This window comes from Squalius cephalus (assembly GCF_949319135.1).
Source record: "Squalius cephalus genome assembly, chromosome: 5".
Classification (NCBI taxonomy): domain Eukaryota; kingdom Metazoa; phylum Chordata; class Actinopteri; order Cypriniformes; family Leuciscidae; genus Squalius; species Squalius cephalus.
In genome coordinates this window covers 49,480,806-49,552,894 of record NC_137126.1, presented here as the reverse complement: position 1 = coordinate 49,552,894, position 72,089 = coordinate 49,480,806, and the positions used below count along the sequence as shown (strand labels likewise).

The window sequence follows — 72,089 nt, the reverse complement described above, 5'->3', positions numbered from 1 at the left end:
AACATGCATTACAAACATACAGAATCAACAGTGTACGAACTGACAGAATAAAGCAACAAACTACATGTTCCATGCAAATCTGAGGTTTTGTATTTGGTTGGAGTCTACTTCTATTTCTGTATACGTGTGTGTTATATATATATATAAATTGCATGAATAGTTCATTGACCAGGGTTATTATAGTTAACTGAGGCCATCCTTAAAAATATTCTTGTTTGCCGTAACCCGACCGACCCAGTCAATTTAGGTCCGACCCAATTATTTATTTTTTTTCCCTTTTAGTCCGACCGACTTGCCGATTGTAAACTTGCGTTAAGACCGACCGATTTTTTTTTACTCTTCAAACAACTAATACAAATGCAATAAAATGATATTAATTATATTTTATTGTGAATAAATAGGCCTACATATAGGCTACAAACGTAGGCTACGCTCTTTCTTTTAAATAAAAACCCGTGGCGTCATCTATGATTATAAGGGCTGTGTAGGCTGTAGGCCTATGCGAAATGAAAGCGAAATCGCGACACTCAGATCCACGAAAAATATGTTTTAGTAGGCTAATTCTATGAATTACACTGCGCAAACCAAAAGTAGGCTATTATACCCACCGGATGAAGAGGGATTGGCTCTCCACAGAACATAATTTATAGCCTATTCATTTTATTTTATTTTTCGTGTTCGCATTTATGAGGAAGAAACAATGTTACGGACGTGACCGCTCTGAAAGCGGCAATTAAAACTTCACAGAGATCTCAAACAGGCATTTAACAGCCAAATATTAAGAATGGGCATATCAAGCAAAATAAAATTCGATGATTGATCGAAAATTGTATCTCTCCCCCCACATGCTCACCGGCAACGCTCCGACAGTAAATTTCTCTGTAGGCTACTGTCTAATAGGCCTGTGTTGTAGCCCACAGTCATTAAAAAACGATTTAGTTTCATATTCATGTTTAAATAAAATATTTATTTTTTTAAATTTCATGTTGATTATATGAAAAGTGAATAGCATGAATAAGATAAGATGATCCCGAAAATATCGGAAGACAAATGGAGTAGGCAGACATGATTTTAACCACTTCATTAAGTTTGTTTTTGTAGAAAGTCTGTCTTTAAACTGAATTTCGTTTTGTATTAATTGTATCTTAATTTTGATCAATGTTTCATCAACCATTTTCATGTATTTAATAAATAAGAGGTAGGCTAAATAAGGCAATATAATCAGGACACGGAGTCGCCGGCGCGTGAACTGGAGCTGGTCTCTTAAATGAACCGAAACTCAACGTATAAGCTACTTGCCTCACAGACCTGAGACATATATATAGGCCTATATATAAAAAAGCATGAAATGTACACTTTTAAACAAAACAATTCAAAACGAAAGAAAACAGACTGCTCTCTGCTTATGTAATGAAATGTGCATTTCTCTCTGGCGCGTTCACTAGGCTACTGCGAAGATCGCGTCAGCATCGTCAACTTCATCTTTGACACAGAAAACACTTGTTTATTAATAAACAATTGAAATGTCTCCTTGATATATTTGACATACTAATAATCATCACTTTTCCCAATTCTGACAGCTTAGGTGCGTTATTGGCAGCGCTCCCGTTACATGAATATAGGGCTGTCGCGATAACCGCAATATCGCAGTACCGCGCTACTGACAAGCCAACCGCAGAGGAATTCAAGTTACCGCAGCAACCGCGATATTCGCGTGTTTTCTTTTTTCATAAGGCTATACCCTTCTTGTTTTGAACTTCGTGCATGTGTATTGAATGTTAAATAAGTTAATAATGATAATAAGACGTGGTGATCATGGTTTTATCATGGTGATTTGTACAGAGGCTTCGTGGATTTGCACGTAAGCCTAAACAGACAGTGAATGAGAGAGATCGACTGAGCGCGTGCGATTAACTGCGTTTGTCTTTGAGGTCAAGTCATATTCGTGAAAAGGTTGCCGTGTACAAGGAAAGTTAAATATTTGTCCTGTCATCCTTTTAACGTTTAAAATAAAGGGTATTTACCATGAATGGCATCAGCGACAGCGCTGGTCAGCATCCACAGCGCGAGGAACTCGCGGTCGCGGGAAACAAAACTCAGTGAGTCACGCATTGAATCAATGCCATTTGTCTCTATTAAGTGAAGCTTCAGCGTTACCTATGCAACGCATTGCTGGTCAGCTGAGCCTTGAAAAGTGGAGCTCAAAGTTAAAAATAATTAACCTTGTTTCATTACTATCTTTTAATGAATCAATCAGCGTTTTTGAACGTGTTGTTGAATGTTTATGACTCACTCAAAGACAGTCCGTTGCTGTAACAACTGCGCGCTGAGTGACAGGCTTTCAATGCGCAGATACACTGTTTAGTTTCGGTTTACTGGTTACTGAAAATGTACTCGTTTTTGTGCATGCTGACCACATCGTAACACTTATTTATATAGCAACAAATAAATCAAAATAAATTAATAAATGCGGTAAAACCGCATATCGCGCTATTGAGCCACTCATAATTACCGCAAGGGAAAATCCTTCTTTGGTGCTCAGTTTATACAGGTTTTCTAATTGTTATTTAATATATATATATATAGCACGAAGTTCTGGAAAACTGTCAGTGAAGTCCCGATATGCAAATTTGACCAAAATTGTAAACATTTTTTTTACATCGACTCTCGAAAAAAAAAAAATAGACCGACCAACCGACCTTTTTTTTTTTTTTTGTTGCTGTTACGGCAAACCAAGATATTTTTAAGGATGGCCTGAAACTAAAGCATACAAAAAAACTACGTAAATACAATAAAAACAGAGAAACGTATTTGATTTCAGATAGTTAAAAATTTCTCATTTTCATTTAGTTTAACTTAAGTAAAACTGAAATAAAAATGAATAAAAACTATTTAGACATTTTTCTTTAAAAAACAAAAACAAAATTAACTATTACAACAAAATATAACAAAAATGTATGTAAACAATGTAATACATGTAATTACACATTATGTAATACAACAAAAATGTATGTAAATATTAAAACAAAATTAATTAAAATTAAAAGAAAAAATATAAAGAAAATACTCTCAATGATAGTAAAATAATACTGGAATCCAGGGTTATTAAAGTTAACTAAAAGTTAAACTATTAAAAAACATTTTTGTTACTACTTATTACTACTGAAATAAATAAAATATTTAAAAAAACACTATTTCAGCCAGCTGTCCAGAAAACATTTATAATTTTAATTTAACGATGTACTAAAATAACAAAAATTTTTAAATTAGTCAAAACTATAGGCATATTTAAAAAAAATAATACTAAAATTAAAAACTAATTCAAATAGTTATTAAAAACTAAAATCACACTGTGTGAATCAAAGCTTGTTCTCCGTGTTGTGATTCGTCTCAGAGCTGGTTGGTTTGATTCAAGGCTTAAAACTATTTACTGAAGATTTTTTTAAATGCATCTTTAGAAAATGAATGTGAAAATATCTCCAGAAACTGAGCGGTCACTGTTGCTCTCTAAAATATCAAACTTTCTGATTGGCTGTGATTGTGTCGTGCTGCGTTTCCGTGGTATAATGCCCATATTGTTCAGAAATAAAGAGCAAATTCACCTTTTCTCTTCCAGAGGATGTTCGTCGCCATTTGCATCAGCTGTGTAATTCTGCTGGAAAAACATACGAATGAAAAACACAAACTTGAGAGGCAAAACAGGATGTGACAACACAAGAAAACACCTGACAAAGCAATACATTAAATTAAATGACATGCATAGATCAGATTAAAAACATGAGCAAACAACATCTGAACGGTTAAAAGACACAAACGGACAATGGTGATCATCTGACAACATCAAACACCCAGTGATGGTTCTGAAACGCAGCTCAGGTGACTGACATTAAGACACACACACACACCTGCAGGGCAGCGTTATCAGCGACACACTCAGTGTTAATAGCCGAAGCGGGGTTAGAGACGGGCGAGTGTCGGTCAGGATCAGCACTGGCCTCCTCCAGCTCCTGTGAGACCCGGTTCACCACATCCACACGATCCTGACGCAACACAGCGACAAAGACACATTAAACTCAGCTGTTGCACACACACACACACACACACACACACACACACACACACACACTCACAAACAGAGTCATACACACAGTCACTCACTCACTCACTCACTCACTCACTCATACTCACATATACTCACTCATACTCACATATACTCACATATACTCACATATACTCACATATACTCACATATACTCACATATACTCACATATACTCACATATACTTTATTTATCAGGTACATTCATATAAAAGTGAATGTTTCCAGGCATTACTCAAATCAATATATATTCACAAACATTCAATCCCTGCAGGCGCTAGGCTAATGCTGCTGATTATGACAGAGCATGAAACATGAATTTTGCATGTCAAAGATGCATTAAAGTAATAAACATAAAAACAGCATGTGATGATCGCGGAGTAAAATATATAAAACATTGATTTCTTTATAATAGCGTGCACTGAGGAATCGTTCACAACAAGAACATGAATCAAGAAAGACTCTGATTTCATGTTGACTATAAAAACCGCTGCAGATGATGCAAAAATCTACTTTTCCAGTGATGATCTCACAGCATGCGAGGGAACACAGATGACCGAACTCAAAGAGGAAGGAGGAAAGACAGCGGGAGGAGAGGAGGGACAGCGTGAGTGTGTGTGTGTGAGTGTGTGTGTGTGTGAAGGCTCACCTGACTGTTGTTGACACATGGAGGCTGAGACACTCCATTAGTCAGACTAAGATCAGACACCATAACTTTGAGAATATTCTCAATCTACAGGGGGAGAGGCAGACGATAAAGGAGAAGGAGTGAGAGAGGAGGAAGTAGTAGTAAGAACGTGATAAAGGAAGCAGGAAACACTAGATGAAGGGTTAGTAGTGCCTGACAGCCATATGCAAAACAGACTTTTTGGTTAGAGTTTTTCCGAATATTTTGAACAATCTTATTAATTTTGTTTTTTATATATTAAAGGAGAACTCGGCAACTCTAGCGAACTCTAGTCACTTCTTCGCTGATTTTCCCTTTTGTTGTCGCATGTTTTCCCCACGAGCTCCCCCTACAGCTGTGGGGGGGGCGTATATTTCACAACGCGGTGGTAAAAAACTCACTTGCGGCGGCCTCCTCCCCCTCTCTACCGCTGCTCATGTGCGTTTGTTATGATCGGAGCAAGCCAACTGTATCGTGTGGAGCTATGTCTACCGAGGTGGGTAATCTGGTAATACATCATATATGCGTGTGTGTTTATGTCGAATTGCCGTAAAGCAATTCGTGTTTGGCGCTCGCGCTCGTTCTCGTTCTCGCTTCTCACGAGACTTCCAATTTCTGTCTTACCGGGACGGCATTCCTCAAGTTGCAAGGTTGGTTTTCCACCTGGGAACGCTGGGGGGAGCAGGGAAAGTCATCAATATCACCAGAATAGGTTGTTTAACCATCCAAATGATTTCTAGACAGTTTTATTAAAGGGGGGGTGAAATGCTATTTCATGCATACTGAGTTTTTTACACTGGTAAAGAGTTGGATTCCCATGCTAAACATGGACAAAGTTTCAAAAACTAAGTTGTATGTTTGAAGGAGTATTTTTGTTCCAAAAATACTCCTTCCGGTTTGTCACAAGTTTCGGAAAGTTTTTTTCGAGTATGGCTCTGTCTTACGTAAGATAGGGCGGAATTTCCTTATATGGGTCCTTCTCCGGTAAGATCGCGGCCGCGCGCGCACTCGTAGACTAGAGCAAGAGAGTGAAAGCAGTTCGCCATCAAAGCGCCCTGCCCGGCTTTTGGGAAGTCAATGTCACCAAAGAAGTGTGTTTTTGGTTGCCAGGGCAAGACAACCCTGCACAGATTCCCAAAGAACCCAGCGTTAAGGAACCCGTGGATGGAGTTTGTTTTCCTGAGCATAAACGGAGTTGTGTAAGACTGTTGTTCCCTGCATTTCGACGATGATTGTTTTATAAACAAAGCCCATATCGACGGATTTGCAGATCGTCTAATGCTTAAGGATCGAGCAGTCACAATGATAAAGGTTCGCGGTCGTGCGTTGGAACCGGACGGTGAGTAAAACTGTTTGTTGAACAAATGTCTCTGTGTGTTGTCACTAGCTTGGCGCGTTAGCACAGCTAAGCTTCGCCCACACGGCCCGCCCCCAGCCGCTCGGTTTTTTCCGGAAAGACTCGGTACAGCCTATCTTTATGTTAAAAATTTAATAAAACAAAATACTTTTTGGAGATATGAAGGATGCAATATTACTCTATAGGTACTAAAGATTAACAGGAGATTGAGTGAAAATGAGCATTTCACCCCCCCTTTAAGTTAAAAAAGTTACCAAGTTCTCCTTTAATTATATGTTGTTAATTGAATATATTAAAGTAATCATTTAAATTCTCTACAATGAGAAAAGTATAAAATCAATATATTTAATTAAATGAACCGCAGAACAGCAAAACATAAAAATATATACAATTTGTTGTACTGATTTTATGGGTTTACTGAGTTAAATTTTATTACATGCAGTTCAATTTCACTGTACTGCTTTTAAATGAAGCAATTATGTTAGTTTTAGCTCAGTTGTAGTTATTTATTTCCAGTTAGACAGTAATTTTAATGCTTTAACTCAAAATATTAATAATAATAACATTTATTTTATTTTTATTTTCAGCTGTATTATTAACAAAATGTTAATTATACAATAACAAAAAAGTTAGTTGCCAAGGAGACATTTCTAATTTTGGTTTAGTTTTTTTTTTTTTTTTTTTATCAAAAATGTATTTATATTTATATATATATATTTTTTTCTTTTTCTTTTTTTCTTATCCGATTTATTTTAATTAAAAAAAAGTTTAATAGCTGTAGTTAACAGTAATAACCCTAGATCAGACTCTCTGTAATTAATCTCTGAATAATGACTGTTTACTATTGTCATTGAATTGAACTCTTACTTTCATGTGTTATTTCTGTAAAGTTGCTTCGAACACAATCTGTCCTGTATAAAGCTCTATATAAATAAAGGTGACTAGCCTTGTAATTACTGGCTGTCCTGTAAAAACAGTAGGACTAAGCTAAAGCAGTCCCTCAAAATGGTGGAAAAGAGGAAATATAAATCATCATATTCAAAAACGACAAAAACTGATTAGATCCTGAAACGAGGATTAATTCCTGCCGTGGGAAAGTGCCAGTAACTGATCCGTCAAAACAACCAGATCCCAGCAAAGCAGACACAGTCGACACTCACTCCCATCCGCACTGGTTTTACGGCGTGATCGATCACTGACTCACATTGTCTGGAGAGCGTCTGCCAGCGGGTCCATCCGTCTGATCGCCTCCTTTCACTTTCCTCTTCTTCTTTGGTCCAGCACTTCCTGTGGATGGGATCGTCTTCTGTTGAAACTCCTTCAGCTGCAGAACCAAAGAGCAGGAGCGTTAAAGGGATAGTTCACCCAAAAATGACAATTAGCCCATGATTTACTTACCCTGAAGCCATCCTAGGTGTATATGGCATATGTATATATTTTTATATATATATGAAGAGTTCAGATGCAAAAGCCTCTAAGTGCCATCTGAAATTTTCTTCTAGAATGATCATTTTTATCAAGCTCGTATATTTAAGTTCAGTAATTTCACTTAAATGACAATGAAAATGACCTATTAATAGTCATTTAAGTGAAATTACTGAACTTAAATATACGAGCTGGATAAAAATGATCATTCTAGAAGAAAATTTCAGATGGCACTTAGAGGCTTTTGCATCTGAACTCTTCATATATATATATATATATATATATATATATATATATATATATATATATATATAAATCAGATTTATTATAATTAACAAAAAGTGTTAATAGCTGTAGTTAACAGTAATAACCCTAGATCAGACTCTCTGTAATTAATCTCTGAATAATGACTCTTACAATAATGTCTCTTACTTTCATGAATAATGTCTCTTACTTTCATGTTTTATTTCTGTAAAGTTGCTTCGAACACAATCTGTCCTGTATAAAGCTCTATATAAATAAAGGTGACTAGCCTTGTAATTACTGGCTGTCCTGTAAAACAGTAGGACTAAGCTAAAGCAGTCCCTGAAAATGGTGAAGAGGAAATATAATTAATCATATGCAAAAACACCCTGAAGCCATCCTAGGTGTATATGACATTCTTCTTTCAGACGGAGTTATATTAAAAAATGTGCTGGCTCTTCCAAGCTTTATAATGCGAGTCAATGGGTATATGATTCTGGAAGTCCATCAGAAGCTATCCATCCGTGATTAAAGTGCTCGAAATGGCTCTGGTGGGGTTAATAAAGGCCTTTTGAAGTGAAGCGATGCATTTGTGTAAGAAAAATATCCATATTTAAAACTTTATCGACTAAAATATGTAGCTACAGTATCAGTCATATATGTGTGCAGATATAGGACAGGATTCACTTTTCACAACAAAAGAGTGTAAAGCTTCCTAAAAGTGGAGGGTTATCGTTAATTAAAATTAAAACAATTCAGATAAATCTGAAATAAAGTAAAATATAAATATTAGCTGAAAAACGTGTTGCCTTGGCAATAAAGTTGAAGCACTAAAATTATTAACTGGAGTGGGAATATATGAACTAAAATAAAAAATAAATTAAACCTAAATTGCAATATTTAAAGAAAAAAAGCACACAATGAAATTTCAAAAAATGTATTTAAAATATAAAAATAAAAGCTAAAATATTAATAAAACACTAATAAAAATGATCCAAACCAAACACTTTCTGCTCCGTTTACACAAGAACCAAAACACCTCTGATTAACAAAAGCAAAAACGAAAAGATAAGTGAAAAGATCATTATTATCGTTAATTAAAACTAAAACGATTCAGATAAATCTGAAATAAAGTCAAATATAAATATTAGCTGAAAAACTTCAACTAAACCAAAATAAAAAAAAATGTTGCCTTGAAGTTGAAGCACTAAAAGTATTAACTGGAGTGGACTAAAATAAAAAATAATATAAAAAATAAATTGAACCTAAATAGCAATATTTAAAGAAAAAAAGCACACAATGAAAAAACAAACAAAAAAAAAACGTAAAATATATAAAAAAAGCTAATTCAAAAATTAATAAAACGCTAATAAAACTGATCAACTGTTTGCTCCATTTGCACAAGCACCAAAACACTGCAGATTAAAGTTAGTGAGCAAAAACGAGAAGATAAGTGCATTTGTTTGATATTGTTTTATATAATGCAATGACAATCAGACATTACACTATAAAAATGATTAAATAATAGTCTTTCTACTTTAATTCGACGTGTTGCATGCCATTTCTTTGTAATTAATAGTGAAATTTACTAGCAATTCTGTAGTGAAAAGTATTTCTACACAAGGAATTGTGTTGATCGTGATTATGACTGATACTCTTTGGCTGCTGTTGAACTAACCCAAGCCTCAATGCACCAGTGCCACTGACTGGCAGAAACTACTCCAGTCAATAATCTGTCCTAGTTCTGCCACAGTTTAAGCACACTGGCCTGAACTCATTCATCAAGACTAAATCAAGATAACTAAATCAAGTTCCACAGCACCAGTGACGCGACAGATACGACAGAAAACAAACCGCACATTCTGTTCATGAAGACGCTCCCGTCCGACCCAGCGATATGGAGATTGAGAACGAACACAGTCTCTCGTCTAGTAGGTCAGATTTGTGATTCAGCTGTCATGGGACACATGGGGCCAAATTATGAAGCTCTCATATGACAGAGCCACAACTTAAATTCCAAAGTTGATTTTTTCAAGACATGTTGTTGGTGTTCCAGGCCAGATAGCAGCTGTTCCCTTTGGCCTGCTTAGTTGAGGTGTATATGACACTTAATATTCAGTAATACTATCAATTTGACTGCACTGACACTATTAGATGAGAACAACATTTGAGCTGAATAATGTCAGTTTAGAGAGAATTGGAATTTGTCTCATATATAATGAAGTTTGCATTATTGATTCTCTATTTAATACTGTGAAGCTGCTTTGAAACAATATGTACTGTATAAAGTGCTATAGAAAAGCTGATTTGACCTAGTGTACACATGAGCTGCCTATCTAGACAGCACTTTTGGGCATCATCAAGTGCACTCAACATGCATCATTGCACAAAAACACTAATAATCATAGATTTGATCTGTCATTTAATCAATTAAACCTCAAACAGCAACCAAAAAGTGCACTATAAGGGGATTAAACCTATTAGTTAAGCACTTTTAATGTTTACAAAGATTATCAACCAGCTGTTTCAATTGGACCTGTCATTTTAACTAGCAGTTAGCAAGTAGGCTAACACTAATAAGCTGGTTAAACGAGCCTAAAGTCATGGACTTCACACAAAAAACATTCAATTATTGTCCACTAATTCACATTGTTGTTGTTGGCGTCAGTTTCAGAATTATAAACAAAAACAAAACACAGAGGCTAACAACATTAGCTTGCCAAGTTACACTGACATTCACATAAGGCACTTTTAGAACATTTCTGACTTGTTAAAATCGTTTTAAACGCGTGTAGAGAGACAAACTCTAATGAGTTAATATTCAGGCTTTATCTCAGCTGAATCCCCGAGCTTTCCTGACAGCCGCGCCCGCCAGAGAGAGCTTGATTCCCGGACGCGGGCCCGAGGAGAGGCCGGTAGACGTGGAATGTCAACATGACAGATGGGACACACACGCTCGGAATCGATTCAATTACAATCGACAGTTGTATTTTGTAACAAAGAAAGTGAAAGACTACGTTAAATCACATAAATGTACCTTTTTCTTGGCTGCAGCGAGTTTAATTTGCCTGTTCTGGTCCGCCATCCTCTCGCGCAGCTCAGCGAACGCCAACGGCACCACGTCATCAGATGATCCGTGCGCGTGTGTGCGTGTGCGCATGCGTGAGAGAGGAGGAATCCGATGGACAGATTACTTACGGATTTTAGTCAGTTGCTGACTCCAAATTTCATGACAAAAATGCTATGTTACAAATTTAAGGTTTATCGCATTGATTTGAATAGGGTAATCTTGTAGGCAAGATTACAAGAGAAAGAAAAAATCAGATCCAAAATCAGATCCAAAAATCAGAAAATCATGTAGGCATTTCCAGAAATAGTATTGGCTAATAGACCTACTACATAGTTAAATGAGTCACTGAATGATAATTCAAATCATAATAATGAATGTGTTCGTCGGGAGATGATTATAGACATGGAATTCTTAAAAGTGAAATGATTTGTGTAAATCCAGTGATCAAATGCTGTGTGGCTCAGTTTTCAGTGATCGTCGTGTGACCAGTGGCTGATCTGCTATGGAAGTAAAATAATGCCAAATGTTTTTGAAACAAAAAAGCCTGTTGAATTGCACTACTTGAAAAAATAGGCATTTCATTAACCATGCTTGCATTTTAATGCATTGTATTTTTAGGGCTTGCAATTTGTGTGTGTGTGTGTGTGTGCGTGTGTGTGTGTGTGTGTTTCTGTGTGTGTGAGGCCACACCAAATACTGAATGTCCAAAATACTAGAAAAAGGTAAAACATAAAGGGTTATGAGTTTGTACACTTGAACTCTGGATTGTCCAATCAGCATCCAGGACCATAACTATCAGTTTCATAATAATGAGCATTTGTGCTGTTTGATGTGTCTGTGTGCGCGTGTTTCTGTGTGCGTGTGTTTCTGTGTGTGTGTGTGTGTGTGATCTGATCGACTCCTCCCCCCTACCCGTAGCCATGAAACTGGAGGACATTAGAGAAGTAGCTCTGGCAACGATACAACACCTCTTTGCAAACATTCACATCCCACAAAATGTCCTACGGGGACATGAATAATAAAACAGTTGAGGCCGTCAGGAAATGGCTGGGACTGAACTCACATTCCACCAGGGACATAATCTTCCTCACACTCAAGGAAGGGGGTCCCAAATGTGGAATGGACTTACTCCACTACAAGACTAACACACCTCATCAGCATGCTTAAAGGATTAGTTCACCCCAAAATGAAAATTTCCGAATAATTTACTCACCCCAATGCCATCCAAGATATCCATGTCTTTCTTTCCTCAGTGGGAGAGAAATTATGTTTTTTGAAGAAAACATTTCAGGATTTTTCTTCTAACAATGGACTTCATTGGTTATCATCGTTTTTAAGTCCAAATCAATGCAGTTTCAAAAGTCTTTGAAGTGGTTAAACGGGCTGTACGCGATCACAGCTGAAGAAGAGGTTGTTATCTAGCAAAACGACAGGTCATTTAAAAAAATATATATAATTTATAGACTTTTTACCTTCAATAGTTCGGATTGAGCTGATCAATAAACGGACAGGGTTCATCACGTCATCACGTTGAAAGGTCGCGCCGGCGCCGGCAGAAGTACCGCCCCACTGTTTACAATGCAACCGTATGAGGATAGTTCAAATAGTATTGTTTGCTATTATATATATAGTAATAGTATTCAATGAATATGAATAGTATATGAATAACATTCTGATGAATATGAATAGTAGTTCAAATAGTATTGCCGGCGCCGGCGTGACCTTTCAACGTGATGACGTAGTTCCCTGTCCGTTTGTTGATCAGCTCAATCCGAACTATTGAAGGTAAAAAGTCTATAAATTATATATATTTTTTGAAAATGACCTGTCGTTTCGCTAGATAACAACCTCTTCTTCAGCTGTGATCGCGTACAGCCCATTTAAACACTTCAAAGACTTTTGAAACTGCATTGATTTGGACTTAAAAACGATGGTAACCAATGAAGTCCATTGTTAGAAGAAAAATCCAGAAATGTTTTCTTCAAAAAACAATTTCTCTCCCACTGACGAAAGAAAGACACTGATATCTTGGATGGCATTGGGGTGAGTAAATTATTAGGAAATTTTCATTTTGGGGTGAACTAATCCTTTAACAATGACGATGCTGCAGTCAGAGAGCTAGCCAGAGTTTCCCTCTTATTGGACCTCAGGAAGAGAAAGGTTCCTTTGGCCACAGGCAACCAAGACAGCTTCCTCGGCTTCAGGAGGAAAAGTAACGGTAAACTGGACACACAAGCCGCAGGTTTCGGAGTTTGTTCAGACCTAAACGACTTGTGCAACAGACTGGCAGTTATATTCAGTGGACACAAAGCAACTCACACACTGGACCAGAGGTATCTGACGCAGTGGTCACAGACCCATCACACAACAGCAAGAAGATCCTTACTGAACATCAAACAGATGGACAAAACACTGGACTGGACTAAGAATGCAGGGAAAGTTGGCATGTCTTGACTTTGCGGACCACTCTACCTCTCATTCTATGTACAGAAATGCTGCAATAGGGGAGGATATTCTTTGCTTCACTGTCAAGGCCAGACTACAGGCGCCGGTTTCACAAAGAAAGATAGACTTTGACTACATCTTAGACATAGTAGATAGTCAGACTTCAGATAGACATCTAAATCAGACCGTTGCACAAAGCACTTAAGACTCTGTCTTAAGTTGGACTACACTGCAATGCATTCTGGGTAAAAAGACTTTTCAAAACAAAAAACATGGTGGATCGAGTAAGCATATTCAGCCGCTCAGTGCAATTTGCCCCAGTGGAAAATATGTGTTTGTTGGAGTATAACAGTTACAAGGACATTTTACTTGGGAAATTGAGCGGAGAATGTAGTAACAATAAGAAATTTTTAAATTATGAGCCATTTTCCATTTTCTTTTGGCTGTAACCGTTTATAATGTACCTGATTGTTACTGCTGGTTGCCAAGGTAACAGAGTCTTAGACCTAAGTTAGCCTGGGTTAGGGGTCTAATTTTTTTGGTCTAAATTAAGTCAGTCTTTATTTTTGTGAAACAGTCTAACTCGCATTAGACTAGTCTATGAGCAAATGTTAGACTTGACTAACACCATCCTTTCTGTAAGAAATTTGATTGTCGGACTTAAATATAGAAATCAAATGTGTGTCTGTGTGAGAGAAAGGCGGCACCAAATACTGAATGTCCAAAACACTAGAAAAATGGTAAAAAAGGGTTATGAGTTTGTACACTTGAACTCTGATTGTCCAATCAGCATCCAGGACCATAACTATCAGTTTCATAATGAGCATTTGTGCTGTTTGATGTCAAATGACCAGGACAAAACCTTATTTAAGTCAACGATTTATTGGAAGAGAAGCAAAGTAATACAATATTTTAATCAACAACCATAGTTGTAATTCAGTCGGTGTTATGGCATTAAAGGGATCAGCTGCATTAAATCAAACATTGAGAACTTTGCCGCCTAGTTTCAGAAAGCTGCACACCTCTGATATTTATCATTCATTATTTGTGCTTTTATTTATGGCCAGGCGAATCTGCTCCAGCAGTTTGTCTTTGTTGTTTGTGATGTTTTTTCCAGCGACCTCCATCAGATCAGTGATCATCTTATCGTCGCCGTAAGAACCTTGAAAGGTCTTATATTTTTTACTCCACTCCTTAATATCATCTGAAGAAACATTAACACACTTATCAGAACACAGTTGATATTTCAGTTTTATTCAGGACATTGTAAGATCATAACTTGCCTCCACAGTTGACCACATTAAAGAGAGGGATGTGGATCACGGTTGGAGCATTTTGGCCTTTGAACACATAGAAGTCCTTCGGTTTCTCTGTGTGTCCATTGGGAACGTTGACCTCAGGAAAAGGGAGGTTTAGTTTCTTGGACATCTCAGCAGCTTTCGTCACTGTCTGTGGTTGAAAAGCATCACAATTGTTTGATTAAAAGGGTTGGACAGACTGTTATAAATATGGTTAGATGAAAACCCATGCACTTATTTTTAAGTTTTAGGACACATTTTAGGTTAGTGTGACCATGGTCACTATGAATGTCATGAGGGGGGAAAGCAGCATTTTTACAAGATGTAATACAAGTCTCAGGTGTCCCTAGAATGTGTGTGAAGTTTCAGCTCAAAATACCCCACAGATCATTTATTTTACCATGTTGTAAATGCTGATTTTTAAGTGGAAGGAAAACATGCTGTTTTTGTACATGCATCTTTAAATGCAAATGAGCTGCTGGTCCGCCCACCTCACTTTCCAGAAGAAGGCGGAGCCTGTACAGCTTGTGAAAAAAAAAAAAAAAAAGTAGTGTTTGGTTTTGATTAGATCTCTACCGCTGTCACACTCACATGACATTGCAGTTCTCGTGAGTATTTCGTGAGTAAGTTCTTTCATGTCTCATGGCACTTAAACTGTCAAATACACACAAGGTCATGTCAAAAACAGTTCAAACACAGCTGGTTATATCCGTGAATGTAAATGGGGAAAGAAACGGCATGTATATTAGATCTGTGTATTAAAGTGAAAGCAGTGATATATATATATATATATATACACACATAAAGGATTATTAGGAACACCTGTTCAATTTCTCATTAATGCAATTATCTAATCAACCAATCACATGGCAGTTGCTTCAATGCATTTAGGGGTGTGGTCCTGGTCAAGACAATCTCCTGAACTCCAAACTGAATGTCAGAATGGGAAAGAAAGGTGATTTAAGCAATTGAGCGTGGCATGGTTGTTGGTGCCAGACGGGCCGGTCTGAGTATTTCACAATCTGCTCAGTTACTGGGATTTTCACGCACAACCATTTCTAGGGTTTACAAAGAATGGTGTGAAAAGGGAAAAACATCCAGTATGCGGCAGTCCTGTGGGCGAAAATGCCTTGTTGATGCTAGAGGTCAGAGGAGAATGGGCCGACTGATTCAAGCTGATAGAAGAGCAACTTTGACTGAAATAACCACTCGTTACAACCGAGGTATGCAGCAAAGCATTTGTGAAGCCACAACACGCACAACCTTGAGGCGGATGGGCTACAACAGCAGAAGACCCCACCGGGTACCACTCATCTCCACTACAAATAGGAAAAAGAGGCTACAGTTTGCACGAGCTCACCAAAATTGGACAGTTGAAGACTGGAAAAATGTTGCCTGGTCTGATGAGTCTCGATTTCTGTTGAGACATTCAGATGGTAGTCAGAATTTGGCGTAAACAGAATGAGAACATGGATCCATCATGCCTTGTTACCACTGTGCAGGCTGGTGGTGGTGGTGTAATGGTGTGGGGGATGTTTTCTTGGCACACTTTAGGCCCCTTAGTGCCAATTGGGCATCGTTTAAATGCCACGGCCTACCTGAGCATTGTTTCTGACCATGTCCATCCCTTTATGACCACCATGTACTAGTGATGTAGTACGGACTCGAGTCCGGTCTCGAGACCGATTTCTGCTTTCTCGGACTCGACTCGTTCTTACAAAGACTCGGTCTTGACTCGGACTCGACCCTTCAAAGACTCGGTCTTGACTCGGACTCGGCATAGGCGGTCTCGTCCCATCACTAGTCCACTAGAATACATACCACTAGAAAATTTTAATTGACTGTTCGCAAAGACCCGCCCCCCTTAGTTACTGTCGCTATGTCCGACAAGCTACACCGTTCTCACGCCACACCATGTTCTCACGCAGTGAAAAATACATCGCGGAGCAGAGAGGAGACTGACAAAAAGCTGACAGACAGGACAGACCAGGTTACTTTTCGGTTACTTTTGATATTAAACATATTAAACAAAGTCTCACCTTTCAAATTTGGTCATTTTTTAAAAGAAATTTAAACAATAAATACCGTTTTGTGGCTCTTAAATGTGTAGTGACAGATCGCTGTAGAGCATCAGTTAAAGCTGCTCGTGAACCGATCATCTCTTCCTTCTAGTTAATTTATAGCCTCAAATAAACATGAACAAACATAAGCAATGTTGTTTTAACCACGGCGTCAGTACACTCCCGTGTTTCAAGTTCAAATCCTCCCATGTTAACCAACGGACTCGGTCTCGACTCGGACTCGACCCTTCAAAGACTCGGTCTTGACTCGGACTCGGCATAGGCGGTCTCGTCCCCATCACTACCATGTACCCATCCTCTGATGGCTACTTCCAGCAGGATAATGCACCATGTCACAAAGCTCGAATCACTTCAAATTGGTTTCTTGAACATGACAATGAGTTCACTGTACTAAAATGGCCCCCACAGTCACCAGATCTCAACCCAATAGAGCATCTTTGGGATGTGGTGGAACAGGAGCTTCGTGCCCTGGATGTGCATCCCACAAATCTCCATTAACTGCAAGATGCTATCCTATCAATATGGGCCAACATTTCTAAAGAATGCTTTCAGCACCTTGTTGAATCAATGCCACATAGAATTAAGGCAGTTCTGAAGGCGAAAGGGGGTCAAACACAGTATTAGTATGGGGTTCCTAATAATCCTTTGAGTAATTATATATATATTTTATATATATATATATATATATATATATATATATATATATATATATATATATATATATATATATATATATATATACACATACACACCCTACTGCGATATATGCTGTTAATATGAATAAAACAAAAGAAACAAAATCCCTCACTGTTCTCGACTGAATAACTTGCTTAAATGATGACTTCTAACGGATTTTTCCCCCTTTAACCATGAGTGAATTCTCTGTGCGTATATTACCTCGAAAGGATCACCTCCACTGAAATCCAGTGAAATGATGAGGTCGATGTCTCTCTCTTCTCTCAGCACTGAGAAGTAGGAGGAGTTGATAAACAGTCCAGCGTCTTCATAGTCTCTCGTCTCACTTTCCAGAAGAGCGGAGGGCACTGCTTCATCTGAGGGATCACAGCATTATTACAATGAATTTCCAGTTAGCATCTGTCTACGAGTTTGTTCTCACCTTTCATGTTGTGAAGAAAGTCATATTTCCTGCCCCAGATCCACTGGTCCATGCAATCAAAAATTCTCGCCCAAAGAGCTGTAAAACATACAGTGGTTCTTATATTTAGTAAATATTCTTTACATTTGTGCATGTTTTTAGTTGACTATATGGGTCTTTGGAGAAAGCTGGACGTTTCATTATAGTTTAAGCTTTAAAGTACATCATTGGATGTCTAATGGTTCTTCTGTGGTTCTTTGTTGAAGCTAATTGCAAGATTTATGGAATTCAACACATTTCACTTTATGCATTAATCTGGCAAAAAGAAAATATATATACACAAATTAAAGTTCAACCTACCAAAAGGCCAGTTATGACTCAATCCTTTAAACACATCCACAGTGTATTGTTTCATATACTGTTTTACAGCTTCTTTATCAGAGGGATTCAGGGGTTTCTTTGGAAAACTCAGCTGATGTTTGCCTCCAGCGAGCTCTGGGAAAAGATGGGAACATGATTGAGTTTAATCTAATGCAGGTCTGTGTATCTTGTGTCAGTTTAGTTTGTTTTACCATTTAAATGCTGAAAAGCATAGTTTAAAAAAAACAAAAACACTTTTGTAAAATCTTACCGTTCAGCTCTGTTCTGATGGATTCATCGAGAGCTGACGGATCTTTGCCATTCAAAACCGAGAGATTCATGTCCACGAGATCCTTGAGCACCTGGAAACTTTTGCCTATGGGAGGGGAGTTTGTATTTTCTGAATAAACGCACCGCAAACAAACATGAACAGTGCAAAATGTCTTGAAGTGCTTTCCATCCCCAAATCTATAATATTCAGTTATCAGGTGATCATCATTATGGCTCACTTTTTTTTTCCCCCATCATTAAATGCTCAATGAAACGCCTTGAAACTTGAATCACTTGCACAAAACCAGACTTAATTTGCCCCAATGGAAAGCAAGAGGCTAAGAAAAGCGAGGATTAAACTACAACACCTGACTTGAGTGAACCTAACAAATAAGTTGGAGCTAAAGTGGTTTCATTAAAGGTAACTGAAGTTCACGCAATCCCACTAATTTGAACCAGGTTTATCTAGTCTAGATAATTGCGTGTGCACGCTTTTCTTAAGCAGCCCTAGAGGTTATGGATCGATTCACCACAGTAAACAGCATTTATTTTATGTGTTCCTCAGAACAAAACTTACATTTCACAGGTATATAGCTTACTCCATCTGTAAATGTTAGAAAGTCGTGCAAATATTTCCATTTTGGTGCTAAACTTCACGTTGAACGAGAGCTATAGCTCGCATGCGCACCAAATAACCGACAAAATTCCTTCCAAAATTGACAAAATTGGGGTCCCCTGTCAGACACCACGTCAAACGAGAGGCCATGAATGAGAAATGCCTTGAAACTTGAATCACTTGCACGAAACCAGACTTAGTTTGCCCCAATGGAAAGCATATTTACACGGTTTGAATCGTTCCACATCCCCTGTAATGTGCACCATGTGCATCATATAGAAGATAGTAAATGTGTGAACAAGTGACCGATTTCAACCACAGCTTCAGAGTCTGTTTATAATGTAGGGGTGGAGCTTCAGATTCTAGAGTGCATTTGATTGGACAGAAATCTAATGAAAAGCTGAAGTGAGTGATGTCATCATAATCATTAATTCTTATTGGCAGAAGTGAGAGATTGTAAGTTTTGACAGATAATCTCTTTAAATGTGATTTGTCATTGTTTTGGAGCTTATAGATAACCAAGTCTAACATATTTATACTAAATGCCAAAAGACTTTGATTTCATGGGGACTTGAGTAATGCTACAGCAGGTATTCATGAACAGATCATTAGACACAAAATAAAGATGAACTTATAAAAAAAAAAAAACAGCTTTACCTTTCCCCATTTCCTCAACCATCTTTTCGGTTGGTGGAACATGATTTAAGAACTCTGAAAAAAAAAAAAAAAAAAGGAATTAAAGTTTAATTGATGACTGTCAGCTTTAAACCGAACTGAATCTTCGGAACAAATGAAGTTGCACCTTTTATTTTTTCCAAGAGTAACTTCTTTTCCTCATCTACATTAGCTAAAGCACTTCCGCACAGAGCTGCAGAAAACACACAACACAAGTTTAAAAGTGTTCACAATAAATAAATGTATAAATAAGCAATTTAAAAAACAAAACAAAGTGTAATACAACCACCAGCTGGATTGCCTATGATCTCCACTAGAGGACTCCCTGCTTTCCCCATCATGAACTTCAATTCCCATAACCCATTGCTGAGACTCATTGTTTGATCATCACTTCCACCTGTGTCTCATTATCTGGTTAATCTCTGCCTAGAAGCCCTGCGTTTTCACTCATTGCAAACTCTTATATGCGTTACACTGTATTTGTCATTTCTGGTTTTTCGTCTCATGGTTTTGAACTTCTGCATGTCTCCCTGGATTTTCCTGTCTCGGACTCGGTTTTTATCTGGATCATTTACCCTGTGGTTTTGATGTTATTTGGTTTATGATTGTGGATTAGCCTCAAAGCTGCATTAGGATCTTCACCCAACTCTTGGAGCAGTATTTAATACTGAAGAATAACATTTGGTCATTAACTTAAGCAAAATGATATTTCCTTTAAATCACTATGCAATGATAAAGGCTTATGTTGAGAAGTTTCCAGTTGGTGAAATTGCTTTAGTGATTTTATAATATCTCTCATTTTAATAGTTTTGAAAACAGAGTTTGTTACCTTGCAGGTACAGCATGTCAATCTCAGGCTGGTTCTTGATCTTACGGCCATTTTCAAACTTGCTGCCAAAGTTGGATGTTTCCACAAACGCTCCAGTGAGGGAATAACCGGCTTCATATGGAGTGATCTCAAACCAGGGGTCTGCAGACAGAAACACGTCCATATAACAGCTGACACAAACACATTAACTCTGTCTGTCTTACAAACCTGCATCATTGTGCAGTTTGCTGTGCTTGTCGATCGCTGCGTAGATGGGAAACGGGTCTTTACTCTTCTGGTCCCACTGATCTGGGAGTGTGTGTTCGTCTATCTGAAGTGATGTATATATAAAAAAAAAAAAATAATAATTCAGCTGTCATTTATTATGTTTGTGTAGGAGAGACCTGGGACAGTCACAAACAAGCTCAAGTGGAAAGTTTAAAAAAAGAATAAAAAAAAAATAGAAACTTCAATTCTGATTTTCAATATGGACTCAGACCACACTGCATGTAGATTTGCAGTAACTTGTAATCAGAAGAATGTTACAGTATTGTTTCCCCTGTGCTTCAGGTTCCTTAGCCATTATAAACGCTCATATCAATGCTAAACATAATTTAAGACTAAATGTGAGCACCTCATTAAGATCATACATCATGGAGTGTTGTATTATGAATAGTTACACACCTCTTTCACAATTGTCATGACGAACATCACTGCCCAGACATCAGTCAAGGTGAATAGGTCTTTCTCTTTGTAATATTTAATCAGTTTGGCATTAGCATCTGTCCAGCTGACTCTAGGACCGCTGAGTCTCTGGACGATCTTGTCTTTCAAAGTCTCTAGTTTGGTGGACCAGTCTGGCTCCTGATATAAGGAGGCCATGCACCTTCAGAGGAACAACATATGCTCTCATTTATGACATTCAATCTGTGTGTATGTGAGTGTGTGAGTGTGTGTTACCAGGTGGATCCAGAGACTCCGCTCAGATAAAGCATACAATCCAGAAGACCTGTTTTCTGGAGTTGATCCAGGGATCCCAGCAAACCCACCATGGCTCTTTCTCCTCCTCCAGATCCCAGTAATGCAATGTTTGGCACCTCATTCTGAAATACAAAGTTTAAATGACCAAACAATTGTTCGTTGGCTAAAACACCATTTATAAGCATCCAAGCAGATAAACGAAGTATAATATTACCTCACTGCAGGTTATCTGAAGTTTCTCTAGGCTTTGCAGAACATCATTTCTCCTTCTGGCGACAAACTCCTTCTCTTTATTATTGAGAGAGTGCTCGATTCTCACTTCACTGCAACGACAGACAAGTACTGAATTTATACAGCCGTTTCATACATTTTAGAAAAGTTAATCAGATTTATCCAGAATAGAGACAGAGACAGAGTCATAGGAGCCTGAGCAGAATTACCTTTCCTGGGGTTTAGATACTTCCATCTAAAAAAACAACAATCAAACATTAAAGTCAAAATCTATCATTACACAAAATTGGAAAAATCCATTGAAGTCTACTTTAGAAATCTTTCAACAAAAACTAGTCATACCTCAAACGTCAATTATTAAGCAACAGTCTTTTTTATTAGTTACTTTAAAAAAAAACATAGCCTATACTCACGGCTCTTGTATAGTAGGCAATAGTAAAATCCCGAAGCACAGCAGCCGTCGACTCACAGACAGAAGAGCCTCTTTTATAGGACTCTGAAACTGAAGTCTAATCTAGATCATCGTGGGAGGTGGAGTTGATGAACCTGAGGACTGTTTCATAAAAGATGCTAAGAAAAGCGGGGATTAAACTACAACACCTGACTTGAATGAACCTAACAAATAAATTGGAGCTAAAGCGGTTTCATTAAAGGTAATTGAAGTTCACGCAATCCCACTAATTTGAACCAGGTTTATCTAGTCTAGATAATTGCGTGTGCACGCTTTTCTTAAGCAGCCCTAGAGGTTTATGGATCGATTCACCACAGTTAGTAAACAGCATTTATTTTATGCTGTTGTATGCGTTTTTTTCAGAGCAAAACTTACATTTCACAGGTATATCTAGCTTACTCCATCTGTAAATGTTAGAAAGTCGTGCAAATATTTCCATTTTGGTGCTAAACTTCACGTTGAACGATCGAGCTATAGCTCGCCAAATAACCGACAAAATTCCTTCCAAAATGTGGACATAAATTGGGGTCCCCAGTCAGAAACCACGTCAAACGAGAGGCCGTCAATGCGAAAGACGTGATCAACGAGAGGATAATCTAGGCAAGGGAATAAAATGGGCCGCCTTTGAGAACCGGTCCACTGCAGTCCAGACGACCGTGTTGCCCTGGGATGGTGGTGGTGCGAGTGTTAAGGTCCTTGCACACCGAGTCCGAAATTCACGTCCAAATTTTTCCCACATTAAAAAAATAAATACGACCTCACGCTGTGTCAATCACGTTTACACCCTGGAAACTTTCCTCCGTCATTAAAAAAAAAAAATTGTTTTTAAATTTTCTGCATTATTTCGAATCCGTAGCAAGCATTTTAAAGGTGTTTTGAGAATTCAGAACCACGAATGACAAATACGAAAAAATGCGTTTGAAAATGTCGGACTCCGTGTGCAAGGACATTTAGTCTTTCCTTTGGTTTTCATTCAGAGCAACGTCCAGACAGAGTGGCCTAACTAGGACTTGGAGCGAGTGTTACAATGTTTGGTATCCCTAAATCCTTCCTCCTGGAGACAACAACTCTCATGGGTTGAGTACCCATATAACCCGTGTCGTCCACGGGCCTCTCGCCGCTTGAGTGTAGGTTATCAGCCACCCATTTTTCCTAGTCTGGAATCCAAATTTTCGGTCCGCTCACGCCTTCATCCAGAGGTGCCGTCGCACCTGGAAAAGAGCCTGACAGACTCTCCTCCACTTGGGAGTGCGCACCAAGGCTCAGGCCGATCGCCACCGGTCAAAGCCTCCCGTCTACATCGTGGGTCAAAAAGTGTGGCTTTCATCTAAGAACATTCCTCTTCGCTCCGCCAGCAAGAAGTTAGCTCCTAATTTTATTGGCCCCTTCACTGTCAGAAGTTAACCCAGTGGCAGTCCGCCTCAAACTCCAGGAGGATTACAGGAGGATTCACTCCGTATTTCATGTTTCCAAATTGAAGCCCGGTTTTCATTCACCCATTACTCCGCCTGTTCCGGTTCCCTAACAAAAGCTTGAAGTTTAGGTTTTAAGACCATGCAGTCTACCAGACAGCAAGATAGATAGATAAATTATACTCTAATGCTTTAACAGCAGTTAACTAAACTTAATTTAAGTAAAACCTACAGAAAATTGTGTGCAGTTGTTTCAACTTACATTTTTGAGTTAAAATAAAAATGATACTTAATTCAACAGAAGATCTAGTGCAGTTCACCTAAAATACAAGGTTGTTTGACATTTGAGGTACACTGTAAAAATATTTTTGCAATTTAGTTATTTCAACATATATTTTTTTTTGTGTAGAGATAAGTAGATTGTCAAGACAACAAGAAATTTTAAGTTTTCTTGTCCTCAACTAGACTGAAAGTTGAATGAACAAGTAAAATTGGTATTTAACTCAAAAATGTATGCTTAAAAAGATTATTTTAAACTGTAGATAATCTTCACACCAAGTCTTCTACATTTTCAGCTTTACACTCAGTGTCAATTGTAAAACAACTTTTAAGTGCAACACAGTTACTGTTTTCACTGCAAGTTTAATATTGTGTTAAATATTGTATTGAATGTCTGTATATTCAGCACTTGCATACTGTAAAAATGCAGTAGTCCAAATGCAAAACCCCAAAGGCCAAAGAATACGCATGTTACAGTACATGCAAAACATCTGCAAAATACAAAGTGTAAGAAATTAGTCTGCCCACGACCACAGCTTCCACTCAAACATATGTGAAACTCTTCTAAAAACTGTTTTTGTGTAGTAACTCTACACACAAACATCAATGAATGATTAGCCACATACAAGCCAAACTGCACACAAATGTGAAAAATGTAAAACACTCTTGTGTCTTTTGCTTCAGTGTGCAGTGAGTGTACAGGAGTTTGTCACACACACACACACACACACACACACACACACACACACACACACACACACACACACACACACACACACACACATATGTGAACAAATACAGTGTATGTATGGTAATGAACTGAACTGACTTGTGCTGAATAATGACTCTATTGGCTTGTTAGAGATGCTTTACAGCAGATTCTGGATTTGATTTGTCAGTATTGTGAAGCTGCTTTGAAATAATCTGTATTGTGTAAAGTGCTTTAGAAATAAAGTTGACTTGACTTGTATGCATATTCAGTGAATATTTACAAAATAAAAAGAAATGCAAGAGTGAAAAATGTATTTGTTTCTGAAAACATTGAGTTTTGAAGTGTTTTCACACATGATCATTGGCTGTAATCGGGGAATGATTGTAGTTTTTACATAATGCATGAATTAATGAGACCTTATTGTAAAGTTTTTCCAAATAAACACATTTTAAAAAAACATTTATGGACTTTAATTTGCAGCAGATAAATATGGGAATATGAAAGGCTGGATGTTACAGATGTTTAAACAAAATGTGTTACACTGTTATTGTAGTATCATTTACTAGTTTTTAGTAACATTTAGAATATTTTTTTATATTTTCCATTTAAACTTTCTTTCTTTATTGTATTGTGTTTTTGGTCATAATATCCCCCTAGGAAATCGCCTAGTCTTAATCTGCATCGCTATTTGTACTCGTTGTGAATACGCAGGCCACAAGTAGTAATTTGTTTAAAAAAAAAATGTTTTTATCACTTTTACTCAGGACATGCTAGCTGGCAACAATGGATTCCATTCATTATGCTAAGCTAAGCTAGCGGTGGCGCTTCCAAACTAAAACAATGCATGAGACAAAAATGCGTTTGCCCACCTATCTAAATGTAGGAAAGACGGTGAATAAGCCCTATTTCAAAAAACGGTGGAGTGTTCCTTTAACACTCGCACCACCACTATCCCAGGGCAACACGGTCGTCTGGACTGCAGTGGACCGGTTCTCATTATGACATAAATTGGACCCCAGTTTTATGGCGGTTGGCAAACCAGCTGAAAGGTGCATTTACCACCACCAACTGGACAGGAGTGTGAAGCGTTAACCGAGTGAAGCAAATAAACTATAAAAAATAAAAATAATATATATATATATATATAATATAAAACCAATCCTGTTTCCCATAGATACCTCATTAAAGCACTATAAACCCTTGTCTCTTTCTGTGCGTTTTGAAATATGCTATTTACTGACAATGTATTTATACGTAGCTTAATGATTCTGTCAAATTGATTCTTTCTCTGTTGTATTCTGTGCAATGAATCAACACATGTTCAACTGTTTCTGATAAGCCACATTTATCACAATTCTCAGTGATAAACAGTGAGTAATTAAGGCATGTGTGTCATATACGAAGCCTAGATGGTAAATGGTCCTATGACTCTAGATATTATGGAATCTTCCGTATTTATTTCTCTCAACCCCAACTTTATTTTGAATTTTATACAGATGTCTACCTTTTGTCTCCTTATCCTATTTCTGTTGCCACATCTTGTTTAGAGCAGATTTTATTATTGCTTTAACTTCAGTTTTGCTCAGTGATACATTAATGTCTATTACATTGCGTTTCAGAGATCTCTTTGCCAACTGATCAACCTCCTTATTACCCTGTACCCCCACATGTGCTGGAACCCATAAAAAATGAAATGTTTACTCCTATTCCGTATATTCTGTACAGATTTTGTAGTATTTCATACAAGATATCCTGCCTGGATGCTGATTTTCCACTCATTAAAGCTGAATAGGAGTCTGAGCAAATCACTACATCCATAGGATGAACTTCTTCCACCCATTGAAGTGCCGTTAAAATTCCAATCATTTCTGCAGTGTATACTGAAACATGATCTGTAATTCTCTTTTCAATACTATATTTAAAATAGGGAATGTAAACTGCATGCTGCTGTATGTCCAGTGTCTGGATTCTTAGATCCATGATTCGTAAATATTTGAATACTACTGTAATATTCTTGACTTAGGTGCTGCTTCACAACTATATCTTTTGTTATGATTATTTCCTTTTTTTTTCATCTTGTCTTGCAATGTTAGATCTACATCAGGTTTAGGGAAAAGCCATGGAAACGTAAGTTTTGCTCTGAGGAAAACGCATAAAACAGCATAAAATAAATGCTGTTTACTGTGGTGAATCGATCCATAACCTCTAGGGCTGCTTAAGAAAAGCGTGCACACGCAATTATCTAGACTAGATAAACCTGGTTCAAATTAGTGGGATTGCGTGAACTTCAATTGCCTTTAATGAAACCACTTTAGCTCCAACTTATTTGTTAGGTTCATTCAAGTCAGGTGTTGTAGTTTAATCCCCGCTTTTCTTAGCATCTTTTATGAAACAGTCCTCAGGTTCATCAACTCCACCTCCCACGATGATCTAGATTAGACTTCAGTTTCAGAGTCCTATAAAAGAGGCTCTTCTGTCTGAGAGTCGACGGCTGTTGTGCTTTGGGATTTTGCTATTGCCTACAATACAAGAACCGTGAGTAGGCTATATGTTTTTGTCTTTTTTAAAGTAACTAACAAAACAACTGTTGCTTAATAATTGACATTTGAGGTATGACTAGTTTTTGTTGAAAGAATTGTAAAGTAGATTTCAATGGATTTTTCCAGTTCTTTGGAATGATAGATTTTAACTTTAATGTCTGATTGTTGTTTTTTTAGATGGAAGCATCTAAACCACAGGAAAGGTAATTCTGCTCAGACTCCTATGACTCTCTTTATCTCTATCTTGAATAAATCTGACTAACTTTTCTAAAATGTATGAAACGGCTGTATAAATTCAGCGCTGGTCTGTCTGTCGTTGCAGTGAAGTGAGAATCGAACACTCTCTCAATAATAAAGAGAAGGAGTTTGTAGCCAGAAGGAGGAATGATGTTCTGCAAAGCCTGAAGAAACTTAAGATAAACTGCAGTGAGGTAATATATTTTGTTTATCTGCTTGGATATTTATAAATGGTGTTTTAGCTGACGAACATCAATTGTTCGGTCATTTAAACTGTATTTCAGAATGAGGTGCCAAACATTGCATTACTGGCATCTGGAGGAGGAGAAAGAGCCATGGTGGGTTTGCTGGGATCCCTGGATCAACTCCAGAAAGCAGGTCTTCTGGACTGTGTGCTTTATCTGAGCGGAGTCTCTGGATCCACCTGGTAACACACACTCACAGACTCCAGAGAGAGATCATAAATGAGTGTCAGTGTCATAAATGAGAGCATATGTTGTTCCTCTGAAGGTGCATGGCCTCCTTATATCAGGAGCCAGACTGGTCCACCAAACTAGAGACTGTGAAAGACAAGATCGTCCAGCGACTCAGCGGTCCTGCAGTCAGCTGGGGAGATGCTCATGCAAAACTGAAGAAATATTACTATGAGAAAGACATATTCAGCTTGACTGACGTCTGGGCAGTGATGTTCGTCACGACAATTGTGAAAGAGGTCTGTAACTATTCATAATACAACACTCTTAGTGTATGATCTTAATGAGGTGCTCACATTCAGTCTTAAAGTGCTATGTTTAGTGTTTATAATGGCCAAGAAACCTGAAGCACAGGGGAAACAATACTGTAACATTCTTCTGATTACAAATTACTGCAAATCTGCACGCAGTGTGGTCCGGAAGTCTGAGACCATATTGAAAATCATAAGTTTTTTTTTAAAAGTTTCTAGCAGTTTTTTTTTTTTACTTTTTCACTTGAGCTTGTTTGTGACTGAATAAATTGTCCCAGGTCTCTCCTACACCAACATGATAAATAACAGCTGAAGAAATATTTTTCAATTCAGGTAGATGAACGTACACTCTCAGATCATTGGGACCAGAAGAGTAAAGACCCGTTTCCAATCTACACAGTGATCGACAAGCACAGCAAACAGAGCCAAGATGCAGGTCTGTGTTTGTTGAAAGACAGACAGTTAATGTGTTGAGTTATCGGTTTCAGCTGTTAAATGGATGTGTTTCTGTCTGCAGACCCCTGGTTTGAGTTCACTCCATATGAAGCCGGTTATTCCCTCACTGGAGCGTTTGTGGAAACATCCAACTTTGGCAGTCAGTTTGAAAATGGCCGTAAGATCAAGAACCAGCCTGAGATTGACATGCTGTACCTGCAAGGTAACAAACTCTGTTTTAAAGGAGAGTTTATTCCCATTTATAATATCTAGTTGCATTCTTTGGCTTCTCCTTTATACGTTGACCTTAATAAGAGAAGTGTAAAATTGATCAATAGTATCTGGAGATCAGGTCTGTCAAAACTAAAATATGAATATTAAAATTAGAAATGTTGAAATCATTTAAAAAGCAATTTCACCAACTGGAAATTTATCAACAAACCTTTATCATTGCATAGTGATTTAAAGGAAATAAGTTAATGACAAATTTTATTCTTCAGTATTAAATACTGCTCCAAGAGTTGGGTGAAGATCCTAATGCAGCTTTGAGGCTAATCCACAATCATAAACCAAATAACAGGCGAGGATCAAAACCACAGGGTAAACGATCCAGATAAAAACCGAGTCCAAGACGCAGGAAAATCCAGGGAGACATGCAGAGGTTCAAAAAAACCATGAGACGAAAAACCAGAAGTGACACAAATACAGTGTAACGCGTACAAAAGTTTGCAATGAGTGAAAATACAGGGTTTATAGGTGGAGATTAACCAGATAATGAGACACAGGTGGAAGTGATGATCAAACAATGAGTCCCAGCAATGGGTTATGGGATCTTTCTTTCTTTCTTTCTTTCTTTCTTTCTTTCTTTCTTTCTTTCTTTCTTTCTTTCTTTCTTTCTTTCTTTCTTTCTTTCTTTCTTTCTTTCTTTCTTTCTTTCTTTCTTTCTTTCTTTCTTTCTTTCTTTCTTTCTTTCTTTCTTTCTTTCTTTCTTTCTTTCTTTCTTTTTTTCTTTTATTAAGTTCATGATGGGGAAAGCAGGGAGTCCTCTAGTGGAGATCATAGGCAATCCAGCTGGTGTATATCCAGCTTGCATATTTATACATTTTATTATTGTAAACCCTTTTAAACTTGTTAATGTGTTTTCTGCAGCTCTGTGCGGCAGCGCTTTAGCTACTGAGGAAAAGGAACAACTCTTGGAAAAAATAAAAGGTGCAATTTCATTTGTTCTGAAGATTCAGTTCAGTTTAAAGCTGACAGTCATCAATTAACTTTTTTTTTTTTTTTTTCCACAGAGTTCTTAAAACATGCACCACCAACCAAAAAGAAGATGGTTGAGGAAATGGAGAAAGGTAAAGCATTACAGCTTTTATTTATAAGCTGATCTTTATTTTGTCTAATGATCTGTTCATGAATACCTGCTGTAGCATTACTCTTTTAAAGTCCCCATGAAATCAAAGTCTTTTGGCATTTAGTATTAGCTGTGGCTGAAATCGGTCACTTGTTCACACATTTACTATCTTCTATATGATGAATGGCACAGTGCACATTATTAGCCTGGTAATACCAAACTCTGCTACTTCGCTTTGCTTCGTAGACAGAGTCTGGAAGGGCATAATTGAAAAGCGTTTTCTTTCTCGCGGGGCGGCGCTTGTCTGAAGTTTAAAATCATTGGTTACCCGTAAGCCAATCACATAACGTTTGGTTATGGCGTGTGTTATGTGCAGGCTCAGCCGCATCTAACTTCCACTGTAAACACATGTATGATGCGAAAACAAAACCATCGAGCGAAATACCGGAGTGAACATGGCTGTGAGCGACTCTTGCAGATTATGTGAAGTAAATCTACGCATCCACGGTACAATCAGCGTCTACGTCACGGCTCTCAGCCCGCCTTCTGTTCATTGATTGGCCGGCTGTTTTGAGGCCGGAGGAAAACTGGGAGATGGGTCGCTATCTCAGACTGAGTACAGAAGCGAACTGAAATTGAGCGGAAGTACGAAGTCTGACGCATTTATAGGGGATACGGAACGATTCAAACCGTGTAAATGTGCTTTCCATTGGGGCAAATTAAGTCTGGTTTCGCACACTTGATTCAAGTTTCAAGGCACTTCATTGGGCATTTAATGATGAAAAATAACAGTGAGCCATAATGATGATGATGATCACCCAATAACTGAATGTTATAAATTTGGGGATGGAAAGCACTTCCATTCAAGACATTTTGCACTGATCATGTTTGTTTGCTGTGTGTTTCTTCAGAAAATACAAACTCCCCTCCCATAGACAAAAGTCACCAAGTGCTCATGGATCTCGTGGACATGAATCTCTCGGTTTTGAATGGCAAAGATCCGTCAGCCCATGATAAAGTCATCAGAACAGCGCTGAACGGTAAGATTTTCCAAAAGTGTGCTAAAAAAATGTATGCTTTTCAGCAACATTTAAATGGTAAACTAAACTCTAACACAAGATACACCGACCTGCATTTGATTAAAAAACTCAATCATGTTCCCATCTTTTCACAGAGATCTCTGAAGGCCAACATCAGCTGAGTTTTCCAAAGAAACCCCTGAATCCCTCTGATAAAGAAGCTGCAGAACAGTATATGAAACAATACACTGTGGATGTGTTTAAAGGATTGAGTAATTTCTGGCCTTTTGGTAGGTTGAACTTTCTTTACAATGTGTTGATTTGTATGATGTACTTTTTTTGCCAGATTAATGCATAAACCGAAATGTATTGAATTCCATAAATCTTCCAATTAGCTTCAACAAAAAAGGTTTTAACAGACTGATGCCACAGAAGAACCATTAGACATCCAATGATGTACTTTAAAGCTTAAACTTTAATGAAACATCAACAACTTTCTCCAAAGAACCATATAGTCAACTAAAACCGTACACAGAATTTAAAAAGAATATTTACTAAATATAAGAACCACTGTATGTTTTACAGATCTTTGGGCGAGTATTTTTGATTGCATGGCTCAGTGGATCTGGGGCAGGAAATATGACTTTCTTCACAACATGAAAGGTGGGAACAGAAACTCATAGACAGATGCTAACTGGAAATTCATTGTGAATAATATAATAATGCTGTGATCCCTCAGATGAAGCAGTGCCCTCCGCTCTTCTGGAAAGTGAGACGAGAGACTATGAAGACGCTGGACTGTTTATCAACTCCTCCTACTTCTCAGTGCTGAGAGAAGAGAGAGACATCGACCTCATCATTTCACTGGATTTCAGTGAAGGTGATCCTTTCAAGGTATTATACGCACAGAGAATTCACTCATGGTTAAAGAAATCCGTTAGAAATCATTTAAGCAGTGTCTCAGAATAAGGTGTTTGCAGTTTCTATGCAATGTGACGTCACATATGCAAAGGCCCCGCCCACGATGGGTGACTGACTCTGCCCTATTAGCATAGACTCCGCCCTCAATTAGCCTTAGGCCCGTACACGGCAGCTGACTGACTCCGCCCTATTAGCATAGACCCCGCCCCTCAGTGAGCTGTACACAGTCCGCCGTGTTTATCTCCTCACCAAGCATTTAACAGCAGTATTCAAGTAAGAAATATTCTTATTAAAGCTACTAAAGTTATTCAGTCGAGAGCAGTGAGGGATTTTCTGTTTTTCTTTTGATGTTTGATTCATATTAACAGCATATATCACAGTAGGTACTGTATATTACACTTTTCACTTTAATACACGGATCTAATATACCCATGCAGTTTCTTTCCCTGTTTACGTTCACGGATATAACCAGCTGTGTTTGTGTACTCTGTTTTTGACATGACCTTGTGTGTATTTGACAGTTTAAGTGCAATGAGACATGAAAGAACTTAGTTTAATACTCATGAGAACTGCAATGTCTCGTGACTGTGATAGGGGTATTATCAAAACCAAACAGAGTTTTTTTTTTTTTTTTTTGCTTTTTGCACAAGCTGTAAAGGCTCCGCCCTCTTCTGGAAAGTGAGGCGGGGCGGACCAGCAGCTCATTTGCATTTTAAAGATACATGTACAAAAACAGCATGTTTTCCTTCCACTTAAAAATCAGCATTTACAACATGGTAAAATAAATGATCTGTGGGGTATTTTGAGCTGAAACTTCAGACACATTCTAGGGGACACCTGACACTTGTATTACATCTTGTAAAAAGGGGCATAATGCTGCTTTCCCCCCTCATGACATTCATAGTGACCATGGTCACACTAACCTAAAATGTGTCCTAAAATTTAAAAATAAGTGCATGGGTTTTCATGTAACCATATTTATTTAAAACAGTCTGTCCAACCCTTTTAATCAAACAATGTGATGCTTTTCTACCACAGACAGTGACGAAAGCTGCCGAAACGTCCAAGAAACTAAAGATCCCTTTCCCTGAGGTCAACGTTCCCAATGGACACTCCGAGAAACTGAAGGACTTCTATGTGTTCAAAGGCCAAAACACTCCAACCGTGATCCACATCCCTCTCTTTAATGAGGTCAACTGTGGAGGCAAGTTATAATCTTAATGTCCTGAATAAAACTGAAATATCAACTGTGTTCTGATTTAAGTGTGTTAATGTTTCTTCAGATAAAATTGAGGAATGGAGGGAAAAATATAAGACCTTTCAAGGTTCTTACAGCGCTGAGATGATCACTGATCTGATGGAGGTCGCTGGAAAAAATATCACAAACAACGAAGACAATCTGCTGGAGCAAATTCATCTGGCCATAAAAATGCACCAATAATGAACAGTGGTGTCCTCACTGTTTGTTTTAATGCAGCTGATCCGTAAAATACCATAACACAGACTGAATTACAACTATGATGGTTGATTAAAATATTGTTTTACTTTGCTTCTGTTCCAATAAATTTATTAATAAATCATTGTCTTAAAATAATGGTTTTGTCCTGGTCATTTGATATCAAACAGCACAAATGCTCATTATTATGAAACTGATAGTTATGGTCCTGGATGCTGATTGCACAATCCAGAGTTCAAGTGTACAAACTCATAACCCTTTATATTTTACCTTTTTTCTGGTATTTTGGACATTCCGTATTTGGTGCGGCCTCTCTCACACAGACACAGAAACACACACACACACATGATGCTGGGATGATGTATTTTATATAATGTTAGCCTAAATCAGAGGTTTTCAATCCTGCTCCTGGAGGGCCACTGTCCTACAGAGTTTAGTTCCAACCTGCTTCAGCACACCTGCCTTTGAGTATTCAAGCAATTCTGAAGAGCTTGATGAGCTGATTCAGGTTCGTTTGATTAGGGTTGGAACTAAACTTTGCTGGACAGTGGCCCTCCAGGAGCAGGATTGAAGATGAAATAATAATGGACAAAGCATTTGATGTCCACAAGAGGGTGACAAAGTCCAACCTTCTCTGCTTGGAATGGCAGTATTTACAGTTTTTTTTCAATTGCCAACATATTTGGTAACATAATCTGTAGTCCCATTTCCAAAACTCTTCTCATTCAGCGAAACAGGACCAATCTGTGAATCATTTTTCACTGCTTTCACACAATGCGTTCAATGACCACATTTCCCAAAGTTTAAGAACACTTTTGTCATTCATACTTTACCATCTGCAAAACATGTCTAGTTTTGTTTTTTGTTTCACGTCTTATTTAGCAGTTTAGTCAGTCATATTTCCTGTCTTGTCATGTGATTCCCTTGCCCTGTGTGATCCTGCCATGTGCCCCCCCTTGTCATGTGTCCTATGTTGTCATTGGTTCATTATTTCATCATGTTCACAGGTGTGTCTGGTCAAGTCTTTAGTCTCTGGCTGAATCCGAAATCGCTCCCTATACCCTCAAATAGTGTGCTATTTGAGGGGACAGCCATTTGTAGTGTCCGAAACCATAGTGGACGTTATATTGAGTGCACTCATTCAATCCCACAATGCACCACAATAACTAACTAACTAACTCTGTGCATTTCTGCAGAAATTATATTGAAAATTTAGCAGAATATTTACAATGAAATTAAATAATATTGGTTCGGAATGATTTTGTCTGGAAACATGGATCAAGAATTTTTCCCCAAGAATTGTTGGGGAAAGAAGAGCGGCAGAGACAGGGAGGACTAGATCCCTCACAGAAATATATATCCATCCATCCATTACATACATTTTCCAAAGTGCTTGTCCTGTAGGGTCGTGGGGAGGCTGGAGTCTTTCCCAGCATCTCGGGTCGTAGGCAGGGAACGCTAGTTACGTATGGTTCTGTGTATTCCTCCTGACCGCCAGAGGCATCATATCTTCTATTTATCTTCTTAGAAGACTTATGTATTATTTTTACTAAACAGCGTCTGTTCAAAAACTTTAGATTGTTGAAAAACTGTACTTAGATCTTAGATCTTTTGTCCATACAACATGTTGTCAAAGTTTGTCACAATGTTTTGTTGTTGTGTTGTTTTTAAGAAATCCGAGGACTTCACATTGCTCTTATTTAGACTAAGTGGCATCATTTGGAAAAACCCCACACATTTTCAGAGACGCAATGCGTGATAAGTAAAGTTTGTCTTGAGCGAATATTTAATTTTACTCGTCTTGATTCAAAGCATGATCTTACTGGTAGCTATGATCTATGACACGTATGAGATCATTTTTACTTGTCTCTCCCGAACTATCCTTAATCAGTGCGGAAACATTTCTGAGAATATACTGTCGGTTATCTACTCAAAATACATGTAGAGGTTTAAATCCGGTGTTTAAAATCTGTCTGGTGGCTGCATGAACAGACTTTGGGGAGAGCTGATGATACTATACCAGGAAGCATGCCCTTTGACCTCCTCGATTTTGTAGGCTTTTTTTTTTTTTTTTTTTTGTTTTTTTGTTAAAGACCCTACAAGTTAATCCTCCCAAAAGAATTTCTCCCATCTAGCGGTGAAATTCTATTTTGCATTTAAACGAATAGTGCTCTCTAGCGCCTCGCTTTTTCAAAAGCGGTAGCCGTTATGTGCCAAGAAGCTATGACAACATGTCTTCCAATAGCACATCATCGAGTTTAACTATACATGTTCTACTGTTATGCTGCCTAATGATTTACACAACCAAGCAATACAAAAAAGCTTGTAATTTAGACCGTAACTTTGACTTACCTGTCGAGAAGAAAGCAGGCACCCCTTTCATTAGCTCTTTCCACCTGGGAAAAATCTATCCCGATATTTATTTACATCCCGATAAATTAAATTTTTGCTTTTTGGCGACGAGGATTCCTTCTCCTGCATAACTATGATCCAGCATTATATTGTACCGTGCAGTGCAGCCTTTCAAATGTGGCGGGGGAGTATCAACGCCTCTCATATGGTCTAGCGGTTAGGATTCCTGGTTTTCACCCAGGCGGCCCGCGTTCGATTCCCGGTATGGGAAGACAATTTTTTTTTATATTGCCAACAAAATTCAAGTTATTCAAGTTCATCAATAATCATTTTTAGTTATTCATAGTCTTAGAGGCCTACACGAACTGCAGAAACAAGCAGAAGATATGTAAAAACTCAGTACTGAATCAATTTCACAAATACAATTATATTGAATTCAGAAAATTTCACTGTGGAATATTTACTTTATCTATCATAATTTCAATTTAGTATGTCATCATTTAAATTTTTCATCTCATAATTATGACGCATAGTCATAATTTTAATTTCAACTGTTTAAGTCATAATTTCGACTTTTTGTCATAATTATTACTTAATTCAGAATTACAATCTTTGTCAATTACGCCTTTTTAATGTAATACTTAAAAAGTTTTTTTAAGTCATAATTTGGTAGCACTATTTTGATGGTCCTTTTGAATGTGCTGTTGACTATAGTAGTGTTGCACCTGCATGTCCACTAACTCGCTTGTGAGAGTCAGAGTGTGTAAAGTAAACTCTCATTAGTGTTAGTAGAGTATTAGTGGACTGGTAGGGTTAGGGTTAGAATAAGTTGAGATATAGTTGAGTTACTTATAGTATGATAAGTATGAATGAATGAAACAACAAAAGGCTTCAAACTTCAAAAACACATGATCGAGGGATAGGTAGGGTCAATAGGGCAATCCATAACAATATAGGCTGGAAGGACAACCGGAAGGTCAAGGTCAACCGGAAGCCATCAATCAAATTTTGACATTTGCCATAGCATAATCACTACTGAATACAATACAGAAGTGTTCTACAGACAAAAAGGTGTCAGGGTTTGGGTAGGTGGAAATAGCGAGGACTCAGGTGCAGAGTTGATGGGCTTTTAATGATAATAAAATAAAACAAAACAAAAGAGACAACAAAAACTACCCCGACGGGGAAACCAAGACAGACTTGACTTGAACAACTAGATTTGGCTTATCTTGACAGAACCACACATCAGGGATACACACGTTGAACATAAGACAACGAACCAGCACAGGACTGCAAACACATGGAGAATAAATAGGGAGCAAACAAGGCGAGGGAGGACAGATGGGGCAAATGAATCAATTATCCTATGACAAGATGGGAGGGGCTAGACAATGGACAGGAGAGCACATGGCACAAGGAAACATACATGACAAGCCATGTGCTCACACACCAAACATGTCTTGAACACAAGCACATGGCCAATAAAACAAATCACAGGGCTCTCAAGTTTTGAAGACAGGCAAGAGTGACGCCTCCTCTAATGGGCCTACCCCTTTTCGCCACCTTCTCTGGGCCAGCATCCTCTAACCTGGCCTTTTTAGGGGACTTTCCTCTCAGGGCGAATGAGAGGATGCTTAATTGCTTTTTACCTGACATCTATGAAAGACAGATGCAATGATTAATGCATCCATGGCCAGGATATAATTATAAAATATGACATGATTTTAAAAGTGACCTACAGTGGGGAGAACAAGTATTTGATACACTGCAGATTTTGCAGGTTTTCCCAGTTACAAAGCATGTAGAAGTCTGTAATTTTTATCATAGGTAGGGGAGAGCCGGGACAGCTGAAACACTTGTCAGATTAACGTCGTTTTCTAAGATAAGGTTACAGATAGATTTTTTTATTTTTTTGTGATCAACAACTCACATATGTGTTCTCTTAGTATCATGTGTTATTCGGTACAAATATAGAACGATTTAAGTAAAATACGACTTTGAACAGTAGTTGTGCTTTGTTTCGATTGCAATAGTTGCGCCATTTAATTCGGATTAAACGGCGCAACTATTCATCTAATGCTTATTTTTGTTAACAATACCTGACAAGTAACTTATGTACATATTGTTACAAACATATTTTGTACTTTATTTTAATTTAAAGGTTCATAACCATTTTTGTTCTGTCGCCCAATAAACAATAGGCGATAAGCCTATGCGCATTTTGTAATCTTTCTAATGGGCTATTTTGACAAAGACAGACAAATCCATTTACAATTAATTTTCTTACATTTCTTCCTTGAGTCATATTGAGTGTTTGCTAGTTGAATAGCCTGTTATTATGAAAAAACGAGGTCAACCAGAAGACGATAAATTAAAATTTATTAAAGATTAAAGATTGGACAATTGATGATTATTAAAGAGATAACACGTGTTACGTAATTGAAAATGAATTTGCATTAAAAGAAACACAAGTCTAGGAACAGTGAAAAACTCTGATATTGCACACTTAAGGGTTTATTGCAGTACTAATACACCTGCCGTATTATCATTACAATGGCACATGAAACAATAAATACAACTTGTCAGTAAAAAAAAAGTACCGCACGAAAGAATTCACTTACCGCACTCAAAAACAGCTTTGTGGCTTTAACTCCAAAACGGCTTAACGTAAAGAAGAAATATTTTCGCGGGTATGGTAGGCATTGCGTGCTGTATGTGTTAACGAAATTTGACGTACATGACGTGAGTGGTTTACAAGGAAATCTCAGTGTTTCATCCGTCTCGCGTTTCAATCGTCCCGGCTCTCCCCTACTCTTCAACTGTGAGAGACGGAATCTAAAACAAAAATCCATAAAATCACATTGTATGATTTTTAAATAATTAATTTGCATTTTATTGCATGATATAAGTATTTGATACATCAGAAAAGCAGACTTTATATTTGATACAGAAACCTTTGTTTGCAATTACAGAGATCATACGTTTCTTGTAGTTCTTGACCAGGTTTGCACACACTGCAGCAGGATTTTGGCCCACTCCTCCACACAGACCTTCTCCAGACTTCTCCACCTTTAAATGGAAACAGTGGTACGTTGAACACCTTGTTCTGGTGACGCAAGAGTTGAAACTATGGCAGCTGAGAAGGACATTCTTTGTGTTTTTTTGTTTTTTTGAAGAATTTCGGGAGCCTGATCAAATTAGTATAAACACGTGTTTAATACTGCAAAATATGCTCGATGTTACACTGTCCTTGCCGTCCAGAATAAAAGAGAACATCCCAATCGAGTAAAGGGGTTTGTTGAAACTGTGGTTCCTAATTATTGTAATCCAACATTTGCCTCACATTTCAGGATGAAAAGACAAAAATTTCAGGTGAAGGATAATCCACTTCTTACCCCTGAGACTGTTATGATCTACATGACCTTATTATTTTTTATTGTGAGTAGGCCTTATTATCATTATTGCTGATTACTGTTGCTATGCTATATTTCTACTATAAAACTCTTACGACAAACATGTCTTCTAATATCTTCAATTTTGCGTATACCGAGCTGCAGGACACATTTGTAAACGACTTTACTTGGACCCATTATGCGAGCTGTCTCTTTAACACCGTGTGGTTTATTTACATGTTGCTACTGATTGGTTGCTACACATTTTTAACACACACACCAAACAAGAGAAAACGTGCATCTCAAACCCCGTTTCACACCGTTTCCAGAAAACATGTTGTTCAATCCAGAAACCGTAGCAAAACGTTGCGAACCGGTTTGAGCTTGAACGTGCTGAACTGTGTGTGTGAATCCACAAACCTGGAAGAGCTTCTGAAATTATATAAGCAGGCTTTTTTTTTTTAGAAAGGACAATTTAAAAGATAAAAAAGAATAGTAAAGACAATCAATGAATTGTGAATAATTCACTGCTATTGTGAGAATAACACGTAATCTAATCAATAACAGTGTACTCAATCAATAAAAGTAATGAGTAGCCTATTTTAAAACACAATATATAGGCTAGTTAAGGGTATTACACGTATTTTACAGTTTTTTTTAAATTGCTTACTTAGACACTAAAAGTGTTACTTGAGGCCATAAAAACATTCACTCATGTAGATAATCTTCACACCAAGTCTTCTACATTTTCAGCTTTAGACGCAGTGTCAATTGTAAAACAAACTTTTAAGAACAACACAGTTACTGTTTTCACTGCAAGTTTAATATTGTGTAAAATATTGTATTGAATGTCTGTATATTCAGCACTTGCATACTGTAAAAAAGCAGTAGTCCAAATGCAAAACCCCAAAGGTCAAAGAATACAAATTAAAAGCATGTTACATTACACGCAAAACATCTGCAAAATACTTCCCTAAAAAGAGATAATTATCATAGAGACATTTCTTCCTGATCTCAGTAATATGTAAATATCACCGGAGTGAGACTATATGATGTGTAGTGTGGGAGTGGGCCATCGAGAACCGTCCTGTTCTCAAACAGAGACATGAATATCATTACCAGAAACAGTCTCATCACTTTAACATTCGTGTGTTCCCATCATCTGAAAGAATACGTGTTTAGAGTTTTGCACAAAAAAAAAAAGAAAGAGTGCATGAGATTTGCAATAACTGCCTGAACTTTGAACAGAAAGAGTGATTTATTCTGCAAATGTGTTTCAGTGCAGAGAATGGAGTTGAGTGTCTTATAGCAATTGTGAAAAACTGTAACATTAACATGAACTTACAATGATCAGCGCTTCTAAATTAATCTTATTTACTCTTAATCTAATACGTTTAGTAATACATTATTAAAATCAAAAGTTGCATCTGTTAATATTATTTAAACAATTTCTGAAACTACATGCCGGGCTCCACTTTTCTAAACTCTTCACACAAAACCACAAAACACACACACACCATGCAAAACATCACACATCTCTTGCAAAAGTAAACACTTCATTCAAAACTATTTTAACGCTTCTAAAAATGGTGTTTTTGTAACTTTACACACACACACACACACACACACACACACACACACACACACACACACACACACACACACACACACACACACACACACACACACACACACACACACACACACGTGAACAAATACAGTGTGTGTATGGTAATGAACTGAACTGACTTGAGCTGAATAATGACTCTATTGTTTTGTTAGAGATGCTTTACAGCAGAATCTGGATTTGATTTGTTACTATTGTGAAGCTGCTTTGAAATAATCTGTATTGTGTAAAGTGCTTTAGAAATAAAGTTGACTTGACTTGTATGCATATTCAGTGAATATTTACAAAATAAACAGAAATGCAAGGGTGAAAAATGTATTTGTTTCTGAAAACACTGAGTTTTGATTACCAAGTCAATGAATTATGTACAAGTATTTTCACAGATGATCGTTGGCTGTAATCGGGGAATGATTATTTTACATAATGCATTAACTAACATGAATTAACGAGACCTTATTGTAAAGTTTTACCAAATAAACACATTTTAAACAAACACTTATGGACTTTAATTTCAGCCCGGTCTCACCCCAAAACGTCACATACTGACGCGTCTTGACCAAACGGCAATATACGACGAAAAGGGTACCCCTAAAACGTCCATATGAGACGAAGACATAAGCGCACCAGCAGCGCCTCTTAGCGGTACCCTAACGCATACCTAAACCTACCCATAACCCGAATAGTCACATACGGACGTTTTAGGGGTACCCTTTTCGTCGTATATTGCCGTTTGGTCAAGACGCGTCAGTATGTGACGTTTGGGGGTGAGACTGTGTTGTTAATTTGCAAAAGATTAATATGAAAGGCTGGATGTTACAGATGTTTAAACAAAATGTGTTACACTGTTATTTTAGTATAATTTACTAGTTTTTAGTAACATTTAGAATAGTTTTGTTATATTTTCCATTTTAACTTTCTTTCTTTATTCTATTGTGTGTTTTTGTCTCTTTTTTTCAGTTATAGTTTGTTATTTCAGTACATCAAATCAAACTAAATGAAAGAAATGTTGATAGCAGAAATAAAACAAGTTTAAATTTTTCGTATTTTATTTTATTTCAGTTAATGTTTATTTTATTTATTTCAAGTAATGACAATGTTTTTTTTTTTTAGATAACTATAACAACCCTGTTTTGAATCCTGTTATCAGATTTCCCAGAATGCAATGCTTTTATTTCCCGATCCTCAAAATACTCCCATTTAAAGAGATTTCTAACCGAAACTGAAGGAGGGAGTGGCATCAGTCATACAGCAGAACCCAACAAAATCACACCAAAATCAATATACATAATATGTGATTTTACTTGCTTGTATATTCATATTTATATTTGACATGTATTATTATTTTATATGCATTATGTGAATGAGTTTACAGGTGTTTCTTCAAATTTGAACTGGTGGATTTTTAGAAAATAGGCCAAACTTTTTTTTAAATAATGCATGTAATTACATCTAATTACTCTGTTGATCCTTTCCTTATCAAACCCACAAACCCGTCTTACCCGTATCCCGCCTCAATACTAGTAAATGTGTTTTGCAATACATCAACACAATAACTACATTATTTCCTTATTTAAGAATATACCGTAGTAAAGTACACCTGTTATAAAGCGTGACCACTGTGTTAAATCGATTGAGAAAAACTATAAAACACACATTAGATGCAGAGGTTATGTCTCCTCCACAACACAGCAAAACCAACCAAAAAGGTATTTTTTCTTGAGAATATAACTTTCAATTTGTTTCTGATTTCATTTCATCAGCTCACCCCTCCGTATAGTTGTAACACATATAAGCTTTGCATTTAGACGTGATATGTAAACCCCACCCTCCACGCCCATGGAAATTACAATGAAACTGAAGATGAGGTGAGGAACCTGAACTCCAGAGAACAGAAGGTATTCAGAGTCCTATAAAGAGCCTCTTCTGTCTGATCTGAGAGTCGACGGCTGCTGTGCTGATATTGCTGAAGCTGATTTTACAAGACTATACAAAAACAGTGAGTATATGTTTTAAAGTTACCAAAACAAAACTGGGGCTTAATCGGCATTTGAGGTGTGATTATTTTTTTCAAAAGAACTGTAGAGTTGATTTTCAGTGGATTTTCTCTATTAGTTTTGGAATTATAGATTTAAACTTTAATGTTTGACTCTGTTGTTTTATAGATGGGAGCATCAAAACCCCAGGAAAGGTAATTTTGCTCAGACTCCTATGATTAAATCTGTGCACTTCATTATAAGTACGGTATTGCATCACAATTAACGTGGATAATTCTGACAACTTAAAAAAAAAAAAAAATGAAATAGCTGTATAAATTCAACACTGGTCTGTCGTTGCAGTGAAGTGAGAATCGGACACTCTCTGAATAAGAACGAGGAGGAGTTTGTCGCCAGAAGGAGAAAATATGTTCTACAAAGCCTTAAGAAACTTAAGATACCCTGCAGTGAGGTAATATTATACTTTGTTTATCTGCCTGGATATTTATAAATGGTGTTTTAGCTGACGAACATCAATTGTTTGGTCATTTAAAGGGGTGGTTGATTATGATTTCATAAGTTTGTGTGTAATGTTGCTGTTTGAGCATAAACAACATTGCAAATTTACAACGTTCAAAGCAAAGGGAGATATTTGTTTTTAAAGAAATCGCTTTTTAAAGGAACACGCCGACTTTTTGGGACTTTATCTTATTCACCGTATCCCCCAGAGTTAGATAAGTCCACACATACCCTTCTCGTCTCTGTGCGTGCCGTAAAGGCCTCATTATGCGTCAACTCCACGGCGTAGCTACGCCGTCACTCCTACGGCGTCATGGCCGTTTTATGGTTCTGCGTCAGGTTGCGTTGCATCGCGGTGCATTTCACCGCCAGAACGCTAGGGGGGTGTGTGGTTCGGGAATCTCTTTGCTAGTTTGTTTTGGTTCCGTGCGCCGCAGCTCTGCTATGATGTATAATCTGACCAATCACAGCCCTTGCGTTCTGCGTCGCCTCGACGCGTAGTTACAATTTTTTGGAGGTGCACGTCAAGCTACGGCGAAGCACTGCTACGGTGGAGTGATTTGCTCGCAGCGCCTGAGAAGCCCCGTGGTGAGGAGCAAAGAGTTCGCTCAGAGTTGGAGCAAATCACTCCGCAGAACTAGCAGTGCTTCGCCTTCTGAGAATATAGTTCCCAGTGTGTGTACGGTTACAAGATGGTTGTGTTTCTCATGTGACCTTGTTATTTGTACACACTGTGACTATACAAATCACAACATGTAAATAGGAAAATGTTGGCGTTATTTTGTCACTTATTGGGAGCAGTATGCTAGCTGGAGCCGTTTACCTCCAGTCTTTGTGCTAAGCTAGGCTAGCGGTGGGTGCGTCAGACAGAGTTACGGCACGCACGGAGATGAGAAGGGTATGCATGGTGTGTTCTTTTAAAGGGATACTCCACTTTTTTTGGAAATAGGCTCATTTTACAACTCCCCCAGAGTTAAACAGAAGAGTTTTATCATTTTGGAATCCATTCAGCCGATCTCCGGGTCTGGGGGTACCACTTTTAGCATAGCTTAGCATAATGAATTGAACCGGACTAGACCATTAGCATCTCTCTCAAAAAAATTAACAAAGAGTTTCGATATTTTTCCTATTTAAAACTTAAAACTTAAAACTCTTCTGTAGTTACATTGTGTACTAAAACCGACGGAAAATGAAAAGTTGCGATTTTCTAGGCTGATATGGCTAGGAACTATACTCTCATTCCTGCGTAATAATCAAGAAACTTTACTGCCGATGTAACTACAGAAGAGTCAAGTTTTAAATAGGAAAAATATCTAAACTCTTTGTTCATTTTTTTGAGAGAGATGCTAATGGTCCAGTCCGGTTCAATTCATTATGCTAAGCTATGCTAAAAGTGGTACCCCCAGACCCGGAGATCGGCTGAATGGATTCCAAAATGATAAAACTCAACTGTTTAACTCTGGGGGAGTTGTAAAATGAGCCTATTTCCAAAAAAAGTGGAGTATCCCTTTAAGGACTACAACAAACGGCTGGTAGAGACTACACGACATTCCTCCCGGGTTAGTGACATCACCAACCCTAGAATTTACATAAACCCCGCCCCCTGAAAACGATTTATAGATTATCATTACAGAATATGCTAATCAATGACTAGAAGATAACTACACATCAGCTTCATAAATTCATCAACTAACCATTCAGAAATGTCCTGTTGCTTCTACATGTTGTCTCTTCTTCTTGAGTCTCTCCATCATTGTCTGACTCCGGTTTGAACATAAAAGGCTAAAAGTTTTTGAAATTTTCAGTGCATGTCTGTGTGAGTGCAAGCTGTTGTAGCTCCGCCCCCTGTGCCGGGAGTAGCAGCTCATTTGCATTTAAAGGAACAGACACAAAACTGTGTTTTTGCTCGTCCTCATAAATTGAGAATTTTAACATGCTATATAAAAATATTTGTGTGGTATTTTGAGCTAAAACTTTACATACACACTCTGGGGACATCAGAGACTTATTTTACATCTTGTGAAAAGGGCATTATACCACCCCTTTAAACTGTGTACATTTCAGAACAAAGTGCCAAACATTGCATTACTGGCATCTGGAGGAGCAGAAAGAGCCATGGTGGGTTTGCTGGGATCCCTGGATCAACTCCAGAAAACAGGTCTTCTGGACTGTGTGCTTTATCTGAGCGGAGTCTCTGGATCCACCTGGTACACACACACACACACACACACACACACACACACACACACACACACACACACACACACACACACACACACAGGTTGAATGTCATAAATGAGAGCATATGTTGTTCTTCTGAAGGTGCATGGCCTCCTTATATCAGGAGCCAGACTGGTCCACCAAACTAGAGACTTTGAAAGACAAGATTGTCCGGAGACTCAGCGGTCCTGCAGTCAGCTGGACAGATGCTTTTGCCAAACTGAAGAAATATTACTATGAGAAAGACATATTCAGCTTGACTGACGTCTGGGCAGTGATGTTCGTCACGACAATTGTGAAAGAGGTCTGTAACTATTCATAATACAACACTCAGTGATGTATGATCTTAATGAGGTGCTCACATTCAGTCTTAAAAAGTGCTATTTTTAGTATTGATATTAGTGTTTATAATGGCCAAGGAACCTGAAGCACAGGGGAAACAATACTGTAACATTCTGATTACTGCAAATCTACATGCAGTGTGGTCCAAAAGTCTGAGACCATATTGAAAATCTGAAGTTTTTTTCACTTGAGCTTGTTTGTGACTGCATAAATTGTCCCAGGCCTCTCCTACACCAACATAATAAATAACAGCTGCAGAAATATATTTTTTTCTCTTCAGATAGACGAACACACACTCTCAGATCAGTGGGACCAGAAGAGTAAAGACCCGTTTCCCATCTACACAGTGATCGACAAGCACAGCAAACAGAACAAAGATGCAGGTCTGTGTGTGTGAGTGTGTGAGTGTGTGTGTGTGTGTGTATGTGTGTGTGTGTGTGTGTGTGTGTGTGTGTGTGTAAGACAGACAGAGTTAATGTGTTTGTGTCAGCTGTTATATGGACGTGTTTCTGTCTGCAGACCCCTGGTTTGAGTTCACTCCATATGAAGCCGGTTATTCCCTCACTGGAGCGTTTGTGGAAACATCCAACTTTGGCAGCAAGTTTGAAAATGGCCGTAAGATCAAGAACCAGCCTGAGATGGACATGCTGTACCTGCAAGGTAACAAACTCTGTTTTAAAGGAGAGTTTATTCACATTTATAATATCAACTAGCATTCTCCAGATTCTCCTTTATACATTGACCTGAATTAGAGAATTGTCTAAAATGAATCATTAGTATCTGGGATTGATCTGGCGATTAGGTATTTCAAATCTAAATATTACAATTAGAATTGTTGAAAAATCATTTAAAAAGCAATTTCACCAACACACTGAGGTGCCGTTTTTCAACATAAACCTTATCATTTTTGCATGACAGTTTTATGCATCAGCTACGTTTACATGGACACCTTTTGGTTCAATTGGAATGAAATCAATACGATTGATGAATCGAACACGGTGTTTACATGAATGATAATAAATAAAGTAATCGGGTTGTTACGTACTGCTCCGAGACATGGGTGAAGATCCAAATGCAGTGACAAACAGAAAATCCAAACCACGAAGACAAAAAAACAGAAATGACTCAAATAAATATTTATAAAAATTATACATTTTTTCTTTATTGTAACTTTTACACATAAATGTGTTTTCTGCAGCTCTGTGTGGCAGCACTTTAGCTGATGAAGATGAGGAAAAGAAGTTACTCTTGGAACGAATAAAAGGTGCAACTTCATTTGTTCTGAAGATTCAGTTCTGTTTAAAGATGAAACTTAATTCCATTTGATTTCCCCCCCACAGGGTTCTTAAAACATGAACCACTAATCGAAAAGGAGATGGTTGAGGAAATGGGGAAAGGTAAAGCATTACAGCTTTTATTTATTGATAAGTAGATCTTTATTTTGTGTCTAATGGTCTGTTCATGAATACCTGAGGAGTAAAAATGTAAACCCTTTAAAGTACCCATGAAATCATTTTAAGTCTTTTGGCTTATAGTATGAATATGTTACATACTTTAGACTGTTAGAAACTTTAGAAACTGTTAGACCAAGCTCCAAAACAATGACAATTCGCATTTAAAGATATTACCTTAATCTTTCAACACTTAGGGCCCTATCTTGCACCCAGCGCAGTTGACTTTGTACAGCGACGCATGTATCATTCCTATTTCTCACCCGCGCACAGCGGACTTTTCCCTCCACAGATGCACGTCGGTAAACTAGGGAATGAACTTGCGCTCCCGGGGGCGGTTCAGGGAAAAGAGGAGGCGTGTTCCGGCGCAAACGTTCTCTGGTGCTATTTTGCAGTTTCAGAAAACAATTCCTCCACTGACCAGGAGAAACCTCATCTAAAGTCAGTGGCACGTTATTCAGAGGCTATTTTAAGGGCGCATGCTTGGCCATAATCAATGTAGCGTGTGCACAACACACACGCTTTGCTTCTCTACTCTACACAGACGCAGCAGTTCTCATTTTTGCAAACCATACATAATTACAAGGAAAAATATTCCACACGAGGGAAATCATTATAGTGTCCATGAAGATGTGAAAAAATAGGCATAAATCTAGCTTACACATTTACCCAAATTATCATACGCCTGTTTAACTGAAGCTAATCTGGGTGTGTTTCTCCATCCCCAATGTCACTTCTCTGTGTGTTACGGCCCTGACGGGAACGTCGGTCTCCTCGGCTGTGAACCGCTCCTGCAAATCCGCCGTTATAATATCAATCCGCCATGGAACAAGCGCGCCTGCTCTTAAAGGGAATGTGAGATGTCGCTCTGATTGGTTTATTTCACGTTACGCCCAAACCACACCTATGAGTAATGAAGCGACTTCAGACCAACACATTTTAGATTTGTATCGGGCGCAAGAGTCATTTATCCCGCCGGTATAATAGCAACAGCGCCCGAGATCCGCCCACAAAGTTACTTGCTTTTCGCGTTTGATACTTGCATTTCAGATTGTTAAAATAGGGCTCTTAGTCTCTCACTTCTGCCAATATGGATTAATTATTTTGATGACCTCACACTGCACAATCCAATCAAATGCTCTCTAGAATCTGAAGCTCTGCCCCCTACATTATAAACCGATGCTGAAGCTGCGGCTGAAATCGGTCACTTGTTCACACATTTGCTATTGTCTACATGGTGAATGGCACATAGGAGATAGGTAATGATTTAGACAGTGTAAATATGCTTTCCATTGGGGTGAATGAAGTCTGGTTTCATGTTAGTGTCACACGAACCACCGCAGCTCCGGTCCAGAGACACGATAGCACAGAGCGGATCATGTGCACTTGCATTTAAAACATTTTGCACTGATCATGTTTGTTTGCTGTGTGTTTCTTCAGAAAATACAAACTCCCCTCCCATAGACAAAAGTCACCAGGTGCTCATGGATCTCGTGGACATGAATCTCTCTGTTTTGAACGGCAAAGATCCGTCTGCTCACGATAAATCCATCAGAACAAAGCTGAACGGTAAGATTTTCCAAAAGTGTGCTAGAAAAGTTAATTGATGAAACGATAATATGCAAAAACATCAATTTGGCCAACAAAAAACACTATCACAAGATACACAAACCTGCATCAGATTAAAAGAACTCAATCATGTTCTCCTCTTTTCACAGAGATCTCTGAAGGCAAACATCAGCTGAGTTTTCAAAAGAAAAAACTAAATCTCACTGATAAAGAAGCTGTAAAACAGTATATGAAACAATACACTGTGGATTTGTTTGATGGTTTGAGTCATTTCTGGCCTTTTGGTAGGTTGAACTTTCTTTACAATGTGTTGATTTGTATAATGTACTGAATTTTTGATATTCTAGCCAGATTAATGCATAAACTGAAATGTGTTGTTTTCATAAATCTTCCGATTAGCTTCAACTAATCCGGTTTTAACAGACTGATGCCACAGAAGAACCTTTAGACATCCAATGATGTACTTTAAAGATTAAACTATAACTAAACATCAAAAACCTTTTCTCTGAAGAACCATATAGTCAACTAAAAACATATACAGAATATAAAACCATATCAGAACCATTTACTGAATTTAAGAACCACCGTATTTGTTTTACAGATCTTTGGGCGAGTATTTTTGGATGCATGAAACATTGGATCTGGGGCAGTAAATATGACTTTCTTTACAACATGAAAGGTGAGAACAGAAACTCATAGACAGATGCTAACTGGAAATTCATTGTGAATAATATAATAATGCTGTGATCCCTCAGATAAAGCAGTGCCCTCCGCTCTTCTGAAAAGTGAGACGAGAGACTATATAGACGCTGGACTGTTGCTCAACTCGCCCTATTTCTCAGTGCTGAGAGAAGAGAGAGACATCGACCTCATCATTTCACTGGATTTCAGTGAAAGTGGACCTTTCAAGGTATTTTACGCACAGAGAATTCACTCATAGTTCATTTAAAGGAAAAGATCCCCTAGAAATCATCGTTTACTCCCTCTCATATAGTTCCAAACCCCTGACTTGTTTCCTCTGTACACAACAGAAGTTTTTTTTTGTTTTTTGAAAGGGACCTATTATAAAATCCACTTTTACATGGTGTTTGAACATAAATGTGTTGGCAGTGTGCGGACACAAACAACTAGTATAATGGTAAAAATCCATCCACTTTTTATTTTTTAATCCCCATAAATCATAAGCAGTGTCTCAGAATAAGCTGTTTGCTGTTTCTGTGCAATGTGATGTCACATGCTTAGGCCCCACCCACTACTGGTGATGGACTCCACCCTATTAGCATAGACTCCGCCCTGAGTGAGCAATAGGCCCTGCCCACGACTGGTGATGGACTCCACCCTATTAGCATAGACTCCACCCTGAGTGAGCAATAGGCCCTGCCCACGACTGGTGATGGACTCCATCCTATTAGCATAGACTCCACCCTGAGTGAGCAATAGGCCCTGCCCACGACTGGTGATGGACTCCGCCCTATTAGCATAGACTCCGCCCTGAGTGAGCAATAGGCCCTGCCCACGACTGGAGATGGACTCCATCCTATTAGCATAGACTCCACCCTGAGTGAGCAATAGGCCCTGCCCACGACTGGTGCTGGACTCGCCCTATTAGCATAGACTCCGCCCTGAGTGAGCAATAGGCCCTGCCCACGACTGGTGATGGACTCCACCCTATTAGCATAGACTCCGCCCTGAGTGAGCAATAGGCCCTGCCCACGACTGGTGCTGGACTCGCCCTATTAGCATAGACTCCGCCCTGAGTGAGCAATAGGCCCTGCCCACGACTGGTGATGGACTCCATCCTATTAGCATAGACTCCGCCCTGAGTGAGCAATAGGCCCTGCCCACGACTGGTGATGGACTCCATCCTATTAGCATAGACTCCGCCCTGAGTGAGCAATAGGCCCTGCCCACGACTGGTGATGGACTCCATCCTATTAGCATAGACTCCGCCCTGAGTGAGCAATAGGCCCTGCCCACTACTGGTAATGGACTCTGCCCTATTAGCATAGACTCCGCCCTGAGTGAGCAATAGGCCCTGCCCACTACTGGTGATGGACTCCATCCTATTAGCATAGACTCCGCCCTGAGTGAGCAATAGGCCCTGCCCACTACTGGTAATGGACTCTGCCCTATTAGCATAGACTCCGCCCTGAGTGAGCAATAGGCCCTGCCCACTACTGGTGATGGACTCGCCCTATTAGCATAGACTCCGCCCTGAGTGAGCAATAGGCCCTGCCCACGACTGGTGATGGACTCCATCCTATTAGCATAGACTCCGCCCTGAGTGAGCAATAGGCCCTGCCCACTACTGGTAATGGACTCTGCCCTATTAGCATAGACTCCGCCCTGAGTGAGCAATAGGCCCTGTCCACGACTGGTGATGGACTCGCCCTATTAGCATAGACTCTGCCCTGAGTGAGCCATAGGCCCTGCCCATAACTGGTGACTGACTCCGCCCTATTAGCATAGACTCCGCCCTGAGTGAGCTGTACTGTGAGGGATTTTCTGTTTTTCTTTTGTTTGATTCATATTAACAGCATATATCACAATAGGTACTGTATATTACACTGCTTTAATACACAGATCTAATATATCAAATAAAATAATATATAATAATAATAATATAAATAATACAAGGTTATGTCAAAAACACACAGAGTTCACAAACAGTTTAAGTGCAATAAGACATGAAAGAGAACTTTGATTAATACTCACGAGAACTGTATAATCAAAACCAAACAGATGTTTTGGTTTTTTGCAGAGTATCCAAGGCATGAGCTGTAGAGGCTCCGCCCTCTTCAAAGTGAGGAGCTCATTTGCATTTAAAGATACATGTACAAATACAGCATGTTTTTCCTTCCACTCAAAAATCAGCATTTACAACATGGTAAAATAAATTATCTTTGGGGTATTTTGAGCTGAAACTTCAGACACATTCTAAGGGACACCTGACACTTCTATTACATCTTGTAAAAAGGGGCATAATAAATCACCTTGAAAATAATCTTGCTACTTTTTTCCCCTCATGACATTTCATAGTGACCACCAGAGTTCACACTAACCTAATTTTTAAAAATAAGTGCATTGGTTTTCATCTAACCATATTTATAACAGTCTGTCCAGCCCTTTTAATCAAACAATAATGTGCTGCTTTTCTACCACAGACAGTGACGAAAGCTGCTGAGACGTGCGGGAAACTAAACATCCCTTTCCCTGAGGTCAACGTTCCCAATGGACACTCAGAGAAACCGAAGGACTTCTATGTGTTCAAAGGCCAAAACGCTCCAACCGTGATCCACATCCCTCTCTTTAATGAGGTCAACTGTGGAGGCAAGTTATGATCTTACAATGTCCTGAATAAAACTGAAATATCAACTGTGTTCTGATAAGTGTGTTAATGTTTCTTCAGATAAAATTGAGGAATGGAGGAACAAATATAAGACCTTTCAAGGTTCTTACAGCGCTGAGATGATCACTGATCTGATGGAGGTCGCTGGAAAAAACATCACAAACAACAAAGACAAACTGCTGGAGGAGATTCGTCTGGCCATTAAAATGCACAAATAATGAATGATAAATATCAGAGGTGTGCAGCGTTCTGAAACTAGGCGGCAAAGTCCTCACTGTTTGTTTTAATGCAGCTGATCCGTATAATGCCATAACACCGACTGAATTACAACTATGATTGTTGATTAAAATATTGTATTACTTTGATTCTGTTCCAATTAATTTATTAATAAATCGTTGTCTTAAAATAATGGTTTTGTCCTGGTCATTTGATATCAAAAAGCACAGATGCTCATTATTATGAAACTGATAGTTGTGGTCCTGGATGCTGATTGGACAATCCAGAGTTCAAGTGTACAAACTCATAACCCTTTATAATTAACCTTTTTTTCTAGTATTTTAGACATACAGTGTTTGGTGTGGCCTCTCTCTCTCTCTCTCTCTCTCTCTCTCTCTCTCTCTCTCTCTCTCTCTCTCTCTCTCTCTCTCTCTCTCTCTCTCTCTCTCTCTCACACACACACAGAGAATCCCTCTCTTTCGAAGAATCTTCTCACAATGACAGCTGTTATAGACAAGAATCTGATCTAAAGGAAAATTTGAGCAGGTTTCAAATACTCCCCCCATCTGCCATTGGTTAAATAAACCGGTAGCCCCACCCCAAACTCACCCCATTGGCTGAATCAATGATGTCATGTCCCAGTCAGACATACACCACAAAATACAATTTTTTCAACTGCTTACTCACAATATCCTTACTTGTCACACAATTTCTGAAACCTGACACTCAAACACCAGAACTACACTGCAAATCTGCAAAACCAAACACTAATTCTCGGCCTTCGACTCAGTTTTAATTTCATAAAACAATTTTTGCAAACCACAACACACAATTCTCTATGTAACACACAAAAATCTAACAGGACGTATCTTGATTTCCTTTTTCAAACACAACCTATCAAACTGCGACACACACTCCTCAAATGTGCAAACACTCATTGCTTTACTGAACACCAACCAATCATGGCTTTAGAGTAGGCCAAAGGTCGAGTTATAGGTTTTTCGGACTGTGTAATACTGTATTCACAAACACAAATGCTTACAGTAAAAAAATTATAATCTGGTTTCAATCTTGCTTTTGTATTTACCATGAATTTTTCAACATCTCTCTGCCAATTACTTTCAATCTTGTACAGAAATGTACATAGAAACTCATGAAAGAAGAGCTTAATGTTTTGAATAACTGTGTGTATATGATATATTCAAAATAATATTATGGCAAAGGTGTTTGCAACGAAAGACAAATGTTTGCTTTTGAGATGTGTTTGTGATATTTTGAATGCAGTGCTTCATTTTGCAAGAGATGTGAGGCATTTAGCATTTTGTGTGTGCAATTTTGAAAAAAAGAGGCAAAGTTTTGAAAATGTGTTCAAGCAGTTGAAAAAAAACTGTACTACTACTACTACTACTAATAATACATATTAGAAAAAAAAAAATACAGGCATGGCAATAAAAACAAAAAAATATGTAATAAATGTTAATAATATGTTTATTATATGTTAATAATAATATATTTTATTGATTTAGAAAATAAGTAGGCCAAATAAATCTAGAATAAATAAAAGTAATTGGAAAAATATTTTAGAAAGAAATTGACAAATAATTTGGATTGCATAATAAACTGCATAATAAAAAAAAAATGTATGCTATGAATCTGGATCTGAATCAGAGAGGGAACCACAACTTGAATTTGACGTCTCAGCACAACATGACAACATAAGATAAATGATACTGGGATTATATATTTTATATAATGTTGGCCTATATAAAGGACAAAACATGAAGATAAAATGATAATGACAAAGCATGTGATGTCCACAAGAGGGCACAAAGTCCAACCTTCTCTGCTTGGAATGGCAGTATTTACAGTTTTTTTTAATTGCTTACATACTTGTTAACATAATCTGTAGTCCCATTTCCAAAACTCTTCTCACATTCAGATAAACAGGACCAATCTCTGAATAATTTTTCATTGCTTTCACACAAAATGCATTCAGTGACCACATTTCCCAAAATTTAAGAACACTTTCGTCATTCATACTTTACCATCTGCAAAACACTCTATAATTTGTCATGTCTAGTTTTGTTTTTTGTTTCACGTCTTATTTAGCAATTTAGTCACAGTCATGTTTCCTGTCTTGTCAACAGGCAAGAGTGACTCCTCCTCTAATGGGCTTACCCCTTTTCACCACCTTCTCTGGGCCAGCATCCTCTAACCTGGCCTTTTTAGGGGACTTTCCTCTCAGGGCGAATGAGAGGATGCTTTGATGCTTTGAAGACAGATGCAATGATTAATGCATCCATGGCCAGGATATAATTATAAAATATGACATGATTTTAAAAGTGACCTATAACATCAACTATGCAATACACTTTATTTTATTTAGTGCTAATACAATTATTAAGCCTACTTGGAGAGAGAGATGTTTATAATGTGACAATATGTCAGTCATCGTGTGATAATGAAAATATGACTAGGCCTAGACTACTTGTTCTGAGCAGGTGTTGTCAGTGAACAGGCTGTTGGCTAAGTTACTGACACTCATGAAAAACTGATGCTAATTATCTGGGAAACATTCTCTAACAGCAAGTTGTCACTGTGTCAAACAAGTTGTGAATTTGTTGTAACATTAAAACAGGAGATCATGACTTACTCTGAGCTCAAAGTGATGCTCAGAGCTCCAGTGGTTTCTTCTGTGGGTGAACGAAACTTTCGGGAGATGTTGTAGCAGAATCACGTGAACAATTCTAGGATATGCTTTTTTTTTCATTGGTTGTTGCATTAAATCTTACCCAGATACAATAATGCTATTTTCTGAATGGCTATTTTGTAGTCCCTTTCTTTTTTTTGATTGGCTGATAAGTGACAGGCTCGACTAAGAACTCCAGGGGAGACGCGCTTGATTCCTGCCGCTTCGATAGTGAGAGCGGCGCGGCCAGAGAAATTTTGGGCGCTGCGGCATATTAAATATATTATAAATAGTTTTTCCGCGTGAGAAATACAATGTGTGGCGGGAGTGCGTGACAAAAGACCGAAATGAGTGACTGTCACGCTCAATGCGTGACACTTGAGAGCCCTGCAAATCACAAGCCATGTGCTCACACAAAACCTATGGGGTTCCATCTGTATGGAGTTCCATTTGTGCCAAAAATGAGTCGACTGCTTTGTGCTTTGTAATATACATTTGTCCTTGACAACAGTCATTGCCTAGTTGTTTAGATAAATAGGTATATGTTGATATATGTTCTCTGTTTATGTAATCTTGCTCTGTTGTCTTGTTCTGTCATCTTAACTGTCGTCTCTTTCTGTCATTTGGTTCTGTCATCTTAACTGGACTGTTGTCATGTTCTGTCGTCTTAAAAGAGTAGGGTAGGTAGGAATTTTATTAAAAACTTTTTTCCAAATTTGTTTAAACTTTCTATATATATCAATACATAATTAAAATGTAAGTACTCTGAAAAAAAGAGTATAAAAATCGAGTGACTCTAGACCGTTTAATCTGCATTAAACACAGCTCATTATTTCTATTCGGGACGAAACAAAGGATTGGCTTAGGCGACTGTCACTCTCTCGCAACCATGGCAACCACCCTTTTGCCACACAGGATCTGCCCACTTGCGCGCATTCGTTTGATTTGAGGAATTCAAGAAGCACGGAACCTAGGAATAGCAAAACAATGGCAGAGAAAGAGCAATCAAAATTCACATTACCGGCATATGCAGTTAGCGAAGGCAAACAAGGCAAAAAAGGAAGACAGCAGGCTACTAGAAAAGGTAATGAACAAAAAGTCTTTGGATAAACAAAGAAATAAAACGCGTGTCAATATCCTCAGACCCTAGTTGCACGGCCTCTTGCACGACCTCCTCTGCTTCGCCCTCGACCCCGGACCTGTCCTCGAGCTGACGATGCGGTACTTGTCACCGGAGTGTAGTCCTCATCAGAGTCAACAATGCTTTCATCATGGAAACTCTTACATGCAGAACACCATATATGTTATGAATCTTACACGAAATTCATCTTCATCACAGTGTAACTGATGGTAATGGAAAAACGTGTATCAATGCAACCTGTTTTTAGCTTTGCCTTATAGATATAACTAGCTCGTTAGCGAATAAAAAAAAAAACATTTTAAACTTTACCAATATCAATATGCTAGCTTGATAGTGAGTACTAAAATACATCTTATTTGTTTATATTCATAATGATAAAGTTCGATTTTTTTTATTACATGTGATTCTGACATGATGTCACTACATGCACTGCGCTCCTTCCTCTCCACTCGTCTCAGGTAAATAATGCGTCTCCAGCTCAGCGGTCGGAATCGCGCGTTCATGTGTTTTGGGGGCGTGGCTTTGGAAGGAGCCCAGAAGGGAGGGGGTGGAGTGAATGGAAATAATGAGCTGTCTTTAAAACAGTCGTGAGAGGTCTACAGACACTCGATTTTTATACTTTCTTTTTCAGAGTACATACATTTTAATTATATATTGATATATAAATAAAGTTTAAACAAATTTGGAAAAGAAGTTTTTTAGACAATTTCTACCTACCCTACCTTTAAGACGACAGTCAGATAGATGATGTAACCAGACGCCAGCGCAAGATTACATAAACAGAGAACATACATATCAACATAAACTAATTTATCTGAACAACTAGGCAATGACTGTTGTCAAGGACAAATGTATAGTACAAAGCACAAAGTAGTCGACTCATTTTTTGGCACAAATGGAACCCCATAAGATCCATTCCCCAAAACTAAAAGAAACATTCACAATACATTAAATGCACAAGAGTACAAATAGGTTTTTAAAAGACTTCTAAACAAACACTGTGGACGCTGTTTTGATAGATGACAGCAATTTGTCCCATAACCTGGGGCCAGTTACCGCCCAGGCTCTGTCACAACTCCATTTCAGTCTGGATCTGGGTACTCGTTACTTGTTACTCGATGATTGGTTTGAGCAATTTGACTGGTTTGTGTTCCGTAACCAACTCAGTAAGGTATTGAGGAGCGAGATTGTTTAACGCTTTTTACACAAACAGCAAAACTTTAAATTCAATACGATACTGAATAGGTAGCCAGTGCAGTGAACGTAGAATAGGCGTGATGTGATCCCATTTGCGAATGCCTGTAAGCAAACGGGCAGCTGCATTTTGGATCAGTCGAAGACCAGACCAGTTGAAGTCGATGAAACAGGCAGCCCTTGATATAGCGAATACAGTAATCAAGCCGTGATGAAATAAAAGCATGAATTACTTTTACAACATAGACCTGCCAACCTGTACGCATTTTGCGTAGCGGATACGCATTTTGACTTCAAAGTACGCTGGTACGATTTGTTAGTCTAAACTACGCAAAAGCCTCTGCATGCGCAGTCCTCAAATCAAGCAACAGCAAAAGAAGAAGAGTCTTCGACCAATCATACCGCTGGATTCATTCCCCAAATAGCAAGCGGGGATGATTGACAGATGCGTAAGGCCTATCATTAAAAAGAGACTGAAAATCGACACCAATAAAGAATCCCGCTCGATCCGCCTTCCACTCCCGCGGCCCGCAGTCTGATTTCATAGGCGAGGACAGTACAGTAGCCTAGTCGATGTGCATCTGACTCCTGAAGGTAAACGGGCTGGGCTGGGCTCGATATGGAAAGTTGAAATATTGTACTGAGTTAACCTAATCCTATGGATTCGATGATCACACGGATCGCATGGATTATCTTAAAATACTCCGTTCTTCATGGTCACTCAGAAAAAGAGGAAGACATCATTCAGCCACGCAAATAATAAAATGCTCAAGAAATGCTGAACAATAAATCTTAATAAACTTGAAATCGCTATATGTCTTAGTGATTATTAAAGTGATGTGATTTGTGGATTACGGATAACCGCGAGTCTGGAGAAACAGGCGTTTGTAACGTGAAGGTTTGGTATGTGGTGGTAGATCAATCTTTAGGATAATAAACAGCAGAATGGAGACAGAAGACTTTCTCAAGCGGCACTTTTACTGAACACCGTCACAACGACAACACTTCCTTAAAACAGCCTTTCACGTGACTTCCCTAACCAATCAGAAGCAAGGACTTAGACTGAGATAAACGTGAGTGAATCAGAGAGGCAGATTCAGCAGAATATCCTTACTGTATTAAATATGTAAACACATAAATGTGTAAATAATTAACTGACTAAACATTGTAAATATACTTCTAGTATATTAACTCAAATATAAATCATATTAAATTCTAAGCATTACAACTTTCCAATATGAAATATGAACTCCACTTCTAAACCTTACATTTCCTCCCACAAAAGAAACGTCCCCGTTTCCCATCAAATAAACAAGTAACAATAACCACAGCAATAAAGCAACAGTATCAGTTCAGAACATAGTCCTTAAGGAATCTTGGAGGTCTAACTGAACGTTTCCCAGGGCATAGCAAAGAACCAGAAGCCTGAGGAGTGGAAGAGGGGAGAGTGTCAAACTGGCCTACTGGGCCAAAGGAGGGGGCTGAGCAAGACTGAGTCAGGGGAGAGCGGGATTGGGGTTGTGGTCGGGGTTGTGGATGGCCAGTGGGAGGGACTAATGAGGGAGTATTGCCCTGGCCAGATAAGGTGTAGCTCCTCGTGGCTGCAAACTTTGAAGGCTTAAAGGGCAAAGCACCTGATAATGCAGTCAAATGAGGGAGTTGAGACTGCAAAAAGTCACATGTAGGTGTCTCATGTCCACAATCTGGCACAGGAGCATGGTAGGGTCTGAGACGGTTGTAGTGGACAATCTGGGACTTATCAGACTGATCCAAGAGATAGTGAATCCTGTATGTCACTCCAGGAGAATCCACATCAGATCCTAGGCACTCTAATATTTCAAAGGGGCCTTTCCAGTGAGGAGCAAGTTTTTGTTTTGATGTAGTGGGGTCATTTAACCAGACAAGGTCTCCCGGAACATAGGGAGTGTGCTTAACACTCTTGTCATACTGTCGTTTCTGCTGATTGTGGGCATAATCTCTGTTCCATGCAGCAGAACTGAAAGCGCACTGAAGTTTCTGTGTCAATTGTGCAACATAGTCAGCAGGCGTCCCCGTAATAGACAAAGATGGTGTGTTGTTAGGTAACAGCATGTTGACAGGCATCCTGGCTTCATGACCATGTGTGAGGAAGAATGGTGTGAATCCTGTTGTAGAGTGTGGGTTGGTATTGTAAGCCAAAGCAACTTGGTTGAGGCAGTCATCCCATTCCCCAGACTGCTGAAGAAGTGTCTTGGCTAACTGATCAATAAGTGTCCTGTTGAACCTCTCAATCATGCCGTCACACTGAGGATGATATGGGCTGCTTCGTGTTTTCTGCACACACAGCAGGTCACACAGATGTTTCACCAGGTCAGATTCAAACTGACGTCCCTGATCAGTGTGAAGCATTTCCGGGATGCCATGCTCACAGATGAAGTTTTCAAACAGACATTTCGCCACTGTTATGGCGCGCTGGTCTGGAATGGCATAAAGGTTGACATACTTGGAGAAATAATTTTGGACAACAAGCACATACCTGTTGCCACGACTCGTGATGGGGAGCTCAAGTATGTCAGCTGCAACCTTTTGGAATGGCTCAGTAGCAACAATTGTTTTCATTGGAGCTCTCTGATGAGGTGTGGGACTCCGTCTGGCGTCACATGGAGTACATTGCTTGCACCACACCTTGATGTCACGTGACATAAAGGGCCAGTAGCACAGCTGTTGAGCACGTTTCAGGACCTTATCAGCAGATGAATGACCAGTTACAGGATTTCCATGCAGCATCTGCAGAACAGTGTCTTTCAAAGCATGAGGGACAATCAGTTGATGGAGCACTGATGTTGTGGATGGGTTGAAAACTTTACGGCAGAGTACACCATTATGAAAAGTAAGTCTGTGGAACTCGTACCAAAGTGCCTTCTCAACAAGTGTGCGTTTTTTAATGCACCAGTATGGTGGTTTCTGTCCCTTAACTGTCCAGCTAATAACCTCTGACAGTACGGAGTCTCGCTGTTGTTCCTTTTTAAAATCCTCTTCAGGGAACTGAAGCACAAATGTGGAGGAGACAGACTGTTGAACACACTGTGAGGAGGCCGGAGGAGGTTGTGGTCCAGTCAGGTTACAGCAAACTGGCTTTGTATCAGTACTGCAGAGGCTGTGATGTACCAAACTGACCGGACTAGACAGACTCACAGGACTCAGACTAGAATGTCTCTTGTCAGAGTGCGGATTACCAAAAGCACTGGAGGAGGTGCTCTGCTCAGTTGGTCTGATGTCAGCAGGGCGATGTGACATTGCATCTGCATTGAGGTGACTGTGGCCATCCTTGTGAATTACAGTCCATTCAAAAGGATCAAGTTCAAGGGCCCAGCGTGCACGACGACCAGTTCTGTCATTGTCAATGGGTATTTTTCTGAGACCCAGGAGAGGTTTGTGGTCAGTTACAATAACAAAGGGCTGTTTGTAAAGGTAGTGGTGAAAATGTCGCACGGCCCAGACAATGGCCCAGAGTTCTCTGTCATATGTTGACCATTTTCTTTCTGCTTTTGTGAGAACATGACTAGCATAAGCAACCACGTTTTCTTGATCCCCTTGTCTCTGAGCAAGCACAGCACCAATTGCAGAGCCTGAAGCATCTGTGTAGAGGGAGAATGGCACCGTAAAGTCAGGGAATGCAACCACTGGAGGGTTTGTGAGTGCATGTTTCAGGTAAGTGAATGCATCCTGACATTGAGAAGTCCATTGGAAAGGTGCATTCTTCTCTGTGAGAGCATGTAGAGGGACACTGTGATGTGCAAAGCTTCGGATGAACTTGCGGTAATATGAACAAAGTCCCAGAAATGCTCTTACTTCTGTAGCTGACCGTGGAGTAGGCCAGTCTTGGACACTTTTCACATTCCACGGGTCTGGCTGAATGCCGTCTTTGGATACAACATGGCCCAGAAACTGTACTTGATCCCTGGCAAAACAGCATTTTGAGGGATTCAGCTTCAGGCCACTTGACTGGAATCTGGAGAGAATTTCTTCCAGGTGCTGGAGATGTTCACTGAAAGAGCGGCTGTAGATGAGGACATCATCCAAATACACTAGGCATGTTTTCCATGGGAGGCCACGAAGTACCATTTCCATCAAGCGCTGGCATGTGGCTGGAGCGTTGGTGAGACCCATTGGCATAACTTTAAAGTGATAAAGGCCACTACCTGTTGTGAATGCTGTTTTTTCACGGTCTTCCTCCTGCAGCTCGACTTGCCAATAGCCATGTTGTAGGTCCATTGTGGAGAACCAGGCAGAGCCCGACAAAGCATCCAGTGCGTCGTCGACTCTCGGAAGAGGGTGGGAGTCTTTGATTGTCACTGTACTAAGTTTTCTATAGTCCAGGCAGAAACGCCATGTGCCATTTTTCTTGCGCTCCAAAACAGTGTTTACTGAATACTGCTGAGTATTTCTGAAGCAGTGATTTCAGAGACTGAACTTGGTAAGCTGACAGGTCGCTGTCATTTATCTGGACAGATGGAGCTATATCATGCACGGGGGAAGGTTGCACACCCTGTCCCTTCCCCTGATATGACGTCAACAGATGAAACCGAATGAAACTCACCCAGGTGTTGACCTGAATGCAGCTCAACGTCATCTCTGGAGGGATTTAAGATTCGAACCACAGTTGTACCATTCTGAACCTCACTGAGAGAATGTGCGACAATGATGTCACACGATGGGTTGGGCATGAGAACACCATAATAGTCAGTTGGCATTGGAGAAGCAGGTGTAGCTGCTGACACACAGGCTGTGATGAGGGTTTCACTCATAGCTGGAATCTTAGTGGGCGCTAGCACAGACACATTACAGCAGGCGGCCACTTCATGTCCTTTGGGCAAGAGAGGAATTTTCATGTCCCAAAGTTGCAGCATTTTGTTGTTTATATCAAGGAGGGCATGGTGTTTCCGCAGAAAATCAAACCCAAGAATGACTGGCTGTCAAGCACCTCTGAGAATTTCAAAGTCCTGTTGCCATACCTGATGTCCAAGTCTGATACCAATCGTTAACTTGCCTAAAATGTCCAGGCACTGTCCATCGACTGAGCGAGCTGGCAGAGAGGAGGGTGTCATGGGGCTTTTTTTCAATGCTGGGTGAGAGTTACGAAAATCTTTGCTCACAATGGAAACAGTAGAACCAGAGTCAATTAAAGTGCACACTTCAATGCCCTCAACAATAGCCAAGATTGTAGAAGAGACAGAATCATCAGAGTGTGAGTCATTCTTGTCAGGCATTAACTTGGGGGAATCCTTCTGGGGCAGTGAGACAGTAGCTGATGTTTGCCCCTCAACAGCAGCTAATGGAAGTTTCCCTGACGGTTGGAGTCAGAGTGCGGATATCGTTCAGGAGACTTGAAGCGAACACTACCTCTAGCGTGTGGACTGCCTGTGGAGCAGGACTAGGGCTGCGTCTGTATCTGTTCGTATCATCCTTGTCATGGCGACCATACCTGGAGTACTGATAGGACTGGCGTGAGGGAGAGCGATGCCGGCCACGTCTGTCATTGTCTTGCCATTGACGGTCTCTCTGAGTAACAGGGGAAGGAGGACAACCGTCATAGCAGGACCCTGGATCACGACCATGATACTGCTCAGGTGAGTAATTGTCTCTGCGGTGTTGTCTGTTATAATAGGGTTGTGGAGAGACACTGCGTGCACTGTATCGAGCATCGTCGGAGGAAAACCTTTCAGTTTGGGAGTCCAGACGCTGAACCAGGTAGCTGTGTTTCTCTCTTAATAGGTGTACTTCACTTTGTAAGCTGTTGACAGTAAGAGTCAGCTGCTCAACTGCATGCAGAAGCTTATCATCAGTAGGTTTAGGACGAACCATAGCTACCTGCTTTGAAGATTGAGAGTGTGGAGACCCCACAGTTGTCAGTTGGAGCGCTGCACGTGCCGATACGCAGGGCGTCCTCAAGATCCTCCGCACCCATCTCATGGACTTTTGACTGAAGATTTGGGTCCAAGCCAGTAACAAAGCGGCGAAATTTTTCACCCTCTAGTGCATTGTGGTCATAGTTGGGAAAGGCTTCTAATACAAGACGAGTGATGTCTGCACTGTACACATCCAAACTTTCACCTGGTCGACGAGGTCGAGCATTCACATGTGTCTGGAAAAATGGCAGGGAGTATATTGGTCCAAAAACATCCCTGAGTTTCTCCTTTAATGAATCATAGTCCTTCTGGATCGAAGAAGGAAGGCTGTCCCAATACAGAAATGCAGCATCTGCTAGGCGAGTAGGGAGGATGGAAGCCATCACTGTATGCAGATCTGTATCAGTTGAACTCATAGCCTGCACTGCCACTTCAAAACGTCGAGACCAACTTGTGAATGATTCAGTCCCATCTCCTTTAAAAGCAGGTGGAAGATAAATTTTTAGTGCACTGGAGACAGCGCATGTGGCTAGAGAAACAGCACCTGTTGATGTAACATTAGCATCTCGCCGTCGTCGTGTGGGGGGAGACTGCAGCCCAGTTTCACTTTCATCAGCCGACATGGTGACAAAATGTCCAGTCCCAAAACTCACAAAAAGCATGTAAAGTAGAAAAAATTTAATTAATAAATACCGCAAAAGTCCCTTAATATCTCCACACTAGTTTTTAGGTAATCCACTGCTCTCAAAGAGTGTAAAATCCAGATAGCACAAAAAAAAAAAAAAAAAAAAATGACCGCATCCACAGGTCGTAGGAATAAAACTCACCAAATGTGCAAAAACCACCAAAATAATCCCACGCTGCCACCAAATGTAACGTGAAGGTTGTGAGGAGGGTGTCTACGCAATACTCGTTCCCTCTTCTAGAGAGAACCGAGGTTACATTAGGTAACCGAGTACGTTCTCTTACGAGAGGTTCTCTCGTATTGCGTAAGTTGCTTACGCATCGGGAACCCCTTGTCAACGCCGTGCGCGCCGAGCATACAGCACGTGAATCCCAGGGAGACCGTGGAAAACACAGTTTGCTGAAAACAGGTGGCCGGTAAGAGAAACGGGCCAGCACATGTACAAAGCACTTCACTTCATGTATAAGTAGAGCGGCACAGCCGGTCTATACATATCAATGTAATAGTGCGGCCGGCAAAGCGGGCCCACGCAGTACATAAGCACACTATTTATGAGGAGAAAAGACCCTAGCGCGACAGAGTGTAGAACGGGGGGCCAGCGGCGCGAGCCCGCACCGATACACAAGGTCGCAACCGGGGATATGGAACAGAGCGGTACAGCCGGTCTGAACACAAAACACTCCATCCCTTGGTACTATACCAGAAATATATACAGCATGTGAACGTAGTCTGCGCATAATAGACTGGGCAGAGCATACATAGCACTATACTGATAACAGCTTAGCCTGCAAGGCAGGAACTTCCAGGTTATAAAACCTCACGAATGTCGATGGGGAGGCCCAGCCTGCTGCCATACAAATATTGTGAATAGAAATTCCGCTAGACCAGGCCCACGAAGAGGCCATGCCTCTAGTGGAGAGGGCTCTGATACCCAAAGGACACTGCAGGTGTTTGGAGGCGTATGCTGCTGCAATCGCGTCCACTATCCACCTGGACAAGCTCTGTTTCGAGGCGGCGAGACCCTTGGTGCGTCCGCCAAAAGAAACGAAGAGCTGCTCGGAACGCCTGAACGCGGCGGAGCGCGTGATGTAAACTCTCAGCGCCCTGACAGGGCATAGGAGGTTATCACTGTCCCCGTCATCGGATGCTGGCAGAGCCGAGAGGGAGATGATTTGTGCCCTAAAGGGGGTTCCAATCGCTTTGGGGATGTAACTGTGTCTCGGTCTGAGAATGACTTTTGAGTCATTTGGTCCGAACTCAAGACATGCGGGGCTAACAGATAGCGCATGCAAATCCCCCACGCGTTTTACTGAAGACAGGGCTATCAGAAAAACGGTTTTGAGCGACAGGTACTTTAAATCCACGGATTCAAGTGGTTCAAAGGGAAAAGCCTTCAGGGCCTCTAGGACCAAGGACAGATCCCAAATGGGAACCGAGGGGGGCCGCGGGGGGTTCATCCGTCTAGCTCCTCTGAGGAAACGGATAACAAGCTCGTTCCTTCCTAATGACCAGCTGCGCGTCGACTCAGCGAACGCTGCAATAGCCGCCACATACACTTTGAGCATGGAGGGGGACCTGCCCTTATCCAACAGCTCCTGCAGGAAGGAGAGCACTCGAGGGACCCCACATGAATGTGGATCCAAGCTTTTAGTAGCGCACCATTTAGAGAACACAGACCATTTAGACGCATAGAGCCGCCTCGTAGAGGGAGCTCTGGACTGCGTGATCGTGTTCACGACCCCTTCTGGCAGGTCAACGGGTATCCGTTGACCACCCATGCATGCAGAGACCATCGCTCCGGATGGGGATGCCAGATCGATCCACAGGCTTGCGAGAGGAGATCCTTTCTCACCGGGATCGGCCATGGGGGGGATCGGCCATGGGGGTGAGTGCGACAGCCTCACTAGCTCTGGGTACCAGGTTTGGTTCTCCCAACGCGGGGCTATAAGAAGCACTGAGCGGTGCGTTTCCCTGATCCTCGCTATGACCTGTGGCAACAGGGAGATCAGAGGGAAAGCGTAAAGCGGGAGGCTGGGCCAGGTTTGGGACAGCGCGTCCTCGCTTTTCGAGAAAAATAACGGGCAGTGAGCGTTGTCTTTCGACGCAAAGAGGTCTACTTCCGCTCTGCCGAATAGGCGCCAGAGGAACTGGACTGTCTGAGGGTGCAGGGACCATTCTCCCGGGGGAACGAGGTCCCTGGACAGTCTGTCTGGGCCGACATTCAGGTGGCCCGGCACGTGCGCAGCTCTCAGCGAGCGCAACGAGCGGTGAGCCCACATGAGGAGGCGTTCTGTCAGTTTGCACAGATTTCTGGATCTGACACCTCCCTGTCGGTTCACATAGGACACCACGGACATGTTGTCCGAACGGACTAGCACATGGTGGTCCCGTATGAATGGGAGAAAGCGCTTGAACGCGTTCTCGACCGCTATCATCTCCAGTCGGCCAGCTGGTACCAGTCGGCCACTAACCAGGGCTCTAGTGCTGAAACGCAGCTCTGAGTCACTCTGATTCGAATGCCGCCGGAAGCCCAGGCTTTGTGAGGCACTCGGGCGTTCAACCAGCGTTGTAGCGGGCGCATACGCAGTAGACCATACAACCCAGCATCCTCTGGGACGTTTTGAGAGGAGCGGTGCTGCCCGGCCGGAAGGACGCGGCCAGGCGCCGAATGCAGCGTGCACGCCGTGGTGACAGGCGAGCCGTCATCGCCACAGTGTCCAGTTCCAAACCCAGAAAAGAGGTTGATTGACGGGGCACTAATGAGCTCTTGGTCCAGTTGACCGTGAGCCCCAGGCTTTCCAGGTGGCTGAGAAGCATTGTTCTGTGGCGGATAAGTTCGGCCTCTGACTGTGCTAAAATCAGCCAATCGTCCAGATAGTTTAGAATTCGCATCCCCTGCCCTCTCAGGGGAGCAAGATCCGTGTCCATGCACTTCGTGAATGTATAGGGTGCTAAAGACAGGCCAAACGGCAGGACGGTGTATTGATATACCCGACCGTCGAAGGCGAATCTCAAGAATGGCCTGTGACGGGGTATTATCTGGATCTGAAAGTATGCGTCTTTCAGATCGAGAGAAATGAACCAGTCCCTCTGGCGAATTTGCGCGAGGATCTGCCTGGTTGTGAGCATTTTGAATGGTCTTCTCATAAGAGCTTTGTTCAAATATCTCAGATCCAAAATCGGTCTGAGAGCTCCGTCCTTCTCCGGAACGAGGAAATAACGGCTGTAAAAGCCCGACTCGCTCATAGAAGGGTGAACCGGTTCTATAGCCCCTTTGCACAGAAGTGTCGCTATTTCTGCTCGAAGTAGGTGTGCTACTTCTCCATTCACCCTCGTCTCGATACGCGCTTGAAAGCGCGGAGGGCGGCGAGCGAACTGCAGAGTATAACCCTGTCTTACTGTGCTTAGCACCCGTTCTGATGCGCCTGGAATAGCTTCCCACGCTTTCGCGTGTGCAGCCAGGGGCAGAATGGCTTCCGGGCTCTGGTCGCCGCGCATCGCGGGCTCGAGAGCTCGAAACGGAGGGGCGGGCGCAGCGCGTGCGCTCTCGGTGCTTTGATACGGCGGGTCGCACACAGCGATAACTGGCCGTCTTACACACAGTGTCCCGGTGGCTTTGGACGGGGAACATATAGTGTGTGGCACGACGCGCGCAGGCGGCGTCGGGTGCGAAATGTTCGTTAGTATGTGTGAGCGCGGGGGAGCGGGCACAACATCTGTATTTAGAACATGACCGGTCGTGAGGGGCCGTGTGACAGAGCGGGCAGTAAGTAGGTGTGGGCACAGTGATGTGGACACGTGACCTACTTTTATCACTCGAGCGGCTCGTGCCCGCTTTATGAGAATGGGCTCTGTGAGAGACACGGGATTTATAGTGTTTGTATGCAGGGGTGAACACAGAGACGTGGGCACATTTACTGCATTTGAAACACATACGGCGTGAGCCGTGCAACCAGACATAATTAACATGACCGGTCGTGCGAGGCCGTGTGACAGAGCGGGCAGTGAGTAGGTGTGGGCACGGGGAGGTGGACACATGACCTACTTTTAACACTCGAGCGGCTTTTGCCTGCTTTATGAGAGTGGGCTCTGTGAGAGACACGGGATTTATAGTGCTTGTGTACAGGGGTGAACACAGAAACGTGGGCACATTCACTGCACTTGAAACATACGGCGTGAGCCGTGCAACCAGACATTATGCTCTTTTGTGATTTTTCTGGGTTGCCGTGAGAACGGCGGTTGCGCGCAGGCGAGCGGGTAGATATACCGGCTCGTTGGCTGCGAGGTAAACATCTGCAGTAGCCGTGGCAACGGGGACTGACAGAGCGTGAAGCTTTGACGGTGATCCAGCCGTGACTTAACCGTCTTTTCTTCCCCCGTGTTTAGACGCTCATAAATACTCGAGCACCATGAGTAGGTGTGGTGCGAGAGGCGGGTTCGCTTTCTGTAAGCAAGAAAAACTGGCCGCGAGCTCGGAGAAGCGAGCAGCATAAATTTTTCTCTGCCCTGAGAGCCGGGATCGAACACCGGTCTCCGGCGCGAAAAGCTTATGATTCTGCCACTGACCCCACAGGGGAGAACACATTAGCTTCCGGTTAGCGTGAGCATAAGCTCATGTGTCGCGTCGGCGTTTGTTTGCAGGCGTGCGTGTATTTAAAACAGACTCGTTTAGTGCAATAATAATATTTCCAGCCGCCTGAACTTAAGAGGGGACTGAGAAATGTGTGAGAATTGGTGGTTGATCCGGCCACAGCGGGACTAACACACTCTCTCCTCTTTTCGCCGGTGAGTGAGGCGCGTGCGCTGAACGTTTCTCGTGACCGTCCGCTCTGTCATCCCTTGTGAACGGCGCAATCTGCGCGGCCCAACAAGGGAGAGAGCGGGCTCGCTTTCTGTATGTAAGAAAAGCTGGCCGCGAGCTCGGAGAAGCGAACAGCATAAATTTGATCTGCCGCGAGAGCGAACTCAGGTCTCTGGCGCGAAAGTCTAAGATTCTGCCACTGAGCCACAGGGGAAAATACATTCGTTTTTGGTTAGCGTTATTTATAACAGGCTCGTATACTGCGATAGAAACAATTCCAGTTGCCTGAACTTAGGAGGGGACTGAGAAATTGGAGGTTGGTCTCCAGGTCTCCAGGAAATGGAGGTTGGTGTTTTCGGGACGAAAACACTCTGTTCCCCTTTCACTGGTGAGTGACGCGCAAGGACGGAGTAGCTTTCTTGTAACGTAAAGAGAGCTCCAAGACCGTCCGCCGCTGTCATCCCTTGTGAGCGGCGCAGTTTGCGCGGCTCGAACAGAGGGAGAGGAAGCTCGCTCCGAGACCGTCCGCTTCTGCCATCCCTTGTGAGCGGCGCAGTTTGCGCGGCTCGAACAGAGGGAGAGGAAGCTCGCTCCGAGACCGTCTGCTTCTGCCATCCCTTGTGAGCGGCGCAGTTGCGCGGCTCGAACAAAGGGAGGGTGTCTATCTCATTCGCCTCATCCCCTGACGCGCCGGCGGCGCGGGGCGAGAGCCGGCGGTTGAGCGGCCGGGAGGAGGGGGGGCGGAGAGGGCGAGAGAGAAGCTCGAGGGAGAGGTTCCGGCGAGCTCCTCAGTCACATCAGTCTCCGGTGGTCTCTGCGAGCGGCGCTTCTTATTGTGCGGCCCGGCAGGGACAGGCGGAGCGACAGCTTGGTCGAAAGCTTCAAGTCGAGCCCGCAGGGTCGACATTGAAAGCTCTTCGCACTCGGGGCAGCCACCCGTAGAGAGTGCGGTGGCGGCGTGCTCGCGGCCCAGGCAGAGAGCGCAGATGAGGTGGCGGTCTCCGTTGCTGAGCGGGGCGCGGCACGAGCCGCAGGAAAAACGAGGCGTTTTTACAAAAACACCTCGTGCTCTTTTAGAGAAATGAGAGATAGTGTGTGTCGCAGGGCGAACACACACAGCAGTAATAAAAGGATATGACGCCGGATAGCGTAGCAGGCACGGATGGCTGAAGGCGGCCGGCTTCTTCAGGCGCTTTCCTAGGCTTGCTGGTCGCTGGTTTCAACAGCGGCAGCTCTCAAGATCCAGCGATGCGAAGAGCTTCGCTGAAGACAAGAAAATCAGATTATCAGCCTGTGAGCCCTGCTTTTGTACACACTGACCACACCCTTCACGTCCGTTAGAGGGGTGTGGAGGGCGCGAAGCGCCTTCATTGGACGCTACGTCACGCAGGACTCACTGATAGGCTTAAGCAGTTGCCGCCGAGCAACCAATCAGCACGCTTATACAGCCTGCTATGGTCTGCCGGCTGCCGCACTGCGTTGACAATGAATACAAAATTAAGGATAATTTTTTGGCTTCAGATCTCAAAGAAAGAGAACTTTCCCGATGCGTAAGCAACTTACGCAATACGAGAGAACCTCTCGTAAGAGAACTAAATGTGTATTGCCGCACAGGGTGAAGTCCGTATATACATTAACTACGATTGAGACACATAAATGTAAATTTAATATAAAACTATGTAAATGGCGCTCTGTGGCGCGGCTAGGATTTTGAACACGGTCCTGAGCCATTGCCGGTGTGTGTACTCTCATAGAGAATAATGTGTTCGAATTTAAAAGACGTGGCGCTGCGCTGCGCGGCGCTGAGCTGCGCGTCCGGTGTGCGACCCCCTTCAGGACCGTGTTCAAAATCCTGCCGCGCCACAGAGCGCCATTTACATAGTTTTATATTAAATGTATATACGGACTTCACCCTGTGCGGCAATATACATTTAGTTTTATATTTATTTACAGAAATCAGAAAATTGTTGATGTTATTTTCCAGTGAGAGTTGTCCTAGACGTGGCGCGGCGCAGCGCTGAGCTGCGCGTCCGGTGTGCGACCCGCTTTAGGTAATTGTAAAAAAAAATTAATTTTAAACTTGTCACATTAATGCAATGTCACATGTGACGTAATAATGTTACATCCATTTAATTCTGCTACACTCAAAAGTTAAGATTTAAAGGATTGCATTACTTGATTTTAATTGGTTTTCAAATATTTTCGTTGTTATAGCAAATAGATGGTAGCGCAGATGAACTAACCTCATTCAAGCACACTTTTAACAAACCTGATTAAAATAAATAAAAAATAATCTCCTTATTTGTTGCATTATTATTATTTTTCGCTAACTCTGTCTACATGTGCTGAAAAAAAAAGTGAAATAATATTTCATAAAAACCTTTAATATTGCCAAAGAAGTAAGGTAACACCAGTGACAAAAAAAATGGTACATGCGGTGTTTAAATAAATGTACAAAAAATATAAAAAATCATTAAGCTGTCATTTATGCGTATTCAAAAAGTCAAAGGGTAATCTAATAATGTGGTGTAAGTTTAAATGTTAGAAAAAGAAATCAATTTTAAGACATCTTGCCATACCAAAAGTGGACGTTTCTGTAGAATGACCCAGTTATGGATTAAAAAGTAGGCTACCGTTGTATCAGTGCTGCGCGAGCTCTCTCACAAACACGGACGCGCGCAGAGAGAAGATAATTGTAAAATTAAATTTGACGGGCTAAGTTTAAATTTTGTTCTTGCTTGTTTTTGTTTTTTGTTTTTTTTTTTCTGTCAAAATGCCAGAAAGCATTTTGTATTATCCATCCTTGTTTTTAAAATTCGTTAAATGACGAACGTTTTACTGTTAACAGCCCTTATATGTCGGATTCGTCTAACTTACCGGTATACTTGATATTCTTTTTAGAATAAGTGAGTCGTTATGCTATTTGTTATGTCTAGGTCCAGGTAATAGTGAAGACAAGAAAGTTCACTCTCATTTCTTCAAGGTTTATTCAAACCCACAAGCAATATAACAGAGTCAGCCATTCACATGATTAGGCAGCAGGTGTCCCCCTCCATTCTTACTCTACACCTTTTATAGGTATCAACATGTGGACTACAGCGCCATCTCCTGACAAGTACATAAACACAACATTCCCCCTTTACTCAAAACTGTAAATTCCACCCAAATTACATAGTTGGTGCAATAGGCACAACCTATACAAAATGTACATCCAATTCAATTAATTTAACAATATATTCTACATTCTGTAACCAGACATATTAGAACTAGAATTAATTTCTCATTTAGCACAAAATAATCAATGTCTTTTGTACTAAGTAACATAATCATGCAACCAACGCGGAGGGTGTTTCACTCTTGATGAAGACCTTACAGGAACAGATGAAGAAGCAATTTGATTAGGCAAGTTCACAAGTTCATTTTTAG

The 72,089-nt window shown here is 40.3% G+C and overlaps 5 protein-coding genes across 18 annotated transcripts in view; 3 read left to right on the top strand and 2 right to left on the bottom strand.

The window, feature by feature from the left end:
* golga2 (golgin A2) overlaps positions 1-10,956 on the bottom strand; it is a 32,046-nt gene extending 21,090 nt beyond the window's left edge. For 2 of the 14 annotated variants that reach the window (XM_079871896.1, XM_079871898.1), the window contains exons 1-4: positions 10,828-10,956; positions 7,327-7,446; positions 4,748-4,831; positions 3,603-3,655 (exon numbers count right to left, since the gene is read on the bottom strand). In XM_079871896.1, the coding sequence (XP_079728022.1) occupies positions 3,603-3,655; positions 4,748-4,831; positions 7,327-7,446; positions 10,828-10,950 (380 nt within the window). In that variant the 5' untranslated portion in view covers positions 10,951-10,956. Of the gene's footprint in view, positions 1-3,602; positions 3,656-3,905; positions 4,041-4,747; positions 4,832-7,326; positions 7,447-10,827 lie in introns of all 14 variants that reach the window. The other 12 variants (XM_079871897.1, XM_079871886.1, XM_079871892.1 and 9 more) reach the window with 7 other exon arrangements.
* A 3,218-nt stretch (positions 10,957-14,174) lies between these two features.
* On the bottom strand, positions 14,175-23,682 carry LOC307158886 (cytosolic phospholipase A2 gamma-like). Its single transcript, XM_079871861.1, has 15 exons — positions 22,135-23,682; positions 21,931-21,956; positions 21,705-21,813; positions 21,470-21,612; positions 21,194-21,395; positions 20,738-20,840; positions 20,531-20,671; positions 19,829-19,894; positions 19,684-19,737; positions 18,412-18,516; positions 18,141-18,275; positions 17,802-17,879; positions 17,582-17,736; positions 14,589-14,754; positions 14,175-14,509 (listed from the first exon to the last, which is right to left on the bottom strand). Exons 2-15 carry the CDS (start codon positions 21,954-21,956, stop codon positions 14,340-14,342), a joined length of 1,653 nt encoding a protein of 550 aa, XP_079727987.1. The 5' UTR covers positions 22,135-23,682; the 3' UTR covers positions 14,175-14,339.
* Positions 23,683-27,085: 3,403 nt separating this feature from the next.
* Positions 27,086-33,309, top strand: LOC307159277 (cytosolic phospholipase A2 gamma-like). The gene is made up of 15 exons (XM_079872536.1): positions 27,086-27,110; positions 27,293-27,318; positions 27,438-27,546; positions 27,637-27,779; positions 27,863-28,064; positions 28,410-28,512; positions 28,594-28,734; positions 29,661-29,720; positions 29,804-29,860; positions 30,771-30,899; positions 31,034-31,168; positions 31,464-31,541; positions 31,618-31,772; positions 32,838-33,003; positions 33,083-33,309. Exons 2-15 carry the CDS (start codon positions 27,293-27,295, stop codon positions 33,238-33,240), a joined length of 1,662 nt encoding a protein of 553 aa, XP_079728662.1. The 5' UTR covers positions 27,086-27,110; the 3' UTR covers positions 33,241-33,309.
* Positions 33,310-42,788: 9,479 nt separating this feature from the next.
* Positions 42,789-47,006, top strand: LOC307159175 (cytosolic phospholipase A2 gamma-like; the record flags this gene model as incomplete). The annotated part of the gene is made up of 7 exons (XM_079872388.1): positions 42,789-42,814; positions 42,963-43,071; positions 45,183-45,325; positions 45,441-45,642; positions 45,961-46,063; positions 46,200-46,340; positions 46,879-47,006. The coding sequence occupies 7 exons, from the start codon at positions 42,789-42,791 to the stop codon at positions 47,004-47,006; spliced, it is 852 nt and encodes a 283-aa protein (XP_079728514.1).
* Positions 47,007-47,043: 37 nt separating this feature from the next.
* On the top strand, positions 47,044-52,267 carry LOC307159173 (cytosolic phospholipase A2 gamma-like; the record flags this gene model as incomplete). Its single annotated transcript, XM_079872385.1, has 7 exons — positions 47,044-47,077; positions 48,572-48,700; positions 48,850-48,984; positions 49,302-49,379; positions 49,456-49,610; positions 51,865-52,030; positions 52,110-52,267. The coding sequence occupies exons 1-7, from the start codon at positions 47,056-47,058 to the stop codon at positions 52,265-52,267; spliced, it is 843 nt and encodes a 280-aa protein (XP_079728511.1). The 5' UTR covers positions 47,044-47,055.
* Positions 52,268-72,089: the final 19,822 nt, after the last annotated feature.

Coding starts and splice junctions, on each gene's coding strand:
- LOC307159277 (XM_079872536.1), top strand. CDS start 27,293: ATGGAAGCATCTAAACCACAGGAAAG. Junction 30,900..31,033: donor CATCAGAACAGCGCTGAACG/GTAAGATTTTCC, acceptor ATCTTTTCACAG/AGATCTCTGAAGGCCAACAT. Junction 31,169..31,463: donor GAGTAATTTCTGGCCTTTTG/GTAGGTTGAACT, acceptor TATGTTTTACAG/ATCTTTGGGCGAGTATTTTT.
- LOC307158886 (XM_079871861.1), bottom strand. CDS start 21,956: ATGGAAGTATCTAAACCCCAGGAAAG. Junction 17,737..17,801: donor CTTTCTTCACAACATGAAAG/GTGAGAACAAAC, acceptor GTGATCCCTCAG/ATGAAGCAGTGCCCTCCGCT. Junction 14,510..14,588: donor TAATGTGGTCAACTGTGGAG/GCAAGTTATGAT, acceptor ATGTTTCTTCAG/ATGATATTAAGGAGTGGAGT.